At 31.6% G+C, this 72,089-nt stretch overlaps 1 protein-coding gene across 2 annotated transcripts; it reads left to right on the top strand.

Moving 5' to 3' along the window:
* The first annotated feature begins 21,991 nt into the window (after positions 1–21,991).
* LOC110637657 (serine carboxypeptidase-like 34) lies at positions 21,992–62,773 on the top strand. 2 transcript variants are annotated; one of them, XM_058148575.1, is made up of 10 exons: positions 21,992–22,324; positions 28,579–28,686; positions 29,161–29,256; positions 29,376–29,468; positions 59,573–59,661; positions 60,424–60,714; positions 61,480–61,616; positions 61,803–61,895; positions 62,235–62,340; positions 62,459–62,772. In XM_058148575.1, exons 1-10 carry the CDS (start codon positions 22,039–22,041, stop codon positions 62,606–62,608), a joined length of 1,449 nt encoding a protein of 482 aa, XP_058004558.1. In that variant the 5' UTR covers positions 21,992–22,038; the 3' UTR covers positions 62,609–62,772. The 2 variants fall into 2 exon arrangements, with proteins under 2 accessions (XP_058004558.1, XP_058004559.1); XM_058148576.1 differs by lacking the exon at positions 28,579–28,686 and having other exon boundaries at positions 62,459–62,773.
* The last annotated feature ends 9,316 nt before the right edge of the window (positions 62,774–72,089 follow it).

The raw sequence follows: 72,089 nt of genomic DNA, 5'->3' as shown, positions 1-72,089 counted from the left end.
ATTTGATGCCATTTGACCAGCAACAGTAAAATGACCATAACTTGGTCTACATAACTCGGATTGACCTAAAATTTTGCCCCGCATTCCGTAAGACATAGATCTACAAGTTTATAGTTTTGACTGAAACCCGAAAATCGAGGGAACTAGGTCGTCCGGCTAGGTCAAACTAGTATCCCGGAATCCAGCAAGTTGCATTAAAATGCACTAAACAAGGAAATGAGTTTGGTAAAACGTACCAACCCTAAAATACTATCGTATGTGACATATTAGTGACACTAAAACCTAGTTTACCTAGAACACATCGAGGGTCGGTATATTAGGTGATTAAGCAAATAATAGCTTTCAGTGAATTACTTATCAAACATTGTCGATAGAGACAGTTTAATTTAGTACTGAAACACTTTAAATTGTGTTTCTCAGTTAGTAAAGACTCAGGAAAAGGGAAGGAAACACTGAGTCCAGACCAGGAGACAGTCATCAGAGGTTTGTGCACAACTAGCTTTTAACTAATTTTGTTTGAATATTTCATATGATTAAATGACATTTTTTCTTATGTATTATGTTTAACAAGCATTGGATTTAATTCAATGATTATTGAAAATTGTTATAGTATGTATGAATTTAGCTTTGTGAAATGGTATTTCCACAAGTATTAAGCATTGTTATGGATTGAATAAATTATGTTTTGGAAAATTGTGATAGAACATGTTTTGAATTGTGATGGTAATTTTTCATGGAAAAATGCAAATTTATGATTTGAATTGTGTTGAGCATAAAAATTATTGGATATTGGAATCGACTTTGAATCGAATTATATTGTGATTTATGCTCACTAAAAGGATTGTGATATTGTTTTATATCTCACTATAGATGCTTGACTAGGTTATTACCCGTCTCTCTCATTTGTTGAGAAGACAATGGAGTTAGTTGTGTTTTGATTACCATGGTACGTGCACAGGCTTAGATTTTCCTCTGATTTGAGGTTAGATCTAAGTTTATTTTATCGTTATGGCCCTTGCGGAAGATTCAGTATTGTGATGGTACTGTGCACGATGATTCGACTTCCCCGACCATAAGGAGTTAGAATCTGATTCGACCTCCCCGACCATAGGGAGTTAGAATCACATCGAAGATGGCCCTATCGGATTAGTCTTGCATAGTTAGTGAGATAAAGAATGATTTGTTAGATCTGAGATGGTTTTGAGCTCTGACATGGTTTTGAGATACAACATGGTTTTGAGATAAAGATTGATTTTTGAGATACATAATGATTTTTGAGATACAGAATGGCTTTTGAATGGTAAAGAATTGTGATTTCAATTATGGTTTATGTATAATTGATTTTGTTGGAATTACTTAAATGGTTAGTCATGATTTGATAAATTGAATTTTGTGATCAAAGTCATTTATACAAATGATTTACATTATTGGCAATGAATATTTTGAGTTTTGGAATTTGATGAGTATTCAGATTTCCAAATTATTTACTGTAAATTTTGTCAATGTATATTGTACTATGTTTTAAATTATAGTTGTGCACCACTGAGTTCACCACTCAAAGAATAGCTTTGTATCTTTGTCGCAGGTAAGAAGAGCATAGAGCAGTGAGTAAGTTTCTTTGAAGACACTTTCAGACCAGTTCCAGGTATATTATAGGTATACCCATGTACATAGGTCTGATGTATGCATGTAATAATATGTATGTAAATTATTTGAGCAGTTGTAAATTAAAATTGTACATTGAAGTTGTAAAGTGAATTATGAGTTATTTTGACTTGTAAAATTTGTATTATATTTCTTTTATCTCATCCTTTGAAAATACTGAAAAATTGTTGTGGATTGAGTTGAGAAAATTATTGTGTTGAATTTTGTTGGAGTTGAGATTGGGAAAAATATTGAAGTGCTTTTTACAGGTTTTCTGAAGAACTGTTTTATCCAAAATACAGATGGCACTCTGCCAAAATTTTTATAGAAATTCCAAATAAGTCAAATGTGTTAGTTCTATCACTTCAGTTCACAAAAGTTTTTAACACCTGTAAATAGTGCTCACCACTGTGAAAGAAGTAAGAAAAGTTTTTAAAATCCCTTGTAGAGTATTGAATGGGTTATCAGTAAACGGAGTTGATAATTCATTAGGTATACTATGGGATCATGTCACGCCTTACAGAGGGGTAGGGTGTCACATGTTTAAGTGGTATCAGAGCAATGGTTTTAAAGTGAATTTCGAACTGTGAATTTGAAATCTTTTTGTCGGTAACTACAATTGCTCAAATGTTTGATACATATAGTACATTTACATCATAAATGTGAACTAATGGAGAGGAATCTCCTTGTGTTGGTTGTACAGGAATAGAAAATTCTGTGAAAAGAATGGAAGAGAAGAATGAGACAATAGAAACGATGCATGATGGCAGAAGAACAAGTTGAAGCCCGACTCCACAAAATGTCGAAGGCACATTTGTGCAGTTTACCGGTACAAATTACTGCACAAATGGCCCAGCAAATGGCCACTTTCTTTTAACAACTGGCTGATAATCTGTCAGCCCAAGCCCAAGTACGGACCCAACCCCCACAAGGGCAACATGAAATGGAGAAAAGGGAGAAACCTATGGGTCAAAGCTCAAACAGTAATTTGGGGAAGAGAAAAGAATTTGAGGAGCCCCGAACTCAGAAATATGATAGAGGCAGATCATCAGGGCAGAGACCACCAAAATCTAGTCGTCGAAAACCAGAAGTTCTATTCTGCCCGTTTTTGCCATGTTTGTGGTAAGCTACATGGAGGTATTTGTCGTAAGGCCTCTAGAGCCTGTTACAATTGTGGAAAGCTTGGACACTTTGCTAAAGATTGTGCTAAACCACCTCGATCTGCTCTCCGGAGTTCACAAACCATCAGTCAGAGTCGAGATAGAAATAGAGTTGGTACTCCTCACCACTATAACACAATGAATCAACCCGAATATAGTAGCGCACCAGTCGGAGTGTCCACTATGTGCCAAGGAGAAAGAGCAGAAACTTCAGATGTAGCTGCTGGTAAGTTCTTAATTTTTGAAAGAAACAATTAGTTATTATTTGATCCCAGCACTACTTAGTTGTGTGTTAGTGTCAGAACTATATGTTCTGTTGTTATTCCTTTACATGGGAACGAATTTTGATGTATTAGTGACTAGTCCTTTAGGATAATAACTATAATAACAAGTATGATTAACATTACTTTTGGAAGAATTGTTAGCTAAAAGTATTTTCTAACATACCATAAATTATAAAGCTAAATGGCGAGCCTACTTAATGTAAGGCAAGAGGACCTAAAAGTAAGTTACAGTAATAGAATTGCTCTAGATGAGGACAAAGATGTTACTGTTAGTAATTATTAATGGATATTGTAATCAGAATCGATTTAGGATATTAGTGGATTCGAGAAAGATAAGATGTTAGAAAACCTAGCCCATGAGGTTATAACGTAGTGACTATATAATGTTCTCGATGTTTGTATTGTAAGCTGCAGATTACAGTACTGACACGGGATTATTGTGTAGAGCTACGTGCTTCCTCGTGGTACAATAAATTAAGAATATTTGTAAGTAATCTATAAATTGATACAGTTGCACCCGAATAGAGTACTATTACTGGAAATAAATGTGAAAATTTTAGTCAGAAATGTAAAACTTCAGAACTAGCCTATCAAACGACTACACTTGTAAGGTAGCTAGAGTCAATGACTCAGTTATATTAATGTGAATTACCTATACCACAGTAATTGCTATAAGCTTAAAGATATCAGTACGACTTATCATCCTCAAACGGATGGACAGTCGAAACAAGTAATTCAGGTAAATTCGGAAACTCATTGAGTTCCTATAAATAATGAAATGAAATGATAATAATAACTCAGAAATGTGATAAGCCCTCAAGAATATATTGAGAACTTGTGTCATTGAATCCGAGAGGAGATGGGATAGATACATCCCACTAACAGAATTTGTATACATTAATAAGTGTCAAGCTAGCATACGAGTGGCACCCTATGAAACATAGTAAGGGAACAGATAACTATGGATTTTGTGATGAAACTTCCGAGGACACAGAATAGTCAAGATGCAGTATAGGTCATAATTGACAGACTAACCAAGTCTGCTCACTTTTTGCCAGTCCGGATGGACTATAGCCTGGAAAGATTGGCCAGATTGTACATATATGAGATTGTAAAATTGCATGGAGTGCCAGTATCAATTGTATCTGACAGAGATCCTAGGTTCACTTCTAGATTCTGGGGTAGTCTTCAGAGAGCCCTAGGAACTAGATTGAACTTCAGCATAGCATTCCACCCAGAGACAGATAGCCAGTCTGAAAGGGTAATTCAGATATTGGAGGATATGCTACGGGCTTGTGTGATTGAATTTGAAGGTAGTTGGGATACACACTTTCCTTTGATTGAGTTTGCTTATAACAACAACTACCAATCAAGCATTGGAATGCCTCCATATGAAGCATTGTATGGCAGGAAGTGCAGAACTCCCTTATGTTGGAATGAAATAGGTGAAAGGAAGATGATTGGGCCAGAAATTGTTCAGCAGACAGAGGAAAAGATTAGATTAATTAGAGATAGACTCAAGGCTGCATCAAACCGTCAGAAGTCCTATGTTGATTTGAAAAGAAGAGATATTGAATATGCAGTAGGTGATAAGGTATTCCTCAAAGTTTCTCCTTGGAAGAGGATTATGAGATCTGGCAGAAAGGGGAAACTGAGTCCTCGTTTCATCGGACCATATGAGGTTCTGGAAAGAGTGGGTCCTTTGGCATATCGGTTAGCATTACCTCCAGAGCTAGCAAGGATACACAGTGTCTTCCATGTATCCATGTTAAGGAGGTACAGATCTGACCCATCTCATGTACTATCAGTTGAAGAGATTGAAGTAAATCCAGACCTCTCATATGAGGAAGAACCCATAAAAATTCTGGCTTATGAGGTAAAGCAGCTGAGGAATAAACAGATACACCTGGTTAAAGTGCTGTGGAACCATCATTCAGGCCAGGAAGCTACTTGGGAACGTGAAGAGGATATGAGGAGACAGCACCCACAGCTGTTCAGAGATTAATACCAGGTAAAATTTCGAGGCAAAATTTATTTAAGGGGGGGAGAATTGTAACACCCCTAAGTTCGGTAGTGCGTTCTACTGTTCCGGTGACCAGTGCTATCCGGACAGCTAGGATGCCTAGAACTACACTTCGTTATGAGTGAGGAGACATAAAATAATGAAATACAAGAAAATAAAATACAAGAAAAATGAAGGAAAAATAATAGCAAAGAAATGTAACCAAGTTAAGCGAGTCAAGAACCCTATCGATGGGTGACCGCACTGGGAAGTCACGGCGTGGACCGTTGACTGGCCCTGGACTGCGGGGAACCCTGGAAAATATTTTTAGGACTTAAAGAGACATCAATTGAAGTATAAATATCATTAGAAATATCAAAGAAAAATTAAATAATTAGTACAAAGAAAAGTGAGAAATCGAAAAACGGACAAAACCCGGTGTTACCCAAAAATTGGGAATGCAACCCGAACAGGGGCATTATGGTCATTTGACATCCCGAATTGTCTTTTAACCTAAATTTCCATTAAAAATAAATAATATTACACTTAGAAAATAAAATGAAGAATTAATTTGGTGGTACCTAATGTAAATAGCCAAAAGTGGAGTGAAAATTGTGTAAATAACACATTTAACATATAAAATGATTAAACTAAAGTGAGTGGACCACTAAGGAATAAACTAAGGATTATAAAATGTGTTAGTGGGCAGATTTCTCCACTAAACACTTCATCTTCAAGCTTGAGAATCATCCATGCCGTAAATGAAAAGCTCCCAAAACCTCCATGGCCATTTTTCTTTAAGCTTCATGCACTCCTTCAATTTACCTCCAATCACCTACGTAGCTTCACTAAAAATTGTCCTCACATCACAAGGAAGAGCTTGATACCAAAATCAAGAAGTTTAGTGAAGGTTTAACAAGTCCCAACCAAAGGTAAGTTTGTATTTTTGAACATTGCTTTGTTAAAGTTTGTATACTTGTTATGGGTGTTTGAATTGTGAAGAAAATTTTCAAGTTTGAGGAGTTCTTGATATATCAATTTTGGGCAGCCATGGAGTTGTATATTTGATGATTTATTTTACATACGTTTGATGGGAATTCATGTTGAATAGGGTGAATTGATGTCCTAGTAGTTAATTCCACATGTAAATGGTGATTATGCACTTGGAATGGAAATTGATGAATTATGGACACTTTGGCATGGTGAAGCTTTTCGGCAGCCTTGAGGCTTCTTTGATAAATGTATGTGTTCATGAAGATATTGGCAGAATTATGACATTGAGGATTGATGGATATGTATATGAATTGGTTGTGTAAAGTGTATGTAAAAACTAGAAATGTTTATGTGTATATGTGATTGTATTTGGACTTTGTGAATTAGAGTTTTATTTGGTGTATTGAGGATGTTTGTAATCTGCCCAAAATGACTTTAAAATGAAGTGTTATATGGTTTTGGTAATGTACCAAAACAGAATTGGTAAGGGAAGTGGACATATAGTAAGGGAAGTGGACATATAGTAAGGTAAATGTGTCATTGATGTATGTTTAAGCAAGGTAATTAAGGGCAGTATGCATTTTAGCCTATAACTTTAAATGTGTAACTTCAATTGGTATGAGACCAATTGGAGGTGAAACTAGGCACAAAATGTGCCAACTTTCATTAAGAAAGCATACCAAAATTCTGCTTGCAAGGTGACATGAAAAATGACCAATTCGGATTAAGTGCAAGTGAAACCTGAAAACTGACCAATTGGGCAGCAGTTAGTATATAGGCCATAACTCACTCAAAATAGGTCCAATTGACCTGAAATTTTAACCATGAATAGTTAAGATCCATACCTACAAGTCTTATGAAGACACCAAAGCCCAGAAATGACCATAAGCAAGAAAAACAGCTTGCACAAGTTCGGGTCCAAAAACTGGCCGAACCAAAGTTGACCAAATTGACCTAAAATGACCAAATTTGATGCCATTTGACCAGCAACAGTAAAATGACCATAACTTGGTCTACATAACTCGGATTGACCTAAAATTTTGCCCCGCATTCCATAAGACATAGATCTACAAGTTTGTAGTTTTGACTGAAACTCGGAAATCGAGGGAACTAGGTCGTCCAGCTAGGTCAAACTAGTATCCCGGAATCCAGCAAGTTGCATTAAAATGCACTAAACAAGGAAATGAGTTTGGTAAAACGTACCAACCCTAAAATACTATCAAATGTGACATATTAGTGACACTAAAACCTAGTTTACCTAGAACACATCGAGGGTCGGTATATTAGGTGATTAAGCAAATAATAGCTTTCAGTGAATTACTTATCAAACATTGTCGATAGAGACAGTTTAATTTAGTACTGAAATACTTTAAATTGTGTTTCTCAGTTAGTAAAGACTCAGGAAAAGGGAAGGAAACACTGAGTCCAGACCAGGAGACAGTCATCAGAGGTTTGTGCACAACTAGCTTTTCACTAATTTTGTTTGAATATTTCATATGATTAAATGACATTTTTTCTTATGTATTATGTTTAACAAGCATTGGATTTAATTCAATGATTATTGAAAATTGTTATAGTATGTATGAATTTAGCTTTGTGAAATGGTATTTCCACAAGTATTAAGCATTGTTATGGATTGAATAAATTATGTTTTGGAAAATTGTGATAGAACATGTTTTGAATTGTGATGGTAATTTTTCATGGAAAAATGCAAATTTATGAATTGAATTGTGTTGAGCATAAAAATTATTGGATATTGGAATCGACTTTGAATCGAATTATATTGTGATTTATGCTCACTAAAAGGATTGTGATATTGTTTTATATCTCACTATAGATGCTTGACTAGGTTATTACCCGTCTCTCTCATTTGTTGAGAAGACAATGGAGTTAGTTGTGTTTTGATTACCATGGTACGTGCACAGGCTTAGATTTTCCTCTGATTTGAGGTTAGATCTAAGTTTATTTTATCGTTATGGCCCTTGCGGAAGATTCAGTATTGTGATGGTACTGTGCACGATGATTCGACCTCCCCGACCATAGGGAGTTAGAATCTGATTCGACCTCCCCGACCATAGGGAGTTAGAATCACATCGAAGATGGCCCTATCGGATTAGTCTTGCATAGTTAGTGAGATAAAGAATGATTTGTTAGATACAAAGATGGTTTTTGAGCTCTGACATGGTTTTTGAGATACAACATGGTTTTGAGATAAAGATTGATTTTTGAGATACATAATGATTTTTGAGATACAGAATGGCTTTTGAATGGTAAAGAATTGTGATTTCAATTATGGTTTATGTATAATTGATTTTGTTGGAATTACTTAAATGGTTAGTCATGATTTGATAAATTGAATTTTGTGATCAAAGTCATTTATACAAATGATTTACATTATTGGCAATGAATATTTTGAGTTTTGGAATTTGATGAGTATTCAGATTTCCAAATTATTTACTGTAAATTTTGTCAATGTATATTGTACTATGTTTTAAATTATAGTTGTGCACCACTGAGTTCACCACTCAGCGATAGCTTTGTATGCTGTCGCAGGTAAGAAGAGCATAGAGCAGTGAGTAAGTTTCTTTGAAGACACTTTCAGACCAGCTCCAGGTATATTATAGGTATACCCATGTACATAGGTCTGATGTATGCATGTAATAATATGTATGTAAATTATTTGAGCAGTTGTAAATTAAAATTGTACATTGAAGTTGTAAAGTGAATTATGAGTTATTTTGACTTGTAAAATTTGTATTATATTTCTTTTATCTCATCCTTTGAAAATACTGAAAAATTGTTGTGGATTGAGTTGAGAAAAATATTGTATTGAATTTTATTGGAGTTGAGATTGGGAAAAATATTGAAGTGCTTTTTACAGGTTTTCTGAAGAACTGTTTTATCCAAAATACAGATGGCACTCTATCAAAATTTTTACAGAAATTCCAAATAAGTCAAATGTGTTAGTTCTATCACTTCAGTTCACAAAAGTTTTTAACACCTGTAAATAGTGCTCACCACTGTGAAAGAAGTAAGAAAAGTTTTTAAAATCCCTTGTAGTGTATTTAATGGGTTATCAGTAGACGGAGTTGATAATTCATTAGGTATACTACGGGATCATGTCATTCCTTACAGAGGGGTAGGGTGTGACAATTTCTCTTCTTCTAATCAATTTATATCAAATATAAATCCATTAATAATCTTTATTAATTAAATTCATATTTAAACACTTTAAATATAAATTTAACTTATACTATTCATCCAATAATCTAGATTTGGTTTCAAGCCATGCTAGGGACTTTGCAATCTAATTGCAAACCAAACCTATTTAATTAATTAATTAATTAAATCATATTTAATTCGGTAATTACTTGTGTATGTGTGTGACTTACTAGGCTCATCACTAATTGGTAATGAGACATGATATCAACTCTTAATATCATCAGAACTCTTTCTTAGCATAAATGATTTCTCTAAATCATTTTATGCACCTCATAGACCATGGTTAACACCTAGCATAGCATGCCATGGCCACCCAATCAGTAATAAGGTTTACCTTAAATGAACCTATAATCATATGTTACCACGCACTAGAATCTCTCTGTTATAAAATCCCAATTTAAGCTGGAGTCATAGTTTATGTCAAACCCCATTTGCTATGAATATTATGTTCTCTTTTAAATCCAGTTCTTGATTAAAAGATTTTCTCATCAGAAACTCTTTTCTAAATAAATCTATCTGTACTGGTCAGGAACTTGAAACATCAAGAACAATTAAATGAACATAGGATTTTATCTCTATTTACTTAGAGGAACAGATTCCATCTTAATCAATACCTACCTCCATATATAACTAGTAGGAGCCAACACATGCCCATATACCCATACACAGTACAAGTATGAAAGCAGTATCAAACTCAAACCACCTATATACAAGATAACTATGCTATCTTAGGTCTAAAGATTATATGCACTGATATGATTTATGACAATACATTGATAAGAGTAAACTGCATGTGCTTGTCATAAGTGTCACTGGTTCGACCTACTTATCATGTATAAGTGCCTATCATGTTTGTCATATAGCATGAGACTCACCTTTCCATCTTATTTATATCTCATATAAATAGCTTGGGAACAAATATGAATAAAATCTTTTTGGATAAGTCATGTCCTTATTATGAAGTATCCTCGATTGTGAACCTATTTATAATACTTTGTGCTAGAGATACTGTCACTCATATTCTTAACAACTGAATAATAGAATTTCTAATAAAATATCAATGGACCTTTTCTATTACACATAAATATATTATGTAAATGGAAAAGAGGAAATGTCTTTTATTAATAAAAACATGTACAAGATACATACTAAATGATATGCTCTAGGGCATACTACTAATAGTGTACTAGGCCGGATATCACATATGTTATTAGTTTGACTAGCAGGTTTCAATCCAATCTAAGTTTGGAACACTGGATAGCTATCAAGAATATCCTTAAGTACTTGAGAAGAACTAAGAATTTATTCTTGATTTATGGAGGTGGTGACTTGCAATTGGATGGTCATACTGATTCTGATTTTCAATCAGGTATTAATGATAGAAAGTCTACCTCTGGGTTTGTGTTCATTTGTAATGGAGGTGCAGTCAGTTAGAAGTGTTCCAAATAGAGTATGACTGCTGATTCCACTATAGAGGCCGAGTACATTACTGCATCAGATACTACAAAACAGGCTATTTGGATAAAGAAGTTCATGACAGAACTTGCAGTAGTTCCTTCCATTGAGTCAGCAGTTCCTCTCTACTGTGACAACAATGGAGCGGTCATACAGGCTAAGAAACTCCGGTCTCACCAGAAATCCAAACACATAGAAAGGCGCTATCACATTATTAGAGAGATAGTTGGGCGAAGTGATGTAGCCATGCAGAAAATAGCATCAGCTGAAAATCTAGTTGATCCATTCACAAAGCCTATGTCACAAATTCAGTTAAACTGACATCTTAAGAAGATGGGTCTAAGATATTGTAATGAATGGCTCAAGTGCTAGTGGGAGATTGTTAGTAATATGCCCTAGAGCATATCATTTTGTATGTATCTTATACATATTTTATTAATAAAAGGCAATTTCACTTTTCCGTTTACATAATATATTTATGTTTAATAGAAAAGATCCATTGATATTTTGTTAGAAATTATATTCTTAAGTTGTTAAGAATATAAGTGACAGTGTTTCTAGCACAAAGTATCATAAATTGGTTCACAATCGAGGATACTTCACAAAGAACATGACTTATCTAGAAAGATTGTAATCATGTTTGTTCCTAAGGTATTTGTATGAGATATAAATAAGATGGAGTGGTGAGTCTCATGCCATATAATAAACATGATATGCACTTATACATGATAAGTAGGCCGAACCAGTTACGCATATGACAAGCACATGGAGTTTACTCTTGTCAATGCATTGTCATATATCATATCAGTGCATATAATCTTTAGACCTGAGATAACACAGTTATCTTGTATATAGGTAGTTTGAGTTTGATACTGCTTTCATACTTGTACTATGTATAGGTATATGGGCATGTGTTGGCTCCTACTAGTTATAAATGGAGATAGGCGTTGATCAAGATGGAATCCATTACCCTAAGTAAATAGGGATAAAATCCTATGTTCATTTAATTGTTCTTGATATTTCAAGTTCCTGGCTAGGACAGACAGATTTAGTCAGAAAAGAGCATTTGATAAAAAAATCTAATTAATCAAGAACTAGAATTAAAAGAGAACATAATGTTCATAGCAAATGGGGTTTCACATTAACCATGACTCCAGCTCGAATTGGGATTTTGTAACAGAGAGATTCTAGTGCATGGTAATGTATGATCAAAGGTTCATTTAAGGTATTCCTTATTACTAATTGGGTGGCCATGGCATACTATGCTAGGTGTCAACCATGGTCTATGAGATGCCTGAAATGATTTAGAGAAATCATTTACGGTAAGAAAGAGTTCTAATGATATTAAGAGTTAATATCATTTCTCATTGCTAATGAGTAATGAGCCTAGTAAGTCACGCATCTACACAAGCTAATCACCATTTAAAATGTGATTTAATTGATTAATTAAAGAGTTTACTTAATTAATTAAAGAGGTTTGATTTGCAATAAGATTGCAAAATCCCTAGCATGACTTGAAACCAAATCTATGTTATTGAATGTATAATATAAATTAAATTTATATTTAATTTGATTAAATATGAATTTAATTATGAGAAATTAATTAATGGAAATTAATTAATTAATTAATTTATATTTGATATAAATTGATTTAAAGAAGAGAAATTATAATTTTGGGTTGAGAACTCAAATTAAAGAGTGAGGGCAAATTGGTCTTTTCACATGGTGACATGTGGCACCATGAAATGGTGACACATGGCACCATATAATCTTGCCACTTGTCTTTCTATGATGGAAGACCACATGTTATGATTTAAATGGAGCTTGACACATGGCTTCATAGGATTAAATCAAATAATAAGAACATGAGATCTTGTGGTGACATGTGGCAAGGGAGCTTATAAAGAAAAATCGGCCCACCTCTCTTTTCTCTCTAATGTTGGATGGCAACATGGAGTGACCATCTCCTCTCCTCTTTTCTCACTTGATTCAAAGAAAAAACCCTTGTTTTCTTTGAGTTAGAATTGCTAGAAAAGGTTTCTAGTGTCCTAAATATCCATTAACCTTCACTAAAGCACTAAACCCCATCTTCAAGTGGTTAGCAAAGCTTGAGAGGCAAAGTTTGGTGCTGCCATGGTTGCTTCTTGGTGTACTTGTGGTGAACAAGCTAGAGGGACAATATTTGAGGTCCTAAGAGCATCCTAAGATTGCATCAATTGTGCATCAACAGGTTAGTATCTAAAATCTCTCTTTTAGTTAGGGTTTGATTGAATTAAATGTTAATTCATAATCTTTAATGGCAAATAAAATTTTAATGCATGCTAAAATATGTTTTGGTATGCAATTGGACATTGAAAATTGATTAGGTTCATAAGAAACTTGGTATGGTGCATGCAACCTTAGAAATAATTTTTGAAATTCAAGGTTCTAATGTCCAATAATCACGCTTCCACTCCTTCAATAAGCCATATTAATGGCTTTCGCCAAAAAATAAGTAGGCAAATTAAATTCATTTAACATAGTCCTCCCCATGTCTAAAAGAGTTTTATTTTTTTTTCAACAATGCCATTTTTTTATAGAGTCCTAAGAGAAGAAAAATTGTGACTATCCCTAGTGAGTCACAAAATTTTTCAAATCTCTCATTTTCAAATTCCCTACCATGATCACTCTTAATAAAAGAAATTTAAAAACTTTTTCATTTTGAACCTTTTTTGAGAATCTTTCATAAACATCAAAACATTCATCCTTATGAGCAAAGAATGCAACCCAAGTATACCTAGAGTAGTCATCAACAATCACAAAGGCATAGTATGCACCACCTAAGTTAGCTACTCTAGTAGGACCAAACAAATCCATATGCAACAATTAAAGGGGTCTAGAAGTAGATATCTTATGAATTGATTTAAAAGAACTCTTGACTTGCTGACCCATTTGGCATGCATCACACATCTTATACTTTTGAAACTTGATCTTTGGAAGCCCATCAACTAGCTCATCCTTGTTCAAGTTTACAAAAAGATCCATGCTGGCATGTTTAAGCCTTCTATGCCAAGTCCAAAATTCATAACTACTAGATACAAAACACTTGACATCTTTGTTAGACAAAGCATGCAAATCAATAGCATAAATATTTTCAAACCTTTCACCAACAAACAACATTTAATTATCACAAATCTTATAAACAAAGCAAGATTTTAACTCAAATATAACTCTACAACCCTTATCACATAATTGACTAACACTTAGTAAGTTATGCTTCAAACCATTAACTAAAAGAACTTTGTCAAGGATATGAGAGTTTTTTTTTATTAATCTTTCCTATCCCCACAATTTTACCTTTACCATTGCTGCCAAAGGTCACTTGCCCACCTCCATCCTTATTTTCAAGTGAAAGGAAGAGGTTGGTATTTTCGATCATGTGTCTTGAACATCCACTATCCAAGTACCTCTTGCTTTCAAGCTTTGAGGATTTTAAGCATACCTACACAAAATAATTCAATTTACTTTAGGTACCCAAATGTACTTGGGTCCTTGGTGGTTAGTAGTTCCATCATTATTAAGATCAAACATTCTACCATATCCAAGATGGACCTTCCTAATAGTACACCTATAGTTGGTGTGACCAAACTTGCCACAATAGTGACAATGACCATTGAACCTTCTTGTTCTTAGTCTATATGCATGAGAGTGTGCATATGGTCTCATGTGACCATTATTTTTATGTCTAACATATGCATGTAAACATTAAGCATTATGTGTATGATGATGGTTATGAGGCCTAGTATCATGTCCCCTGCAGGAGTTTGGCCTAGATGCAAATCTCCTAGATGTATATATCCTATTAACATTTTGTCTAGGGACATGTTGATGATATGAAGTCTTTCTAAGTTCATTGCCACTAGGTGTCTTTGGCTCTTGTCTTTAAGGATTAGACACCTTTGGGCTAGACTCTTGGAGACTAGGCTTACTAAAACTAGTTGCTTTAACAAATATGATCTTAAAAGGAGATGTTTGGGCAAATTTGTTACAGCCAAGTCCACACTTGATGCTAGGAGACCTTCGAGAGTCCAAAATTGCATCAAGTTTGTCATTTTCTTTAGCAAATTAGAAACTAAAGTTTTTAACCCAACAATTTCATTTCTCAACTTCTCATTTTCTAAAGAGAGCTCATCTAAGGATTTTTGCATATTATTATCTAAAGGTCTATCATCCTTAGATGAGGTCTCATTCTCCTTCCTTAAACTAACTAGTTCCTTTTTCAAAAGTTTGTTTTTCTTACGACTCAACTCAAGTTCATAATTCATGACTTTAAGAGCATTAACAAGTTCATCATAAGAAAATTCAACAATATCATCACTTACACTTACCTCATTAGAGCTTTCCTCCATTGCTATGAAGAACATTTTGGTAACTTCATCACCAATGTCCTCATCTTCGTAGTCACTTGATTTATTCCATATTGCTTTAAGTGCCTTTTTCTTGAACTTTTTGGAGGGCTTCTTTAACTTGGGACAATCCGTTCTAATGTGACCCAACTTGTTGCATTCATAACATATGGGAGGATCCCTCTTGCTACTCTCACCCTTATCCTTCTTGAAGTTTCTCTTTGGAATGAACTACTTATTTTGGAAGAGCATCTTCCTTATTCTCCTTATTACTAGAAATAACTTTTCCTCATCATACTCTTCATCTTCATCACTTGAGTTTTCGAAAGATACCTTAAAAGCTATGTTTTTCTTGGCCTTGCTTGATTCCTCCACTTACTCTCTTTTAAGAGTCATCTCATAATCAATGAGGTTTCCCAAAGGTTCATCAATTTGTACCTTGCTCAAATCTTTAAAATCCTTAAGTGAGGTTACTTTAGGTAGCCACTCCTTAAGAAGACTTCTTAGAATCTTCTTTACTAGTTCTTCAATTGTGAACGTCATCCCAAAGGATTTGATTCCTCCAATGATCTCTACAAATCTATCATAGATTTGATTTATAGTTTCATCCAATTTCATCTTGAATAACTCATATTGATAGATTAGGGAATCCATCTTATTCTCCTTTACTTGACTAATGCCCTATGAGTAATTATCAAGGCATCCCAAATCTCCGTTGCGGTAAACTTCATACACACTTTTTTATAGTCACTTCTATTTAGAGCACAAAATAAAACATAAATAGCTTTATCATTTAGAGCAACTCTTCTCTTCTCTTCTCTTGCTCACTCCATTCACCCTTTGGTTTTGCTTCATGTACACCTTCTACTATTTTGGTTGGGGTGAATGGTCTACTCTCAATAACATCCCACAAATCTACTCCTTCTGATTTAAGGAAGTAATATATCTTATATTTCTAATAAAGGAAGCTATTACCATCAAATAATGGAGGTCTTACGACCGATTGGCCTTCTTGAGCATTGAGGGTTGCAATTGATCTTTGCCCCAAGATGATTAAATCTTTGTTGAATAGAGACTAGCTTTGATACCATTTGTTGTCCCATATAGCAACCCAAGAGGGTGGGGGGGGGGGGGTTGAATTGGGTATTAATTAAAACTTTTCGAAGCTAAGAAAATTTAATAGAAAATAAGAACAAGGAAGAGAAAAGAATGATGGTAGACACAAGGATTTATAGAGATTCAGCTATTCCAAGCCTACGTCCTCTCCTCAAGGCCCTTCTTGAGAGTTAACTGCATTATAATTCTTCTTTGGATGAAAAATAAACCCCTTACAAAACTATAAGAGCAAACCGTTACTCTTTTATAATTCTCTTTTCTCACAAGAGCAATTTAATGCTCTAACATACTCAAGTTATAATAAATAGTCTCAATAACTTTAAACTCGCTCTCTGAACTAAAAAAACTATAGCTCAAACAAATAAGCTCTTAAGAATTAATTATGAAAGCTCAAGTTCTAGAGAGAGAAGGAAGGAGAAGATTTAGAACACAATAAATTCTCAAAAAATCAATTGTTGTAACTTCTCTCCAGTGATAAATGGTCTCCATTTATAGTTTTGGTGAGAAAATCACCATTGGGGTGCATTAAATGCAAATATATCCATTCAACTGCTTAAAACCACATTTTATCTAGTTACAAAAACCTAGGTTTAGTTGCCAAAGTCTCTTTAGCTATCAAAAGTGGAGGTGCCAAAAACTTATGTTTGAAAACTTAACTTCGGTTGCCAAAGTCCCTGACTTCGGCTGCTAAAGTCCCCACTGGATAGAAAAACACAAAAGTTTAGAAAATGCATAACTCTCTATCCCAAAATCGGAATTTTGATCCATTTGAACTATCAGAAAGCTAATTCAATAAATTTTTCATTAAAAATATTTTCAAAAATTAAGTTTACATTTCTCAAAAGTGAAAATTTTATTTTGCTCCCCCTTGGTCAAGAAATAGGTAAAAACATAAACACTAAGAATTTTGGAAATACCTAGACTTGAGCCAACACAATTAATTAATTGAGATTCACAAAATTAAAAATTTACATAGTAGTGTCTCCTTAATCTTTATGTCAATTTCTTGCTCTCTTTCAATCTTAATTTGAAGTAATTTCATAATTTTAAACTTTGGACTTATAATTTTAACACAAACACTTATAAGGTAGATTAGTAGCACACTAATTGTTTATTATGATCAAAACATAGATTAGGACTCCTAAGTCCAACAATTGCTAATAGCAGCTGATTTATATTTGGTTACTAAATCAGTTACTAATCGATATTAGAAAAACTTTAAATATACTATTAACAACTGATTAAGAAATTTGTTACTAAAATCTGTTACTAGCATAAATCATTTTAGAAAATCGATTATTAAATTAATGAATTATTTTAATTGGCTCCAAAGTTTGCAACTGATTCACAATCAGTTGCAAATCAGTTGCAAAAATTGGTTTCTAAAATTAGTTGTTATTTATAACCAATTCCTTGTTGGTTGCTAATAACAACTGATTTTTGCAATTAATTACAAATCGATTGCTAAATTTTTCTCTTTAAAAATTCTTGCCCAATTTTTTGTTTACTACTTTTTCTTTTTATTTGCAACCGATTTTCGAATTGGTTACCAATAGCAACCAATTTTTATAACTGATTTTTTCCCTCAAAAAATTTTCGTCCAATTTTTTGTTTTCCTTTTTTGATTTGCAATCAATTTTAAGAATCGGTTGCTAGCAGTAATCGATTTTTAAAATAATTAAAATAAGTTACTATTAGCAATTGATTTTTCCCCCCAACAATTCCCACACATTTTTTTATTTTTTTCTATTTTGATTTGCAACTAATTTTTGAATCGGTTGCTAATAGCAACTGATTTTTTTAACTAATTTTTCCCTCTAAAAACTTCTCGTCCATTTTTTTTTCATTTTGGTTTGCAATCGATTTAGGAATCAGTTGCTAATAGTAACTTATTTTAATTATTTTAAATTGTTTTTTTCTATTTTGATTTGCAACTAATTTTTGAATCGGTTGCTAATAGCAACTGATTTTTTTAACTAATTTTTCCCTCTAAAAAATTCTCGCCCATTTTTTTTTTCATTTTGGTTTGCAATCGATTTAGGAATCAGTTGCTAATAGTAACCGATTTTTACAATCAATAGTAAATTGATTGCAAAATTTTTTCTTCAAAAATTCTCACCCAATTTTTAAAAGAAATTAATAACCGACAATCAGTTGCTAAATCGATTGCCAATTCGCTTAAATAAACCACTACTTATTTTTTTTCTCTATTACTCATTTTCTTCCTCATTACACTTTTTTTTTCCTTCTTTCATCTCTTTTTTCTCAATTTTTTTATCATTTTTTTTATTCTCATATATTTTGTTTATCATCTTTTTCTTTTTCATCATTTTTTTCTCATCTATTTTTTTCTTCTTCTTTTTCTTTCTCATATTTTTTCTTCTTCGTCACTTTTTCTTTCTCATCTATTTTCTTTTTAATCATCTTTTTATTTCTAATCTATTTTCTTCATCATCTCTTTCTTTATTATCTTTTTTCTTCTTTATCATCTTTTTCTTTCTCATTTTATTTAATTTATTTTTCATTGGCATAAGATAAAATTTTTTGTACAAATATATTTTTATCAGTAAATTATTTGTAGTATTAATTTTTAGTAATTTTTTTTGTTCTAATATATATATATGGTAATTTTTTTAGTAATTTGTCTTATAAATATCTTTTTATATTTAATTTTTGTTAATAATTTTTATAATAGTTATTATTTGTAATTTTTTATAATATTTTTATATTAATTTTTTAGTACTAATTTTTTTAATAATTTATTATTTTAGTAATTTTTTGAAAAATTATTTATTTGAATTTTTATTTATTATTTGGATATTTAAGTTTTTTAAAAATTTGAAACTCATTTTTCGGTTGCTAAAATAGTTGCAAATAGCAACTGATTTATAAAATAGTTACAAAATTACAAAATTAAAGATACTAAATTTTTTACAACTTATTATGTTTTGGTTGTTATTAATAACCGATTTTAGTTGCTAAATTGTTTGCTGCTAGATAGTTTTTTACCAAAAATTTTATTTTTTAAATTTAATTAATTTAGCAATTAATTTGATTGTCGGTTGCTATTTGTAACCTATTTAGTTGCCAATTATTATTTGCAATCAGCCTCATTGCAACATAATGAATTGATTACTAAATTAATTAGCAATCGATTTTAATTGATTCATTTGGTTGTTATTTTTTCTATTTTTTATTTTTTGGTAGTGTCAAAGATTTTCGACTTTGGTTTGCTGCGCTACTTGAGGTAGAATAACTTGCAGGCATGGCCAATGTATAATAGATACAACAGCCTATTACTTTGCAAGCCCATATGCGTATTGTGCCAAGGGGTTGACTTAAACTCTTAGCAAGTCCTTGACTTTGTTGCAATGCCACTAATAGAGTTCTAACTCAAATTTGTAATCAATAATTACTCAAATGATCACAAGTTCAGATTCTCGCCATTTTCTTTTATAATTTTTAGATACATCCTCCTTCAATTTTAGCAATCGCCTTAAATTTATACATGTTAACAATCTTATGGAATTGTATTTCCACTCAGTTATAATTTTGTGTAACGTGTTACTTTATTTGATTAAGGCTTAGTTGTGTTTCTTTATTTAATTAATTGATATTACAAGAAGATAATTATCAAATTAAATTTATAAAAAGATCATGAAATTGAAACATAACTAAAAATTATCACCGAACGAAGAATACTTTCCATATATATATTAACCAATTCAAATGTTCTATTATCTAATTTGCATCTCAGGATAATTGTTGATATTTTTCTTAATTTGATATTATTATTATTATTATTATTATTATATGGAAATATAATGTTGTGACGGATTCAACTTTTAGTTTCAAAGAAAGTACTTATTTGCAAAAATTATAAACATAACGAAAAAAAAAAAGAAAAAAAAAAATCAATTATTCAGATATCAGTGTTAACTTAGTAAGTAAAATCCTTAGTTATCATTTCAAGAAAATATATATATGCCAAGTTTGATTCGCGTATTTAATGGAAATTGCGGACATATTTAAGGAAAACGATCAACTGTATTGTATAATCCATCCAACTATTATGTTTTAAAAATCAACACAAATTATAATAAGGAATGGCTAAATTTAAAAGTTTCAGCTACAATCCACATATATCATACTAATATATTAGTGAATTAACACTATTTTTTATCATTTTATATAAAAAATAATAATTTTATCATTATCCTTTTTATTGCTATGATTCTAAATTTGAAAATTATACTAAATTCATCTTTCTAATTAGATTAAAAATACAAGCCATATCCACATATTCAGCTAAAAATATTTCCCCAAATATAATATAATATATTAACTATTTTTTTTTAATTAATCAGTTGGTTAGAATTGATGAGCTACACAACGAGAGTTATAATCTCCCTTTCCCATTATAAAAGTGAACAATCTTAAAAGAGGTGTATGGATTTGCTTGAACTCGAGATCTCCCAAGGTATAAGAAAACTAACTAGGTTATTCCTTGATTAGCAATATATCAACAAATTACCTCGCTTATAATCTAATCATATAATTTTTAGCCATTTAAGAGATAATTTTATTAGTCTTATTCCACCTCTAAGATGGAGAGGGTGAGGTGATCTTGATTACGAGTCTTCACATCTACCTATCATAAAATTATTTATTTTTATGTTGAGAAAAGGAAATAAATGCCTCCCGTTATGTAGCCAATCAGTTATTATTCAACTTATTGTGCTTCAATTGAATGAAAAAAAAAATTATATAATTTTTAAGAAATTATGCATCATATATTAAATATGGTGCTGAAAAGGATCCTTAAGATTGAAAGCAAAGCAATTGACTACATGGCCCTCTTGAATTGCCCCATTAATTAGTTTGCAAAGACCAAACTTTCCCCTTTATTTTGAATCCAAGCAACAAACACACGCCTATGACCACACCTATTTGTATTGTGTATGTATCCTTCCAAAAGGGTACATTTTCAATGCCAAAGAGAATAAAAAGATATACCAAATCTTTTAGAAGCTTGGCTTTTTTATAATAAATTATTTAAAAAAAATTAATTGAATTCCCATACAATTATATTTTATTTTTATTCTTTTTAAAATAAAGTTTTAAAAAAATTTAAAATTTCATTGAATAAAATATATCATTCAAAAAGAAGATAGATACTCTACATTGTGTAACCGATTAGTTATTATTGAACTTATTGTTATTTTATTAAATTAAAAAATTATATAACTTTTTTAATGATTAGTTATTATTTAACTTATTGTGCTTTTATTAAATTAAAAAATTATATAACTTTTTTAAAAAATTATACATCAATTTGAAATGGTTATATATTAAATATGGCGCTGAAAAGGATCTTAAGTTTGAAAGCAAAGCAATCGACAGATGGCCCTCTTGACTTGCCCCATTAATTATTTTGTAAAGACTAAAAAAAATCAATTAAATTCTCATACAATCATACTTAATTTTTATTTTTAAAAAAAATAATTAAATTTCTTTTTATTTAAAAATAAAAAATAACTAAAAAATAATTTAATTAAATTCTTGTAAAATTTTAGTTTACAAACAGGAATTACAAAAGTCAAAACAGCAATGTTACAGGTTATTCTTATCTGCTGATATTTCTTAACCACACACAGCACTTACATATATATATATATATATATATATATATATATATATATATATATATATGCATTATCCGCAGAAAGAAGACTATTTTTTTTCCAGTGCTTTCTGACTAGCTAAGCTAATTAACAATGGCCTTCTGTAGATTATCTTTAAATCTTCTTCATCTTCTACTTGTTTTTCCTCTTCTTTTCTTGATTATTTTGGGTAGGGTGATATGTGAGTTTACCGAAGATATTGCAGCTCAGCAAGAGGCGGATCGAGTTGTTAGATTGCCTGGCCAGCCGGAAGTGAGCTTTAAACAATATGCTGGCTATGTTACTGTCAATGTATCTCATGGAAGAGCACTGTTTTATTGGTTCTTTGAAGCCACAGAAAAACCTCAAGAAAAGCCTCTTCTTCTTTGGCTCAATGGAGGTAATAGTTCTTTTCACTTTCTTTCTTCATTTTTCTTTACTTTTTTTATTCCTGTTTAAAAATTATAATTTTACAAGAATGTAATTTAATTAATTTTTTTCATTTTATATTTAAACTAAAAAATTAATTTTTTTAATTAAAAAAATAATTTATTTTAAAAAATAAAAAATTATATATAATTGTGTGAGAATTCATTTAGATTTTTTTTACAAATATTTATTTTATAAGAAGCAAGGAAAAGGGAGAGAAAGGTATTTATTCTAAAAGAAACAACGAAAAGGGAGAGAAAGGAATTATCTAATTTTGAATAATAATAATAATAATAATTATTATTATTATTATTATTATTATTATTTCTGCTTAATTATAAAAAAGAAACTTAATTACATGTGTGAAATCATTGACTGACAGTTTTATTAACCACTAGTCTTATTAAAATGAGGAACTCACTTACAAAAGGGGATAACTGCAAAATTGTACACGCACATTTGTTAATTTATGTTATTATTTGAACTCTTTCATTAATTTATTCTTCATTAAATATAATCTCTAATATCAATGTGAAATGAATATCCTAAATACATATTAATTTCAATAAGTAATGATTTATATATACTAAGGAGACAGCATTATTTGGCTGGAGAACTAGCATGCATGGATTATTTTTTTAGACAAATCAGAAAAAAAAAATGATTTTTTTATTAAAAATGATTTTTCTCGAAAGAAGGAAAGTCAAACAAATAGAAGGAAGAAATAGTCCTCCAGGTAATGAAGGAATTTGTGACCTTTTGCTCCTTACGATATTGTTTTCTTTTTTTATGCGTCTATATTGTAGATCTTGGATCTATAATATGGCGCAAAAAAAACATTGGTGAGGAAGCGAGCAATCTCTCTGATAATTAAATTAGTATATCAAGTCGAGATATGCATACTTGATAATCTTGAGATATGCATACTTTATAGTCTTCTATATAGGTTTTTAATTTTGTCTCCTGTCATGATTAGGAGTTGGTAGTACTTGGCATCATACCAAGACTTCATAGGAGTACCATTAACACTAGGACTGACTGTGGCAGACATTTCAAATTCTTATTTCTAGTGATCCATCCAGGTAATTAAGGCTAGTATCTAAGTTATGTATAGTAACTCATACCCTGTCTGGGTATCTATTTATTGTCAGTTACTCAGATACTTTTAGGGGCTGCGGTATTCCTCTAGCCATATTGGGAAACATTAAAAATAAAATAAATTAAATAGTATTAGTGAAGGAAAGCTTATATAAAAAATAAAGTTGAATTCCCAATAAAAAAAAAGTAAAAAAAAAAGTTTAATGATTTTGATATTATAATAGAGATAGAAATGAATGATGAAAAGAACAAATCTGCAGACTGCAGGCGTAACTTCTTTATCTCTGCACAAGCATTCAAAGATACTATCATAGATAAAAAGAATAGATTCCTTCAATGTTAAGTTCACAAACCGAATCATAACACAAGCCTATTTCAAACAACTCATCATTCCAACTTCTTTGTCATATTCTCAAACTGTTACTACCTAACGTTAGAGACTGCACAATTAATTTCTATAGATTTTATATGATAGCTTTATTGTCTCTTATATTTTTTTTTCTTTTACAAACAGCAGACTCATCGTTCTAATTTAATGATTTAGTTTAAGCCTCTTTTAAAATAAATTATATGCAAAAAAATAATTAAAATAATTAAAATAATTTTTTATATAATTAAATTGCTTTTATCTTAATTTTATTTATTTTAAAATAATTTTATTTTTTAAGAATTTTCCTCAATTATATTTTTAAGCATAAAAAATAATAAAAAATATATTTAAATTGAATTTTTGTAAATTTTTAATTAATTTTAAACATGCTGCTAAAAAATTTTCCAAGCTTTGATCACCTCATACTCAAGTTTAGGAATGAGCATTTTGTTTAATTTGGTGCTGTCCAAATACTGTTCAATACTGGGATGAACATAAAATATTCTAATATTATTTTAATATTTACAGTTAAGGATACTTGTGAATATTTTTCAATATTTAGAAAATTCAACTGCTGATTTTTTTAAAAAAATATGGAAAATTTTATTTATTAATTATATTTATATATAAATAGATATAGTATTATCGATATCATATGTTCTCACAGAAATTTTAAAGTAAAAAATGAATAATGTTGTTCTTGGTAGGATGTGAGTATTCAAAACTCCTCTCCATATTAGACCCGGCCATGGATCAATTTTGGCCTGATTTCATATTGGAATCGCCAGTTTGACCAACATTACTGCTCGAAACGATTTCAATTTGTAATTATTTCAGTTCATAACAATTTTGATCCGAAATGATTTTGATTCAAAATAGTTATGATTTGAAACAATTCACTATATGATTTGCCGGAATAGCAACGAAAATTAAAAATGGATAGTATCCGTGTTTAATTTGCAACATATTTACAATAGAATAAAAAATAAATTTATTTATTAAGTGTTGCAACGAATTAGAAATGAAATTTAGAAATAGAAAAGAATATCTAATATTTGAAAAAGAAATAGAAATAGAAAAATTTTATTTATAATTTCAGCGTAAAAAAAGTTTACCTCTAAATTTAGAAATAGATTAATCCGTTTCTAATTTAGAGACAAATTCAATTCCGTTTCTCAATTGGAAAGGGATTTAATTCCATTTATAAATTTAGAAACGGATTTTGAAATCCGTTTCTAAATTGTAGAGAATGAAAGAAAGTTTAAAAATTTAGAAATAGATTTTAAAATTCAGTTTTAAATTTAGAAACAGATTCAAAATTTTGTTTCTAAATTAGAAAGGATCCAATTCTATTTCTAATATATTTCTAAATCGTAGAGGACAAAAATAAAGTTTAAAAATTTAAGAATGAATTTCAAATTTCAATTCTAAATTGTAAAGCTTAAAATTAGTGGCGGGAATTATCCTACCTATTTAGAAACAAATATAAAAATTCATTTATATTTCTTTTCAAATTTAAAAGCAAATTTAAAAATACATTTCTAATAAAATCCCACCATTTTTAAATTAGAAACAAATTTTGCAATCTATTTCTAACCCATTTCTAATTTGCTTATAAAAAAAAAAAATTTCTCCTTCCTCGTTTCACTCATTCTTTCCTTTTCTTCTCTCGTTTCACTCTTTTTTTCCACTTCTTTTCATTTCTCTTTCTTCCGCTTCCTTCCATTTCTTTCCCATTCTCTTCTTTTATCTTTCATATCATTTTTCTATTATTTTTTTCCTTTTCATTTACACTTTTTTTTTTCATTTCATTTTCTCTATTTTATTCTTTTTTCCATTTTTTTTTCATTTTCTCTCATTTTCTTCCTTTTATCTTTCATTTCATTTTTCTTTTATTTTTTATTAATAATTTTTTATTTAATTTTTCTCTATTTTTCTCATTTTTTTTTATTTTATTTCATTTTTCTCTTATCCTTTTTTTCATAACTCTTTATCCCATTTTAATTTTTATTAGTAATTTAATTTTTAGTAAATTTTATTATTATATAGTTATGGTAATTTTCCGTAATTTTTTAATAATATTTTTATATTATTTTTAGAATTACTGTATTTTTATTAGTAATATGTTAATAAATTTTTTTATTAATTTATTTTTTAATATTTTTGTTACAACATATTATCGATAAATTTTCATTTGTATTTTTTATTAGTCATTTTTTTAATATTTTTATATTTGTTTTATAATATTAGTTATATTATTTATATTGTAATTTTTTAGTAGTAATTTATTTTTTTAAAATTTCTTTTAAAATGACTTCAAAATAAATAATTTAACAATAAATTACTTTTTTTTTACTTTTTCGCCTCTATTAATTATAAACTAAAAAAAATCTGATTCTAAATTTTTTTTTAATTCTTATTAGAAACGGATTAGAAATAGATAAGAATTTATTTCTGATTTAAAATAATTTAATCTCTTTTTATAAATTAGAAACGAATTAAAAATAAAAAAAAGTAAAAACGGATTAGAAATAGAAATATTTTCCTTTCTAATTAAATTAGAAATAGAATACTATCCATTTTCAATCAGTTTCTAATTTAGAAATAGATAGAAATTTTTGTTTTTATAGTTATTATTAACGAACTAATTAGAAATGAATTTTTTCGGTTTCTAATTCATTTCTAAACTAAATTAGAAACATAAATCTTTAACTTAGAAACAGAAAATTTAGTTTCTAAATTGCTTTTTTCTTGTAGCGATTAGGTATGATTTTATTAGTTTCAGTCCGTTTCATTGTTTAAAATGTAAAAACAACAACAACAATAATAATAATAATAATAATAATAATAATAATAATAATAATAATAATAATAATAATGTAATCTTTAAAAAAAACTGTGAATTGGACCGGTTCTAGTTGGAAACTGCGGATTAAATTGACAGTTTTGAATCAATTCCAATTGAGGCTCAAGAAGTGAAGGCCTGAACCAGTGATCCGGTTCAATTTGAATCTGCTTCACAATTCAAATCGGTCCATAGCTGGGTTTACTCCATATAAAGCTTAAAAATTTAAATAAGCTAAATTAAACCAAAGCCTTTAATTTCTTAATAAATTTAAATTACAAATAAAATTATTTATAATTTTATTTAAAATTTAAAATTTTTATATCTCTAATGCAATCATGAATCGATACTCTTGCTGTGGAGGAAGTTGAAATTCAAACCGTGACAGCCACTCTTCTTTTAATAATTTATAATAGAAAAACTGGACATATTTCATGCAAATATAAGTATCTCTTTCCAATAAATAAAGCTCTATTTGATATTAATATTTATATTATTATTAAGTAAAATATTTATTAAAGAGTTTTAAAATTTAATTTTAATTTTAATATAAAACATTTTCTGAAACATATTTAAAATATTTTCACAATAAATTAAACCTTAAAAATAACAAAAGAATTAATTTAAATTATTTTTGGACAACATTTGAAATGATGACTTTTTTTCAGAAACAATTTTAATATAACAAATTGCTAAAGACTGTCAATACAATAAATTTTAAAAATTCAAAATAAAAAATTATTCTGCTATAATTTTATATGATTTTCATAAATAAATAGAATTTGCATTGTTTTTCAGTCGTGTTGTAACAATCCAACAAATTTTTTTTATACATTTTATTAAAAAAAATTCTGATTTTACACATACAATAATTATTTCACATTTTAATGCAATGATGTTGAAGACTTGTAGCATGCATTTTCTTCATTCTAAATTAAATGATGATGATCAAACTCATTCTTCACATGTACTCAAAGCTAAAAGCTTGCTTTGAATTCCCATTTCAATCATGGCAATTATTATATTTCTTGTTAACTTTTATATAATAAAATGATTAAGTAAGCTTGAATAAAAAGCCTTGTTAATCTTTTATTTAGTTGTTTCGTTAATGTATGGCATTGGAATTTACAATCTTATTTCTGGTAGCAGATTTTGAGATTACTATTTTATATTGTTTAAATTTTCTTTTAATTTAAGAAATACGTAGCCCTGGCCATCGACGGTCGGAGCTGATTTCGAGCTGAAACCAGTAATGTAAAAAACCTGACCAGGAGATGAATTGAAACTAAATCGATTGGGTGGCTATAGTTTCAATCGATTCTGATTCAGTTTAGTTTAATTTAGTTTTGGTTAATATTTTAATTTTTGACAGTTTTAATACTAATTCTAAAATGATTATCCCACATGTTTTTTATTTAAAAATAAAAAATATGGTTTGAATTATATTGAAATCGATAGTTTTGATTATAGACTTTGGCAGGGGACTGAAATTAGCCCCTATAATTGATTTGATTCCTATTCAAATCCTAAATCGTTGATCCAAACATATTTTATAATTGACTCAGATCAGTTTCGATTCAATTCAGACTCTAAATCATTCTCTAATCAGGTCTAAAAATATAGACCACAAAATCATGTAAATTCGATTCTCTATATTATTCCTAGCTGTCATTTTGCATACAAATGTTAAATGTTGGACTATAAATTATTATATTGTATATTATTTAATATATTAAATATTTTAAAAGAATGCTAGGAAAACTAAGACTACAAATTAATATTATAAACTATAAATCAAATATTAAATTACTAAATACTAATTTATTGGCATAGATATATATCTCTTTCGCCCATTCTTAATTTTTTTTATTGTAGAAAAAAGAAAAATATAATATAAATTAATCAATTTCAGGCCCAGGATGCTCTTCAGTTGGATATGGAGAAGCAGAAGAGTTAGGACCTTTCTTCCCTCGAAAACGTCAACCAAAGCTGAAGCTCAACCCTAACTCATGGAACAAAGGTACTAGAAAAAACAACAATCGATGCTTATTTTCACAATAGATAAACAATATTATGTTTAGGTAGTATTTGTTTGGTTGTTCAAAAACTAAAATATATTAAAACTATATATATGAATTTGTTATTAATCCGTCGCTAATAGAGGAAATTATGATTCTTCAATGAAAATTCGTTGAGCTCTGCCAAGCTAACAGATTGTGCTTAGCTTTTTTTTTTTTTTTTTTTTTTTATGTGCGTATTTAATCGAGGATGTTACTAGATGTGATTTTTTGTGTATGGACGTAGTGACTGAGGCTTGCGCTTGATAGTATTTATCACATGGGCAATTTCCAATTTGTCAAGATTTTTTTTTTAAAGAAAAAAAAAAACATATAGTTGTGCAAATAGAATTCATCTATATGCCTGAAGTTGTATGAGTGTTGTCATATTAAGTAAATTGCTTTCGATTAATCAATAACCTTGGCATTTTATTCAGCTGCTAATCTATTGTTTGTGGAGTCTCCTGTTGGAGTTGGATTCTCCTACACCAATACCAGTAGTGACATCGGTCAACTGGGAGACAAAATTACAGGTAATATATATATATATATATATATATATATATATATATGCACACACACTTTTAACATTCCTATAATTCAGTATAATCCTAATTAAATATTTTACATTTATTTATTTTTTAATCATTAGCCCAAGATTCATTCACATTTCTGGTGAACTGGTTTCAAAGATTTCCACAGTTCAAGTCCTATGACTTTTACATTGCAGGAGAAAGCTATGCAGGTATAACTTCACTGCAAATTATAGAATACAAGTGTAGTATGTGCTCCTTCATTCATATAGGTGTAGTACTCATTTTTTATAATTTATAAAAGGATTCAAATTTATGCGAGTACAAGAGATATTAAAATTTAGTGCTTCAAATGCACCTAATAATTATTAGGAAGCATTAACGTACAACAAATTAAGCAGAAAATTAAACCCCAAAAATCATCTTTAATTAAGTATGGAATGGTGGAATTCAAAATTTTATTAGCTACCAAAATATCCCAAATTACTTTGGGAATTTTCTAACCACCAGGCCAGATTGTAGCAAACCACCAGCCGTCCAGATGTTCGCCTCTAATGATATCTACACAAACCGATTGAGAGGAAATTCTCCAAAACTCATTTTGGAGAATTTCTAATTTTTGAGTGCTAGCTCAAGTACAAGGAAGCTCTCCATAAAGAATGGAAGACAAGCTTCCTTTTACGGGGGGCAACTTTTAATAATTAACCCTTTAAATTTATTAATTATAAATTAACCCCTTATAGGAATTAAAATTCACATAATTAATTTCTACCATTCTTGAAACTTTAAATTAAGTTCACACTTAATTATTAGGATATTAAGTAGTCTAAATAAAATTTATACTTTAGTCCATAAGCCTCTAGAATTATTTTATTTTTATCAAGTCCAACTTGATAACCCAATTTAATTCCTCACTTACAGTCTTTATGTATATTACACATTAGATTCCTAATACGTTAGCAACAAATATAATTAAATAAAAATAACACTATAATTTTATTATCAATACATAATTGATTAATTAATTCATAGATCATTATTGACATCTAGCAATGTGTAATGACCATCCAAATATTAGAATTTGTCTAAGTGGTTTGACTAATCTTTTTGTGATCAGTCTGTTAGTGTAATTAATATCCCTTTATCATAATATTCTGATTTATACATTGATGCATGAAATGTGTCTGCCATGTATAAATCATTTTTGTCCTCCCAGTGTGATTTATTAATTAGAAAAGATCTCAATCTTATTTTACCTTGTGCAAGGAGTTATCAATTCACACTAGCCAAGAACAATTGAAATATTTTTCCTAATTACCTAGGGTGATGAATTCTATCTTGACAATCAAATATCTCCATATAGTTTATACTATATCCAACAACTGTCACATTTGTTATTTTTATATAGAATGACATATAAGCAGTATCAAAATACAGTAATTCCTGTATAAGATAACTTAATGTCTCAAGTCTAAGGATCACTTACACCAATGTCATGCAGGTCTTTCCATAGACGTAGGTAAACTTCTATATGGAATCCTCATGTGGGTTAGTTCAGTGAACTTGCCATCACAAGCACCTACACATTGGTTCTATATATTCCATATACTTCAGCTTAATGAAAATTGTTGCTTCCTTGCATAAAGGAAAGAATGTAATGTGTACTAGTCTCAACAGTTATATCAATGTCTAGTCCCGATAAAACTTTGACCAGAAATATTTTTAAAACAATGCTATAATGCAGTCAGAATCTTATAATTATAACAACATTATAATTTCTACTACTATGCATATAAGTCCCATGGACTTTATCTTTATTAATTAATAGTCATTAAAATTAAATTGAACATTAAAGATAAAGCAGCCTTTATTAATAACAAAATATATATAGTTGTATTAAGTGATCACACTTGCAACTAACACATTGGCTATCGTGCACATACACTAACAACTCTCACTTGCACTAAAGCCAATCACCCATATATCTAATACCTTAACCCTGTAGGTGGTGATCGTGTCTTTGCTGGGACAATGCTTTAGTAAGTGGATCTGCAAGATTCTCTTCAGCGGGGACTTTTTCTATCATTGCATCTTTCTGCTTAATGATCTCTCTAATCAAATGGAATCACCTAACTACATGTTTAAAACGCTGATGAGACCTTGGTTCCTTAGTTTGTGCTATAGCTCCATTGTTATCATAGTACAAAGTTACTGGATCAACAATGCTAGGAACCACACCAAATTTAGTGATGAACTTTTTGATCTTAACAATCTATTTTGCTGCCTCAGATGCAGATATGTACTCAGCTTCCGTTGTAGAATTTGTTATAGTTTCTTATTTGGAACTTTTCCAACTCACAACACCACCATTAAGTATAAAAATATAACCAGACTAGGATTTGCTATCATCTTTGTCAGATTGAAAGCTGGCATCGGAATACCCTTGAACTACCAGTTCACCAACTCCATAAACCAGAAACATATCTTTAGTCCTTCTCAAGTACTTAAGAATGTTCTTTACTACTGTCTAGTGACATTCACCTAGATTAGCTTGGTATCTACTAGTTAAGCTTAAAGCATAAGATATGTCTGGTCTTGTACATAGCATCGCATACATGATAGATCCAATGGCTAAGGCATAAGAGATCCAATCCATTTTCTCTTTCTCAATCTGTGTCTTAGGACACATGTCTTTGGAAAGAGAAATACTATGCGATATAGGCAAGAATCTTTGTTTTGATTCTTCCATGTTAAACTATTTTAACACTTTGTCTATGTGCGCAGATTGTGAGAGACTAAGGAGCCTTCTAGATCTATCGATATAGATTTTAATTTCCAAAATATAGGCTGCTTTTCCCAAATCCTTCATAGAGAATTTCTTGGACAACCATCTCTTTACATATTAAAGTAATTGCACATTATTTCCTATTAATAATATGTCATCTACATATAAAATAAGGAAAATGATTCCACTCCCACTAACCTTCTTTTAAACACAAGGTTCATTCACATTTTTTATGAAGTCAAACCTTTGACTGTTTCATCAAAATGGATGTTCTAACTTCACGAAGCTTGCTTTAGTCCATAAATAGACTTTTAGGGCTTGCATACTTTATTAGGAAATTCTTTGGATTCAAACCCCTCAGGTTGTGTCATGTACACATCCTCTTGCAGATTCCCATTTAGGAATGTGGTTTTGATATCCATTTGCCAAATTTCATAATCCTCGTATGCAGCTATAGCAAGCAAAATCCTTATGCGCTTGAGCAAGGCTACTAGTGAAAAGGTGTCATCAAAGTCAATGCCTTGCCTTTGCCTGTAACCTTTAACAACCAGCCTGGCTTTGTATATTTGTACATTGCCATCCATGTCAATATTTCTCTTAAAGACCCATTTACACCCAATGGGTTTTATCCCTTCAGGTGGTTCAACCAAAGTTTACACCTAGTCAGTGTACATGGAATCCATCTCAGATTTCATGGCTTTAAGCCATTTCATGGAGTCAAGGTCACACATTACTTCCTGAAAGTTAGTAGGCTCTTCTGGTAAAAGTGATACGTCATTATTAGCTTCTATTAAAAGATACAATCTTTTAGAAGCATGATGTATTCTACTAGACTTTTAAGGCCCCTGTGTTACTTAAGTTTCAGGTTGTGCATCTGATGCTATAGTCTCACTCATTGGTTCCATTTTGATGGTAATTTATGGGACTTGAATTTCTTCAAGATCTACCTTATTCCACTGCTACCTTTGAGAACTGTCACACCTCACCCCTCTTCAAGGCATAACATGATCCTGTAGTATACCTAATGGATCACCGAACTTCACCTACCGATAACCCATTAAGTACACTACAAGGGATTTTAAACAAATTTCTATTCATTTTAAAGTGTAAGGTAATCTTACATGATTATTAAAAGCCTTTAATTGAAGTTTGTGTCATGAGTAAAAATTTTAATTAATTCAATATCGCAAAAATTTTACAAAAGTTTTGGCAGAGTACCAGCTGTAATTTGAGAAAATAGTTCTTCAAAACCTGTTAAAAACACTCCCAATATTTTTTAATATCCACTACTCCATTTAAATCAATAATCTAAACTCAATCAAAACAATTGCAATACATTTTCAATAAACCTCAATATTATTTAATTCAACCTCATTCGTATATAAAAGTCTCAATTTACAGAAAAGAAGAAAGAAAAAATATTAATACAAATTTTACTGTACAACTGCTCAGTAAGTCCTACAAATACATATGAACAAAAATTTTACATCAAAATAATTTTACAAGGGTATAAAATATTATACCTGTACAAGATCCAAAAATACATCTTCACTGCAGTCAAAAGTAGCTCACTCTGCTGCTTTATCTACCTCTTTACTTGTGACAGCATAAGAAAGTTATCACTGAGTATTACACCCAGTGGTACACAACTAAACTTTAAAAACTCAATTCTAAAGCGCATATATATATATATATATATATATATATATATATCAAAACATAATAAAATAGAATTTTCAAAATTTCAAGTCAATAAAATTTATCTATTTCAAACCATATTTCACAAATCACAAAGTAAGGGTGTTGCTAAGAATACACAGTCTAGACCATGACACAAAATTTCATGATCAATGCCGTGTTGTACACCATGACAAAGTAAATCACCTCACTAACCGTTATTAATGAGGGAAGGGGCAGCTAGCTAATAAGTACTCATATAGTCTTACCCCACTAACCATTATTAATGGGAGACATAAGCATTTTTAATTATCAAACCCCAAATAGCCGTTACTACTGGGGAGTTCCGAATGGGACTGTCATGCTAACTGTGGTTTAAAAACAATTTCATAAAAGTTTTTATTCAAATAATTGCATTTCAATTCATATAATACATTTTATTCAATGAAATTTCCCTCCTAGGGTTGGCAACACATAATTTATAAAATTCAAAGAAAAATCATAATTGCATCCAAATAGTTTATAATTACAATTTATTCAACTCATTTACAAAGTTAAAATCAATTGAGAAGATTAGTTGTGTACAAACTTCTTTCGCTTGTTCCTTCCTTGGAAGGCTCTTTTTCCACTGAAACACAAAATTAAAGTGTTTCAATATTTATCCAAATTATTTCTAATAATAATTTCAATAATTGAATTTTGCATTTTAAATTCACTTACAAAGTCTCATAAGTTAAGTTCTTTGTGTTTTTTGCTATGATGGTTGCTATTCATTTGACTAGTTATGAAAAATGTTGACTTTTCCATAAATAATAGGTATACTAGTTCTAATTACACCCACATACCACATTTTGGGTTTTACATTTGTTGGCATTGGTTGCCAAATTCAATTCAAAGTTTTCTAAGAGAAATTGCAAATTTTCAGTTTTTATCTCTAAGGTTCACTATTCCGTTTGACTAATATACAGTGGAAATTTGGCTAAACTTTCTTCATCAAAGTTGTTCCTTAATGTGTCTAGTTTAATTTCCTTTTTGAATCACTCTATTTAGAGTTTTGTAGCTCAAGTTATAGCATTTTTACCATAACTGGCCATACTGGTCAAATTCCAAAATTCTGGGCAACTTTTTGGTTTTAGCAGTTTTGATTACTTAAATTTGGTTAGCAATTTCAATGTGTTATGATCAGAATTTGGTTTTTTGTTATTTGTGAAAGTTGTTCTACTATGTCTAAGCTTTCCAATGGTTCAAAAATCAGGTCATTTGGACCTTTCTACAAGAAGTTATAACTATTTGAACATGTACTGTTTATTTGGTCAATTCTGCCCAGTAATAGGGTATCAAATCAGAATTCAAGCATATTTTAGGTCAACTTGGGGTCAGTTTTAGGGCAAGGTTTCTACATAAAAATTGTTGCATTATGACCCTGTTTTCATCCACAATTGGCTTCACACTAATTGGAGTAACAAAATTCAACTTATAGCCTTCTAAGTGAACAGGGGTCAAGCTGTCCAGAATTCAACTTTATGACATTCATAATCTAACTCAATTCCAATCATCAATTCACAATCATATGCACACCAATTGACTAAAATTGAGCATTAAAACATCAATTGGTCATTAATCCTCAAAAATCCCAAATTTTACACTAAAACCCTAATTTCATAAACCAAATTCCTATTTCAAGCCAATTCACTTCACAATCACACATAACACTTCATCAATCATCACCCAACATGCACAATTTAAACCAATTTCATCAATTCCCTAATCCTAGCAAAGCTGGCCGAATTCCATCCATTCCATGACATGCATAATTTTTCACATTTCCAAGCAATTTCTACTTGGTTAACATCAATTCTATAAGTATAAATCAATTTAAGTTAAGAAGGAGGCTCACCTCAATTTGATCACTTCAAGTCTTCCAAATTCTTCAATTTTTCTTCTCTTTCTTGTTCCCACTCTTCTTACCAAGACCCAAAAGCAAGGTTTATTTAAGGGAACTAGAAAATTTATGGCTAGATTGGTGGTTATACAAGCTCAAGGTTGGCTTTAATGGTGAAATTAGGAAAATGAGAGAGAGAGGGAGGACGGCACCCTTTGAAGAAGAAAGGTAAATGATTTTTTTTCTTTTAATTTGTCCCCTTATGTTAACATTATCCCCCAATTTCTTAAGTTAAAATTATAAATTATTATGATGTCATCCTTGCATAATGATGATGTCATAAATCCCTTTATCTAAATTTCTTTCCTTTTTCTTTTTCCTTTCCTTCCACACAACTCTTCATTTCTAATATATTTTTCAAAGTTTTAATTTCCTACATTTTATTAGACATTTAGGCCAAGAGTCACCTCTAAGGGTGAATTGACCATATTGCCCTTTATTGGTCTGATCAAATTTTTCCAATAGCACTGAGTTGCTTCCTGAAGTCTATTTCAATTGTTTGAACTTGTTCTTTATTCTTTTATGTGGTTTTAACATTACCATTAACTTCGCAATTATCCTTAGGCCTGGAGTTTCACAAGGTTCCACACAAAATTATGGTAGCAACTGAGCTCGTAGTCACTTCCCGGTTTGATCACACATGGCTATGACCTCGGCTCATTTAACCCATTATGCCTTGTTTTCTTTATTTCCATTTCACCTTCATGTAATTGCTATTAATTTCTATTCATGGATTTTCTAAATGGCTTGAATATGATTTTACATATCCCGACTGTCCAGACAGACACTAATCACCGGAACAGTGGAATGCGCGGAACTAAGAAACATAGGGGTGTTACAATTCTTCCCCCCCCCCCCCCCCCTCCTTTTAAATAAAATTTTGTCCCAAAATTTTACCTAGTTTTAGTCTCTAAACAGCTGTGGGTACTGCCTCCTCATGTCCTCCTCAGGCTCCCAAGTAGCCTCTTGGCCTAAATGATGGTTCCACAGTACGTTAACCAGTGGTATTTGCTTGTTTCTCAGCTGCTTCACCTCATATGCCAGAATCTCTATGGGCTCTTCCTCATAAGTGAGGTTTGGATTCATTTCAATCTCTTTAACAGGTAGAATGTGAGAGGGGTCTAATCTGTACCTCCTCAACATAGACACATGGAAGACATTGTGTATCCTTTCTAACTCTAGAGGTTGTGCCAATTTATACGCTAAAGGATTCACTCTTTCCAGAACCTCATATGGCCCAATAAAATGAGGACTCAATCTCCCTTTTCTACTAAATCTCATAATTTTCTTCAAAGGGGAAACTTTGAGGAATACCTTATCACCCATTGCATACTCAATATCCCTCCTCTTCAAATCAATATAGGACTTCTGATGATCTGATGCAGTCTTAAGCCTGTCTCTGATAAGCCTAATCTTCTCCTCTATTTGCTGTATAATTTTTAGGCCGATCAGTTTTCTTTCACCTACCTCATCCCAACATAAGGGAGTTCTACACTTCCTGCCATACAAAGCTTTAGATGGAAGCATCCCAATGCTTGATTGATAGCTATTATTGTAAGCAAATTCAATCAAAGGTAAGTGTGTATCCCAACTACCTTCAAACTCAATCACACAAGCCCGTAGCATATCCTCCAAGATCTAAATTACCCTCTCAGACTGGCCATCTATTTGTGGATGGAATGCATTACACAAAAACTCCAATTTGCCCATGAATCCTAATCTTCCATATTTCAATTTATGCAAATCTCATGCAATTTCTTTACCCCAATCAAGCATACTACTCCAACTAAGTTTGATTTCATCATCATTTTCATTAAAATACATCAAACCCTAATTTTTCCCAAATTGGCCAAAACCCTAGTTTAGGTTCCATGCATATTTCCTTTCAATTTCTTATGAAATTTAATCATAAGTTAACTTCATTCAAAACTTATACAACAAATCTAACATGAAAAGAAACTTACCTCAAGGGACCACTTTTAATCTTCAATTTCTTCTAATTCTTTTATTCTCTTAGCTTTTAATCTCTCAATCCAAGATAGATTTGATGTTTTCTACCAATTAGATAGAAAACCCATGGAGAAAAAGTGGGGAAAATTAAGGGTTGAGAGAGGTTGTAAGTGGAAGAAGGAAGAAAGAAGAAAGAAAAGAGAGGGAGAGGGAGAATCGGGTGGCGGCATGGAAGAAGGGAAAGAAGGAGACTTGTCTTCTTTTATACTTATTTATTCCTTTTTAATTAAATAATTAAGTTTAATTGTCAAAAGCCCATAAGTTATTAATTTTAATTTTGTCAAAATGAAAATGAAAATTTAAGTTTTCATTTCTTAAATTTCCCCTTACACATTTTTACTTGAATTTTTCCTCAAAAATTTATTCATAATTCAATTTACTATTTTCATTTACTTAAATTGACATTTTGGTCAAAAATCAACTCTTAAAGTGAATTGACCAAAATGCCCCTCATCGGGTCATAATCCTTTTTTTTTTATGATACTCATTAAATCCTTCAGTCTTTGGTTCACTTGAATTTTTATTGTGTCCATCTCAATAAATTTTCATTTTATTTTAGTCCTCAAGGTGTCTTTGAATAGTACTAGTCACAGACAAAAAATGATACTATTCATAACTCGGTGGTTCGGGATGTTACATTTAAGACTTAGTTTTCTTCCATGTTATATCTCATAAGATGTGGAAGAGACTGACTTTGATGGAATCCTATTCAGAATATGCAAAACTGATTCTAATGCAAATCCCCAAAAGGAGACTGGCATATCAGTATAGCTCATCATATTGCATACCATATCTAACAAGGTACGATTTCTCCTTTCAGATACACCATTTAATTGTGGCGTTCATGGAGGAATTAGCTGGGAGATAATGCCATGCTCTTTCAAGTATTCATCAAATTCAGTACTTAAGTATTCACCTCCACGATCTGATCGAAGAGTTTTAATACTTTTTCTTGTTTGATTTTCTACTTTAGATTTAAATTCTTTAAACTTTTCAAAAGATTCATGTTTGTATTTCATCAAATATAAATACCCAAACCTTGATTTATCATCAGTAAAGGTAATAAAATAATGAAAACCGCCTCTAGCCATTTCTTTAAATGGACCACATACATCACTATGTATAAGTTTCAAAATATTTTCAGCTATTAACCCCTGTCCAGCAAAAGGTGATCTAGTCATTTTGCCTTGAAGGCAAGATCCACAAGTTGGAGTAGGTTCAGAATCCAATGAGTATAAAATCCCCATTTTCTCCAGCTTTGCAATCCTATCTTCTGCAATATGACCTAATCTTAAGCGCCAAATATATTTTGAATCTGAGTTGATTTTCATCATGGCATTACATTCATTTAGATTGCTTGCATTAGATTTGTATTTAACATTATTATCCAAATAATAAAGTCCATCGTGCATATAACCCGAGCTAACATATTTATTTCCAAAATAAATATTGCAAACATCATTTGTGAACTGAAATTAATAACCATTTCTAGTCAAACTAGATATAGAAATGATGTTCTTAAAAGCATCAGGTACATACAAAATATTATTTAAATACAAAACATGTCTATACATGTATAAATATTTAGATCCTATAGAGCTTTAACAGTTGAGCCATTGCCAATCCAGTGTCTAACATCTCGTGTCTGCAAGCTGGTATTACTTGCTAGTTCCTGCATATCAAAAGTAATGTGAGAACTAGTACCAGTATCTAAAACTCAAGCTGTAGATGAACTATGAGCATCATCAGAATCTAAATAATAAGATATAGACATACCTTTTGAAGGTTTATCTTTCTTGTCCTTCAGAGAAGTAAGATACTCTGGGCTGTTCCTCTTCCAATGCCCATCCTTCTGGCAGTGGAAACACTTTCCTTTGCCTTTGTAAGTTTTGATCTTTCCCTTCTGTTTATTTGAAGGTCCAGGAACTTAAGGTTTCTTTTTCTTATTGCCTTTCTTCTTCTTGGACTTTCCAGTAGAAGAAGAAGATGCAACCAAAGCTACCTCTTTTCCTTTATTGCCTGGCATATTCTTTTGGGCAATAACCAGCATGTTAAGCAAGCCAGCTAGAGTGCATTCTTGCTTAGTCATATGGAAATTTGTCACAAAATTCCCAAATGACTCCGGTAGGGACTGAAGGATCAAATCTATCTGCAGTTAGAAATCCATGTGAAAATCAAGATGTTCCAGCTGCTCAATGAGCCGAATCATCTTGTGGACATGATCTTCTATATTTTGTCCCTCTGACATTCTCATGCGAAATAGTTGCCTAGATATCTCATATCTAGTATTCCTGCTATGCTCACCATACAACTCTTGTAGGTGAAGAAAGATCTCATTCGCACTTTGCATGTTTTCATGTTGCTTCTATAACTCATTAGTCATAGAAGTAAGCATATAGCATCTGGCTCTCATATCATGCTCCTTCCACTTGTCCAAAGTCTTTGATTCCTCTGGAGTGGCCCCTGGAGGTAAGGGACTAGGAATCTTTGAATCTAGAACATATCCAATACGTTCTAGGTTCAGGACAAGCTTTAAATTTCTGAGCCAATTAGAAAGGTTAGGTCCTGTCAACCTATTGTGATTAAGTATGCTCGCAAGGATATTGAATGGTGATGGTTGTTGTGTGCTCATTATTATCAGAAAATAAACTGTAGAAAATAACAAGATTAATTAGTAAATGTATCAAGTAATTAACCAAAATAATTATGGTCTTTTAATCAAATTAGTCCTCCCACTAACTTGGCGAATCCTACGCGTCAATAGTAGGAAACGAAAATCCTAGTTGGATGGATTTTTAGCGGGTGATTGAATTCTTATAGTCTTACTGATCATCCTCAGGCACATCAATTATTGGAATTACAATAAACTATAAGGGAGCAACTCCTTACCCATCACATCTCATATGAGGTTCAATCATTTATTTGGCCCCTAATGCTCAAAATCTCAGGCACATCCATTATTGATTTATCTTGCATTAGTTAAGTTGATCCCATTGAGCTAGTAGGCATGCAAATAATTTTAATGACCTTAGGCACATCCATTATTGGCCACCAACCATTTACATACTTACAACATCTTATGCTTAACAATTATTCTTAAGAAAATCTCTTAAACAAATGCATCATTTCTAAGCTCATATAGCTAATAATGCAAGTATTTAAAATTTCTTAAAATAATTGCATCAATGGAGGGCCATGATATAATTACCTTAATTATACCATTTCCAACTTAATCATTTATTTGTAAGATTTTGTAGTCGGCTTAATTACTATTATGGTCTCACTTTGCACATTATCCAATTGGCATGCATATATCATATACTTGCATACATTCATATACATCTCATGCATACATGGATAAACAAATAATATGGTATGATGATGGACTTTCTAAGGGATTCAATTCTGAACCACAAAGAATTGAATCAAGGCATTCCTAGGTGTATTTCATTTATTCATTTTACAAGAGTTGTTGAAGGAGTACATAATCAACTCTTGATCTTGATTTCCTCCCACTGATCCCACTAATGCTCTTGACCTCCTTGTTCTTCTTGCAATCCAATTACATTATAACCCTTGGCATACTAAGGTGAATATACAAGAATATGGACTTTAAAGTCCTTAAATAAATGAAATAACATCCTAAGTTATCATAACATTTATGATACATGCCACTAAAAATAAATTAATTATTTTATATCCCAAAGAAAAATTAAAATAAATAAATAAATCTAATCAAATTAGTCTTTTATTGTCCATGATCATCCATCATGCATATTTAAAATTTAACAATTAAATAAAATATACATGCTTAAAAATTAAATTGAATATCACATATTCAATAAAAATTTAAATTTGAATCTTATTCAAATAAATTTAAATTTAGAAACTTTTTCTAAATTTAATTCAATGAAAACAATTTTCATAAATTAATTGTGTGATTAAAATTCCTAATTAAACCATTTAATTAGGTTTGGGCTCAATTATGGGCCTTGAATTATACAACTTTTGCATAATGGGCCCCAAAAATTAAGCCCAACATGCCCCTAAATGAAGAACACGGCTCGTGTAATGTTTACACGGCCTGGAACACACGAAAACACGGTCGCCCCATGTAAACGCAACCTTAGGAGCTTGAATTTCAAAAATTAATCTAGGGTTACATGCCACATGCTTGTTGAGTTATGTGCCTAATCAATTTCCAATACCCAATTGTATACCAAAACACATTTTAGCATGCTTTAAACTTTCATTTGCCATCATAGATTGTGAATTAACATTTAATTCAATTAAACCCTAACTAAAAGAGGGATTTGGGTACTAACCTCCAAGGTGCACAATTGATGAATCCCTCTAGCTTTTGATGCCTCTAGGACCCCAATTGTAGTCCCTCTAGCTTGTCCACCACAAGCACACGCCAATGGTAGCAATGGCAGCCCCAAGTTTGCTTCTCAAGCCTTGACAACCACTTGGAGATGGGGTTTTTGCTTTAGTGAAAGGTATATGGATGTTTTGGGTACTAGAAACCTTTTCTAGCAATTTTAATTCAAAGAAGATCAAGGATTTCATCTTGAATTAAAATGAACAAATGAAGAGAGAGGGGAGAGCCAAGGTTGCCGTCCACTTTGAAGAAGAAGAAGAGAATTAATCCTCTTTCTTCCTTTTCCCCTTTTATAGTAAAGTCAAACCTCACTAACTCTTGCCACATGTCACCACAAGTTCCCATCTTGCTTTTTGGATGACTTAATCCTATGGAGCCAAGTGTCAAGCTCTATTTAAATCATGAAAAGTGGTCTTCCATCATAGGAAGACAAGTGGCCAGATCATATGGTGCTATGTGTCAACATCTCATAGTGCCACATGTCATCATATGATTTAATCTTACTTTTATATTTTTAATTTGAGTTCTCAACTCAAAATAATAATTTCTCTTCTTCAAATTAATTTATATTAAATATAAATTAATTGATTAATTAATCTCCATTAATTAATTTCTTACAATTAAATTCATATTTAGACAATTTAAATATAAATTTAATTTATGCTATACATCCAATAACCTAGATTTGGTTTCAAGTCATGCTAGGGACTTTGCAATCTTATTGCAAACTAAACCTATTTAATTAATTAATTAAACTCTTTAATTAATTAATTAAATCACATTATATTGGCGATTAACTTGTGTAGATGTGTGACTTACTAGGCTTATTACTTATTGGCAATGATAAATGATATTATCCCATAATATCATTAGAATTCTTTCTTACCTTAAATGATTTCTCTAAATCATTTCAGGCACATCATAGACCATGGTTGACACCTAGCATAGCATGCCATGGCCACCCAATCAGTAATAAGGAATACCTTAAATGAACCTTTAATCATATGTTACCATGCACTAGAATCTCTCCATTATAAAATCCCAATTCCAGCTGGAGTCATGTTTAATGTCAAACTCCATTCGCTATGAACGTTACGTTCTCCTTTAAGTCCAATTCTTGATTAATTATATTTTCTTATCAGAAACACTTTTCTGACTAAATCTATCTGTCCTGGCCAGGAACTTAAATCATCAAGAATAATTAAATGAACATAGGATCTCATCCCTATTTACTTAAGGTAACAGGTTTCATCTTGATCAACACCTATTTTCATATATAACTAATAGGAGCCAACAAATGCCCATATACCCATACATAGTACAAGTATGAAAGCAGTATCAAAGTCAAACCACCTATATATAAGATAACTGTGTTATCTCAGGTCTAAAGATTATATGCACTAATATGATATATGACAATACATTGACAAGAGTAAACTCCATGTGCTTATCATAAGCGTCACTGGTTTGGCCTAATTATAATGTATAAGTGCTTATCACGTTTGTTATGTGGCATGAGACTCACCACTCCATATTATTTATATCTCATATAAATACCTTGGAAACAAACATGATTACAATCTTTCTGGATAAATCATGTCCTTTGTGAAGTATCCTCGGTTGTGAACCAATTTATGATACTTTGTACTAGAAATATTGTCACTCCTATTCTTAACAACTTAAGAATAGAATTTCTAACAAAATATCAATGGACCTTTTCAATTACACATAAATAAATTATGTAAACGGAAAAGTGAAATTGCCCTTTTATTAATAAAATATGTACAAGATACATACAAAATGATATGCTCTAAGGCATACTACTAACACTAACCTCTTATCCTAATAAACTAGTTACTAGTACCTCAAAATCCATTTTTGCATAAGGAACAACAATACAATAAGTGATGCTGGCACTAACATAAGAGTGTGTAGAACCCTGATCAAACAACACATACACATCTTATTTAAAGTTAGAGAAAGTATAAGCAATTATGTCAGAATTTTTAGCCTCTTCTCGCCACCGCATGGTATATACCCTAGCCGGTGCACCGCTCTATTCAGGTTGGTTAACTATGGTCTGACTGCCAGAAGTACTACCCCTGCCTCTTCCTCAGCCTTTACTAACTGTCTGTGAACCTCTGGGGGCAGAACTCTGAACTGAGCCTTCAGCTGTAGTAAGTGGTGCAGCTCTACAAGCACTCACATAGTCTCTGGAAAAATGGCTAGTTCCACCACAATTATAATAGGCTCCAATATCCTTGTAACAGACCACTCCGTGTACTTTTCCATATGTTTCACAAGTACGGACTGGGGTGGTTCCTATAGATGTCTGCTGGCTATGTCGGGGTGGCTTCTGTCTTGAGGATCTACCTCTACCAGACTTGCGAAAACTAGATCCCCCAAAATGTTTCCTCTTTCCTGATCCACTATCAGGAGCTTGAACTGTAGTCTTTTCACCTTTCTCTTTCTCTTCTGTACCCTTTCTAACTGTTCTTTCCACTTTAATTCTTTTCAGCTCCAGGGCTTGTGAAATTAATTTTGAAAAATTCTGATGTTTAAACCCCACAACTTGCATCCTCAAACTAGGCTGTAACCCGGCTTCAAAGCGTTTACATTTGTCTTGAACAGTGGTAAGCAAACTTCCCATATAGTGACTCAGTCTGGAGAAGTCCCTCTCATACTCTGCAACAGTTCTGTCCCCTTGCTTCAAACTCAGAAATTCTTGTAGCTTCATGTCAACGTATGTATCAGGGACCCATTTCTGTCTGAATTCCTTCAGAAAATCTGACCAGGTTAGAACAGGGGGCTCCACTAGACTATGGGGGATGGTTTTCCACCACTCATATGCATCCCCTTGTAACAGAGAGACTGAGTATTCAAACTTGAGTTCTTCTATGAAATGCAGCTTTTTAAACACCCTTCCATTCTTTTCTAGCCACTGCTCTACTTTCAAAGGGTCCACTGTACCCTTAAATTCAATAGCCCCAAATTTCATCAGCTTATCATATTGCCTGGGTGGAGGCTATGATTGCATTGCTGGTGCTTGGGTTAGGCTTTAGTTGGCATGTTTCCAGCCATTTGTTAAAACAGGGTAGCCATTTGCTGAGCGAACTGAGTAGGAAACTACGGCATGGGTGGAGCTAGTGTAGCTAACCCACTAACAATCTGGAGAGCTAGGACTTCCCCCTGTACCTCAGCCTCAACAGACTGCTCAACAGAGCGATCCCTTTCTTCCATTCCAATTCATAGCAATTTTACTCCCTGACAACCAACACAAGAAGAATTATCCCCATTAGTTCATATTCATAATTTAAATGCATTATATGTATCAATTAAGAACAATTGAGTAGTTGTACTTACTAAAAAAAATATTCAATTTCACAGTTCAAAACATGCTTTGAAAATCAGCTCTGATACTACTAAAATATGTCACACCTTACCCCTTTGTAAGGCATAACATGATCCCGTAGTATACCTAATGGATCACCGAACTTCGCCTACCGATAACCCATTAAGTACACTACAAGGGATTTTAAACAAATTTCTATTCATTTTAAAGTGTAAGGTAATCTTACATGATTATTAAAAGCCTTTAATTGAAGTTTGTGTCATGAGTAAAAATTTTAATTAATTCAATATCGTAAAAATTTTAGCAGAGTGCTGGCTGTAATTTAAGAAAATAGTTCTTCAAAACCTGTTAAAAACACTCCCAATATTTTTCAATATCCACTACTCCATTTAAATTAACAATCCAAACTCAATCAACCCAATTGCAAAACATTTTCAATAAACCTCAATATTATTTAATTCAACCTCATTCACATATAAAAGTCTCAATTTACAAAAAAAGAAAACATAAATAATATTAATACAAATTTTACTGTATAACTGCTCAATAAGCCCTACAGAAACATATAAACAAAAATTTTATATCAAAATAAATTTACAAGGGTATAAAATATTATACCTATACAAGATCCAAAAATATATCTTCACTGTAGCCAAAAGCAGCTCACTCTGCTGCTTTATCTATCTCTTTGCCAGACACAGCATAAGAAAGCCATCACTAAGTATTACACCCAGTGGTACACAACTAAACTTTAAAAAAAAAAAACTCATTTATAAAGCACATTATTTATATATATCAAAACATAACAAAGCAAAATTTTCAAAATTTCAAGTCAATAAGATTCATCTATTTCAAATCACATTTCACAAATCACAAAGTAAGGGTGTTGCTAAGAACACACAGTCTAGACCATGACATAAAATTTCACGATCAATGCCGTGTTGTACACCACGACAAAGTAAATCACCTCACTAACCGTTATTAATGAAGGAAGGGCTAGCTAGCTAATGAGTACTCATATAGTCTTACCCCACTAACCGTTATTAATGGGAGACATAAGTAATTTTAATTATCTAACCCCAAATAGTCTTTAATACTGGGGAGTTCTGAATGGGACTGCCATGCTAACTGTGGTTTAAAAACAATTTCATAAAGTTTTTATTCAAATAATTGCATTTCAATTCATATAACACATTTCATTCAATGAAATTTTCCTTATAGGGTTCGCGACACATAATTTATAAAATTCAAAGAAAAATCATAATTGCATCCAAATAGTTTATAATTACAATTTATTCAACTCATTTATAAAGTTAAAATCAATTGAGAAGATTAGTTGTGTACAAACCTCTTTCGCTTGCTTTAATTCAATCCCTTCTACTTCCTTCCTCGGAAGGCTCTTTTTCCACTGAAACACAAAATTAAAGTGTTTCAATACTTATTCAAATTATTTCTAATAATAATTTCAATAATTGAATTTTACACTTTAAATTAACTTACAAGGTCTCATAAGTTAAGTTCTTTGTGTTTTTTGCTATGGTGGTTACTATTCATTTAATTAGTTATGGAAAATGTTGACTTTTCCATAAATAATAGGTATACTAATTCTAATTACACCCACATACCACATTTGGATTTTACATTTGTTGACATTGGTTGTGAAATTCAATTCAAAGTTTCCTAAGAGAAATTGCAAATTTTTCAATTTTTGTCTTTAAGGTTTACTATTCCATTGGACCAATATATAGTAGAACTTTTGTAACACCCCTCACCCGACTACAGTGTAGCCGAGCAAGGTGTGCTGCATTCGGTGTCGGAGCACCCTATCTTATCTTACTTTATTCTTTTAATAATTTTTTTCTCGTTACAATTTAACATCAATTATTTTTCTAAGGAGAAACCAACAGAGTTTCCCCTATTTCTATTACCATTTGGCGTATTTCACTATTCACCTGTTTGAAAAATTCAATAATAATTTCCAATAATAATCTCATCCATACTCATATCATCATTTCAAAAATCATTATGTAATTCAAATCCATACTCATTTGTACAAATTCATTCATGCTCCATTCTTATAGCAAAATTCTCAAATTTGCATTAATTTACATAATTTGCAACTAATTACATAAATCCTTAATTTACATGATATACAAATTAATTACAATTTGCTAATTTACATTACAATATAAGAAAATAAATAAGATACACATAATACATGATATGCTTAATGTGGGCCCTATCTACATGCATTGCTGAGGAGGAGACAATCTTTAACACTTTGCAGATCTGGACTACAAAAAAATCCCAGTAATTTGTCCACTGGGTTTTATTTTCAGTACCTGCGTGAAGGAAACAATTCCATCGCGCTAAGCATTGTTGCTTAGTGGTGCAATAATATAACAAGGAAATAATATACAAATAAAGATAGAAACAAAACATAATTCAGATAATTAAGATTTATTTATACTTTACATGCGGTTTCTAAAATTTAATATGTTTTATCCTAATTTACTCTTCTTTGGTAGTATTTATTTCGCCAATGTACAGTAATAATGTACATAGAAAAATGATCTAAAAATAATAATTTTATGCTTATATTATTATGTAAGTCACATTTGCAATATTTATGCATGTTATAATTTTCTTTGCAAATCTTTTAGCATTTTCTCAATACTTTCTAGGTTGTCTCAGATTATTTCATAATAAGTAAATTTTAATATCGATCTAGTTCATTTCGATTCTTTCTAATAAATAACTATTCTCATTTATTTTAAGTCATCTTACTCATTTATTTAATTTCTAATACTTTTAATTGCTAATATTCTTAACTTATTTCAATAAATTTCACTGTCCAAGTAACCTATGACAGGCTGACTAAACTAGATAACGGGTCATTGGCACTGGACACCGCGGTGCCTCCGGCCTTCATACCATGGCACGCAGAACGTCAACCACGTATGCAGTCAGTATGGCTAAAAAGCCATGATAGTATATAAGCAGGCATAAAAGCCATGAATGTGGGCATAAAGCCATGAATGCGGGCATAAAGCCATGAATACAGGCATAAAGCCTTTTGCAGTGCTGCTAAGACAATACCCTATTGGCATGCTAATCTATCCAATCTGACACACATGTCTAAGCTATATAAAGGCACATAATATCGTTAAATATTAATAAATTGTGTTTTATGACTTCATTATTTCATGACAAATTCCATAATTTATACATTCATCATAATATTCATACATTCCTTACATCATTCATATTGATCACAATTCACAACAATGGTGTTCATGTACCATTGTACTCAAAACATTCTTCCTTTCTCTTATAAAGAAAACTAATATTCCATTCATATTTTCATGTGATTCATTTATTCATTACAATATTTATATGAATTCATAACTCATACAAGGTGTTATTATCTTATTTGTAATGGAAACATAAATCCTAATGTAAACCTCATCCCACTTATACTCAACAATCCATCTAGGTTAATTTCATTTCATATTCAAGTGGCATTACTTATGTTTTATTAGACCTACTAGTAATGAGAATACAAATCTTAACTATATACTCACATAACTTAAATGTTCATTAAGTCATTTAGGTGAATTACTATTTCCATTCCAAGTAATCCATGAATGTTTCATGAATTCTAAATTTCATACCTTAATTTCCTCTACTAATTTAGTTATTACACTTTGTGTTTTTGTATTACTATGTACATTACTATTCACTCAAATTGTTGACTTTTTAATTCATAATAAATTTATTGAACCTAAGTTCAATAAGATACCACATTTTGCATTCTATTTTTGTTGGTATTGATTTCCAATACCATTACAAAGCTTATTTTATGTTATTCAAAATTTTCAGATTTCATACCCTAAGTTTATTGTTCCATTGGTCATTATGACAGTGGAAATTTGGCAAAATTTTCTTCATCAAAGTTGTTCCTTTATGTGTCTTCTTTAATTTCCTTTTTGAATCACTCAAATTGGAGTTTTGTAGCTCAAGTTATGGTAATTTAACCATAATTGGCTGGATTGACTTGTACTCAGAATTTCTGGGCAATTTGGTTCTGCCAGATTTGGTGACCTAAGTTTGGTTGGCAATTTGACTAGGTTATGGTCAGAATATGCATTTGTATTCTTCATGAAAGTTGTAGATGTATGTCTCAGCTTTCTGCTTGTAAAATTTTAGGTCAATTGGACCTTTGAGTTATGACCAAATGAATAAACACTGTTCATTTGGTCATTTTTCCAAGGCAGAATGCAAGTAATCCGAATTAGGGCAATTTTTAGGTTAACTTGGTTTGGTTTTCTGGGCAGAGTTTCTTCACCAAAGTTGTGCCATTATGTGTCTTGTTTCATTTTCAATTGGCCTTGCACCAATTGAACCTCTACAACTCCATTTATAACTGCCCAAACATGCTGGACTCACATCCAGACTTGCAAGGCACTCAAGGGCAGCATACCTAACTTCAATTCCCATGGCACAAATCACTTCATTTCCTAATCAAACATAGCCAAATGGTCACTAATTGATCATTACAACTTTAGTTTATGTCCATTTTCATCCACCACTAAAATTAAATTTCAAAACCCTAACCTTAATTGACCAAGCCTCCAATTCATGCATCTTACCCCTAATTTGCTATACTAATCATATAATTTATACTAGGGCAACTAATATGTCACTTTAAATCAAAGAATTCTCCTAACCCTAACTCATGTCAAGGCTGCCAAAATTTCATGGAACATAATCATGCCTCATTAATTCAATTTTTATCAAATTCTCAACTTAACTTAGCTTAAATTCATGTTTAGAAAGATGTAAAAGCAAAGAATATGGCACTAACCTCTTTGGTGATTTTCTAAGCTTATTCACACCTCACTTTCTTCCACTTTCTCCTCTTCTAATGGCTGCCCAAGTCTAGCTCTAGCGGTAGAGAAAAATTTTTGTGAACGGAAGATGAGGTTTTGAGGTGGTTTTGGTAGAGGTTTGGAAGCTTGGGTGAAGCTTCAATGGTAGAAGAGAGGGAGCTGGTTCATTTGTGAAGAAGAAGAAGATTGTTTCTTCAATTTTTTTGCCCATTTTGCTCATTTTAAGTGGTTTAAAGACATATGTCACAATGTGATTGGGTGAGAGTGCTTAGTGATATAAGCATGAGGTTAAAATTGTAAATTTAATTCATTTTCTTTTCTTTTCTTTGCTACTCATTTTCAATTCAATTTTTAACAATATTTATTCATATTTTAGATCATAATAATTATTTACTTAACTGGACAAGTCGGTCAAAAATCACCTCTGAAAGTGAAATGACCAAAATGCTCCCGTTTGGCTTAACAGACCAAAATTGTCTGTACCAATTGAAAATTTTTTTTAAGCATTTTCTTGGTATTCTAATGCCATAAAAACCTCAATGACTCTTCTCTGGAATCCCAAAAATTATTTTATGAATTTTCTCCTGGGTTTAGGGCTTCTAGCTGCGAAGATCGCAACTTCCCACGGGGTTACCGATCGCTAGGGCACCGGCTCATTTAACTTGGTTGTATTTTATTTCTAAAATTTTTCCTACATTTTTCTTGTTAATATTCGAGTTAATTATGGTTCCTCACTTTAGTTTAAATATTTTTCTAGATGTTCTTGCTGTCCGAACTGACACCAGTCACCAGAACAGTAGAATGCACGAAATGGATACAGTGAGGGTGTTACAACTTTGGCTAAACTTTCTTCATCAAAGTTGTTCCTTAATGTGTCTAGTTTACTTCCCTTTTTGAATCACTCCATTTGAAGTTTTGTAGCTCAAGTTATGGCATTTTTACCACAACTGGCCGGATTGGTCAAATTCTAGAATTTTGGTCAACTTTTTGGTTCTGGCAGTTTTCATGACTTAAATTTGGTTAGCAATTTGAATGTGTTATGGTCAGAATTTTAGTTTATGTTATTCATGAAAGTTGTTCTACAATGTCTAAGCTTTCCAATGGTTCAAAAATAAGGTCATTTGGACCTTTCTACAAGAAGTTATGACCATTTAAACATGTACTATTCATTTGGTCAATTCTACCGAGTAACAGGGTACCAAATCCGAATTCAAGCAGGTTTTAGGTCCACTTAGGGTCAATTTTAGGGCAAGGTTTCTACATGAAAATTGTTGCATTATGACCCTATTTTCATCCTCAATTGGCCTCACACCAATTGAAGTAACAGAATTCAACTTATATCCTTCTAAGTGAATAGGGGTCAAGCTGTCCAGAATTCAACCTTATGATATTCATAATCTAACTCAATTCCAATCATCAATTCACAATCAAATGCACACCAATTGACCAAAATTGAGCATTAAAAAATCAATTGGTCATCAATCCTCAAAAATCCCCAATTTTACACCAAAACCCTAATTTCATAAACTAAATTCCTATTTTAAGCCAATTCACTTCACAATCACACATAACACTTCATCAATCATCACCCAACATGCACAATTTAAACCAATTTCATCAATTCCCTAATCCTAGCAAAGCTGGCCGAATTCCATTCATTCCATTACATGCGTAATTTTTCACATTTCCAAGCAATTTCTACTTGGTCAACATCAATTCTATAAGTATAAATCAATTTAAGTTAAGAAGGAGGCTCACCTCAACTTGATCACTTCAAGTCTTCCAAATTCTTCAATTTTTCTTCTCTTTCTTGTTCCCACTCTTCTTACCAAGACCCAAAAGCAAGGTTTAATTAAGGAAACTAGAAAATTTATGGCTAAAATTGGTGGTTATATAAGCTCAAGGTTGGCTTTAATGGTAGAATTAGGAAAATGAGAGAGAGAAGGAGGACGACACCCTTTGAAGAAGAAAGGTAAATGAATTTTTTTTTCTTTTAATTTGTCCCCTTATGTTAACATTATCCCGCAATTTCTTAAGTTAAAATTATAAATTATTATGATGTCATCCTTGCATAATGATGATGTCATAAATGCCTTTATCTAAATTTCTTTCCTTTTCCTTTTTCCTTTCCTTCCACACACCTCTTCATTTCTAATATATTTTTCAAAGTTTTAATTTCCTACATTTTATTGGACATTTAGGCCAAGAGTCACCTCTAAGGGTGAATTAACCATATTGCCCTTTATCGGTTTGATCAAAATTTTCCAATAACACTGAGTTGCTTCCTAAAGTCTGTTTCAATTGTTTGAACTTGTTCTCTATTCTTTTATGTGGTTTTAACATTACCATTAACTTCACAATTATCCTTAGTCCTGGGGTGTCACAAGGTTCCATAAGAAATTAGGGTAGCAACTGAGCTCGCAGTCACTTCCCGGTTCGGTCACCCATCGCTATGACCTCGACTCATTTAATGCATTATGCCTTGTTTTCTTTATTTCCATTTCACCTTCATGTAATTGCTATTAATTTCTATTCTTGGCTTTTCTAGATGACTTAAATATGGTTTTACACATCTCAATTGTCCGGACAGACATTAATCACCAGAATAGTGGAATGTACGAAACTAATAAACATAGGGGTGTTACAAGAACAAATTCCCTCTCAAGTAAGGTAGCATGCCTTGAGACAAACACTTTTTACTCTTTTGGATGGTAGAAATAATATATAATTGTTTGTTTTGGATATCCCACAAATGTGCATTTATCTTATTTAAAACCTAGCTTATCAGATATTTGACGCTTCACTTAAGCATCACATCCCCAAATCTCTATATGTGACAGTGAAGGTCTCTTGCCAATCCATATATCATATGGTGTATTTTCAATAGATTTGGACGGAACCCTATTCAAAAGGTATGTAGCAGTTTATAGGGCATAGCCCCAAAAAGAAACTAGAAGTTCTACATTGCTCATCATGGACCGCAACATATCTAATAGGGTTTGGTTTCTTCTTTTAGAAACACCATTGTGTTGTGGTGTTCCAAGAGGTGTCAACTGAGCAAGAATCCCATTCTCCTTTAGATAATCTTGAAACTCCTGGCTTAAGTATTCTCCTCTTCGATTAGATTTGAGTGTTTTAATACTTTTCTCAATTTGTTTCTCCACTTCATTCTGAATCCTTTAAACTTTTCTAAAGATTCAGATTTATATTTCATTAGATATATATGCCCATATATGGAATGGCCATTAGTAAATGTAATGAAATATGAGTACCCTCCTATAGCGTATCATTAGCTCGCACACATCTGAATGTATTATGCCCAACATTTTAGTAGATCTTTCACTCTTTCCACTAAAGGGTGATTTGGTCATTTTTCCCATTAAGCAAGCTACACATGTTTCATATGATTCATAATCAAAAGGATCAAAGTATCCTTCTTTATGTAACATTATGATTCTTGTTTCATTTATATGACATAATCTACAATGCCATAGATAGGATGGATTTTGATTATCTGATTTTAATTTCTTGCTATTTATGTTAATAATAGGCCTTTCAAGATCAAGTATATATAAACCATTTGCATAAGTATCAAATCCATAAAAAATATCATTATTATAAAAGGAACAACATTTGCCTTCAATAATAAATTTAAATCCATTTAATGCCAGGCAAGATACAAATATGATATTTCTAGTTAGTACTGGAACAAAATAACAGTTATTAAATTCAAGCAAAAGGCTCATAGGCAGAGACAAAAATACATGTTCCTACGACTAAAGTAGCAACCCTTGCTCCATTTCTAAGCTATAGGTCCATTTCACCTTTCTGTAAAGGTCTAGGTCTTCTTAGTTCTTGCACATTATTACAAATGTGAGATCCACATCCGGCATCTAATACCCAAGAATAAGAATTTGACATAGATAAATTTATCTAAATCATAAACATACATGAAGTATAAGCTTCATCAAACTTCTTCTCCTTCAGAGTAGCAAGATAGTTAGCATAGTTCCTTATCTAATGACTTTCTTTGCCACAGTGATGGCACGTACCTTTGTCCTTCTTAATGCCCCTAGTAAGCTTAAGTGCTTTAGGGGAAGCCCCTTTCTTCCTATTGTTCTTCTTCTTGGACCATTTGGATTTGGTCTTAGAAGATTAAACCATAAGAATAGAGGACTTGTTCCTCTTAAGTTCCCCTTTAACAGTTGTTAGCATATCACAGTCTAGGCAATGTAGCTTCTAACTAATTAATGTTGAAGTTCAATATGAACTATGAGAAGCTAGGAGGTAGAGATTGTAAGACTAGGTCAATACTTTACTCATGATCCATAATAAAACCCAATTGGCCTAATTTTTTAATATAGCCAATCATCTTCAAAACATGAACATTCACTGAAGATCCTCCTGTCATCTTACAATAGAACAATTCCCTTAATATCTCATACCTTTCATCCTACATTTTGAATTAAACAACTCCTTGAGTTGCAAAATGATAGTTCGAGAATCCATATTCTCATGCTGCCTTTGAAGTTTAGGAGACATGCTAGCCAACATCACACATGTGGCTTGCTCATCGTTATCTGTATGACGAATATACTCATTTAGTACTTCTTCAGGAGCATCAACATCAAGAATACTAGGTTTGGCACATTCAAGGATGTATAGCCTCTTTTCTTGCCTGAGAATAATTCTCAAGTTTCTGTACTAGTCTAAGAAATTTAGTCCAGTCAACTTGTTAGCATCCAATATGCTATGCAAGGAATTGTTTTTGTTACTCATGGTGATATTAGTGATCTACAAATGCAAAGATAAAATTGCATTAATTTCATGCATATAATTTTTATTAACCAAATTAATATAAGGTCTTTAATATCCATTTGGTATCCCACTGTTTTACTCAAATTAATAGCCCTCACTATTAATTCGAGAAATTTAACACATTAATTTCCTTAGTAGGCTAGGACCCCATTTAATTTTATTTGACATTGAGTGTGCTAAACAAATCAAAATTAAATTAAATTAGTTAGATAACTATTTATGAATCACATCTCTATGTGATTCCTAGATCAGTTATGTGACAACTATTTGTCTAAACATAATTTTATAATTCTCATAGCTATGCCTCTGATTCTACATGATCATGAGTGTGTTCATCCAAATCATATAGGTCAATTAAGTAAAACCCATTGTTTAGAAATATCCAATATTTCATAGCCATAAACATGTTCGAGAGAAAAACAACCTTGAGTGTGCTCAACAAGTTAACTTTAATATAGAACTCAGGTTTATGCTATAACAATGGAAGGTATCTTGATCATGTTCATAACATGTGCTAAATATTTGAATGAGGGATTTTAGGTCTATGCCAACTTTTAGGTCTCATTAATTAGCATGCCGGTTATATTATACATCACATATATAAAATATATGCCCCTAACATGCATTTCTAATTTGATGATTATGGACTTTACTAAATAATTCTCTTAACCCACTGGAGAGAATTATAGGGTCTAAAGCCTAGGTAGTAGCATTGTAGAATTTCATAAGTCTTTCAAGCAATTCCTTGAAGTATATTCACTAGCTTCTCTTTCTACTTACAGTTGCAAATAATTTTCCTATCTACTCATTCTAAAACTATATAACATTTACATATTTTAAAAATAGAAACCTCGAGTTACATTCGAAAGGAGCAGGATGAGAAAAGAATTTACAACACAGAATATAGGAGAAGGCAGAGAACACAGTCCCTATTTATGAATGTACAAACATTCAATCAAATAAAGAGCAATCACATTGGTCTTTAGTCTCTAACCATCCATCATGCATTATAATCAAATTAAAATGCATAAATAAATTTAATCATCCTCATTGTTGCTATTGGTTTCATGTCTAATTAAAATAATATTTTTAACAATTAAAAATATTAAATCAAAAAATATTTAATGTTCCTCCCACTAAATAATTCTATTTAATTGTCTTGGAAACAATTTCCTTTAGTTAATAAGTAATTTAATCACAATTAAATATCTATTAATTTAACAAAACAATTAAATCAAATTTTTGTGCTACCCAATGCCATATATAATTTAGAAACAATTTTTTAATATTATATATATGTGAATTAAACAATTTAATTCAATATCTAATATAATTAGATGAATAAAATCTAAAATAATTTTAGGTGCCCCATAATTTGCCATTTTATTTTTAGAAAACACATTTTTAAAATTTAATATTGAATGAAACAATTTAATTCAATAAATTTCTTTATCCAAATTCTCTAAATTAATTTTAGAAACTAATTTTCCAAATTAATATTAAATTAAACAATTTAATTTATGTCCAATTGAACTAAAATAAAATCACAATTTTGATTTATTTGAAAACCAAAATTAGAATTAATTTTAACAAAATAATATTATGTAATTCTCAATTTTAGTCAATAGGAAGTCTAATGGCAAATCTGGAATAAGGAAATTCTAATGGCATAATTGCAAATTTGCTACACTTGAAGATCAATTTTTCAGCTGAAGGACGGTCGCATTTTTGTAATTAGGCTATCGTGGCATATTTGCAATTTCTAGCAAACTTATGGGTAGCATTTGTTAGTGGCAAACCCGTAATTTTCACAAAAACGGGGGCACCCATCTGATGGGCTTCTTCCTCGTCTGGTTCGCATTAAACTAGCAGCTGCTCATGGAAGCTTCAGTGCCACCATGAACGAGGGCGCCGGCTAACAAATGGAGAACCATCAGCGCATCTCCGGCTAGACAACAGCTCCTCATTGGCGATGGCATTGCAGGAAGGTGAGCTGGTGCGTCCAAGCTCCTTACACGATCTGATCGTGCAACACCCGCCATCTGCAAACGTCATTCAGTCAAGCAAAACGACGTTGGTCTAGGCATCCTCAACAACTCGAGGTTAACATCACCGGCCCCGCGCGCGGGGAACACACAGCGGCAGCCAGCAATGGTCCTCTAGCTCTGATATACCTGTCCGCTTGTTAACATATTGTAGTGACCCATTGCATCATTTCCTTTCAAAGATACAAATTTTCGAGAAAAGAAAAGAAAAAAAACAAAAGGAAAATCAACACAGATTTCAATCCGCTGAACTTCAATTTTTTAGATCTAAAATCCTTAGAAACAAAACCCAAAATTGATGTCTCAAAGCTTTCCAGAACCATTACGGAATTAAGATGGACAGAAGGAAATTCCAGAAGAACAAAATATACTAACACATGAATTTAATTCTCAAATTAACACTACCAACAACAAACCATTCCATAATTAATTAAAATGACTTTGATACCACTGTTAGGAAGCATTAATACACAACAAATTGAGCATACACAACAAATTGAGCAGAAAATTAAGCCCCAAAAATCATTTTTAATTAAGTCCGGAACGGTGGAATTTAAAATTTTATTATCTAGCAAATTACATCAAATTACTTTGGAAATTTGCTAACCACCGAGCCAAGCTGTAGCAAACTACTAGCCGTCCAGATGTCTGGCCTCAAATGGTATCTACATAGACCGATTGTGAGGAAATTCTCCAAAACTCTTTTTGGAGAATTTATAATTTTTTAGTGCTAGCTCAAATAAACGGAAGCTCTCTATAAAATATGGAAGACAAGCTTCCTTTTATAGGGGTAACTTTTAATAATTATAAATTTAACCTTTTAAATTTATTAATTATAGATCACTATAGGAATTAAAATTCACATAATTAATTCTTACAATTCTTGAAACCTTAAATTAAGTCCACACTTAATTATTAGGATATTAAGCAGTCTAAATAAAATTTATACTTTAATCCATAAGCATCAAGAATTATTTTATTTTATTTTTATCAAGTCCAACTTGATAACCCAATTTAATTTCTCACTTATAGTCTTTATGTATATAACTCATTAGGTTCCTAATATGTTGATAATAAATATTAATAAATAAAATTAACACTTTAATTTTATCATCAATACATAATTGATTAATTATATTCGCAGATCATTATTGACTTCTAGCAACGTGTAATGACTACCCAAATATTAGAATTTATCAATGTGGTTTGACTAACCTTTCTGTGATTAGTCTGTCAGTGTAATTAATATCCCTTTATCATAATATTCTGATTTATATATTGATACATGAAATGTGTTTCCCATATATAAATTATTTCTCTCCTCCCAGTGTGATTAATTAATTAAAAATGATCTCAATCTTATTTTACCTTGTGCAAGGAGTTATCAATTCACACTAGTCAAGAACAATTGAAATATTTTTTCTAATTATCTAGGGTGATGAATTCTATCTTGACAATCAAATATCTCCATATAGTTTATACTATATCCAACAACTGCCAAATTTGTTATTTTTATATAGAATGACATATAAGCAGTATCAAAATACAATAATTCTTATATAAGATAACTTAATGTCTCAATCTAAGGATCACTTACACGACGGTCACGCAAGTCTTTCCATAAACACAGGTAAACTTCTATATGAAATCCTCGTGCGAGTAAGCTCAGTGAACTTGTCACCACAAGTACCTACATGTTGGTTCTAGGTATCCCATATACCTCAACTTAATGAGAATTGCTGCTTCCTTTCATAAAAAAAAAGAATGCAATGTATACTGGTCTCAACAGTTATATCGATGTCCAATCTCAATATAACATACCTGAAATATTTTTGAAATAATGTTATAATGCAGTCGGAATCTCATAATTATAACAATATTATAATTTCTATTGCTATGTATATAAGTCCCATGAACTTTATCTTTATTAATTAATACTCACTAACATTAAATTGAACATTAAAGATGAAGGAAAGAATTGAACATTGACAATTGCTACTTCCTTTTATAAAGGAAGAATGCAATGTGTACTGGTCTTAACAGTTATATTAATGTCCAGTCTCAATATAACATTAATCAGGAATATTTTTTAAACAATACTATAATACAGTCGGAATTTCATAATTATAACAACATTATAATTTCTATTGCTATGTATATAAGTCTCATGGACTTTATCTCTATTAATTAATACTTATTAAAATTAAATTGAACATTAAAGATAAAGTAGCCTTTATTAATAATAAAATATATATACATGTATTAAATGATCACATTTGCAACTAACACATTGGCTACAGTACACACATATACGTACAATAATTTCCCTAACTTCACTTCTAATGTTTCCTTAATGCCACTGCATGCATATGCTATTCTTACTTATGATTCGGTTATATATAATTTGTTCTTAGGGCACTACGTTCCACAGCTTGCGGAAGTCATTTATGATAGTAATAAGAAAGCTTCCAACAAGCATTACATCAATTTTAAGGGTTTTGTGGTGAGTTATTTCAAGACAAACACAATCTCTCTTTTTTTCTCTTTTACAATATGATTATGTATTTCGTCCAACATGGCTTGATTCCTTGTAACAAATTTTGAAGTATTAAAAAGAAAAAATAAAATAAAATCAATAATCAACACCAACACATTTCTTTCCGTTCTTTATACCATTACAAAATACTAATCTAGTCAAATACTGTCACCTTCATTGAAGAATTTCCTTTATTCCTTAAAAGAATGAACGTAAATATATTTCGTCAAAAATAGTATTTTTCTTTTTTTTTTTTTTTATACACACAAATACACTCACATGTATACTTAACATAAATTTATAACATTATCAGCAAGTTTTCTTCGAGGCTAAAAGATAAAAATAAATGAGAAATTATTCACTTACATTTACTTTAAAAATTAAGGATTAACTATTGTTAATAAATCAAGCAAAGAAGAATAGAAGAAATGGTTAATAGGCTAAAATAAGATTGCAAAAAATACTTTCTATTTCTTACTCAATTCATGAAAATGAGTAGCCTACTTATAGGCTTACTACAACCAAAAAGAGAGTATTTCTCAATAAATTATTAAAAAAATCTGCACTTAATTGTAAGTTTATAACTATCTTTGAGTTAAAAATAAAATAAAATAGGGAGATATTAACAAACTAAATCAATCTATGTTTGAATTTGATTCCAACATTATCTTTCTTAATTCACTTGTTTTGAAGACAATTACTTATGAAATGCATAACTACAATGCTCAGATTGGGAATGCATTATTAGATGATGAGACAGATCAAACAGGGATGATAGATTATGCATGGGATCATGCTGTAATATCAGATAGAGTGTACCGTGAAGTTAAGAGCAAATGCAACTTCAACCAGAAACATCTAGCCAGGGACTGCAACAATGCCCTCAATGATTACTTTGCTGTGTACAAGATCATTGACATGTACAGCTTGTACGCTCCAAAATGTGTCAAAAGCAACTTCAGTATTGACAGACAACTCCCTGTTATCCAAGGCATTGCTCCTCAAATTTTTTCCAAAATTGTGAGTCATCTCAAAATTTATACCATAAATTACTAATTCAGAGCGTGTTTGACATTCACAATTGTTGTTGCTAATTTCAAATTTGCAACAAAATATATATTGGAAGAAATTCTTTTTGATACCAAAAAGTAGATTTTTTTTTTATAATTTGATTTTTATGTATAAAAAATTGATTATCTTTTTAAAAATTTTATATTTAAAATTTTTGCAAATAGTCATTGGATTGCATTCATTATAATTAAATTTATGTAACTAATGATATATATAATGCAAAAATATGTCTTAGAAATATAATATTGTATATGCTTTTATATCTACATTGTTGTTTTAAAATTACTGTAATATTTAAAGTTCTTTAACGGCCTCTACAATTTAGTCATGCATTGATTGTAAAAATTATAAAATTTTTATTATATGTACTTTGGATTATCTATGTTCTTAAAATTTTAAAATTTAATTGCATCGACTGTTTAATTATTATATTATAAGACACTTTAAAATGTTAAAATTATATATTTTTGGTAATACTTAATATAAAGATTAAAATTACTAATTTTAAAATAGGAAAAAAATGTGCATATTATCTATAGCAAAAGTAAGAGATGTTTAATTTTTTTTTTTCACAATTGATTTCAATTGTAATTCAAATTCGGGCTCTTGCAGCCTTAGAGACGATGCCAATACTACTAAAATGGTTACTAATATATAAAAGTTATTCATTAAACATTGCGATTATTACTATTTTTTTTCCTTGTTCTTTCCCAGGAAGGTTGGCACAAAAAACCTGCAGGCTATGATCCTTGTGCATCAGACTATACTGAGATTTATTTGAATAGGCCTGATGTTCAAGAAGCTCTACATGCTAATTTAACAAAAATTCCATATCCATGGACGCACTGCAGGTAGACATTTGTTGAAGATTTCATTATTATTATTATTATTACACAAAGAAAAAGTAGGGAAATTAAAATTTGAGACGTTGCTCAAATCTAAAAAATTTTCTTACTATTAATTAGTTATAAAGTCTGTGGCCTGCGGGTGCTATGAATATTCACCCAAATGTGAGTTTCTTTGTGCTTATTTTGCAGTGATAATATAACCTTTTGGGATGACTCTCCAGCATCAATTCTTCCCATATTAAAAAAGCTAATAGCTGGAGGCATTCGCATATGGGTCTACAGGTAAAAAATTGAGATTATTATTATTATTATTATTATTATTATTATTATTAAGAAGGTAATGTTGAGATTAAGTAAATGGATCTGCCCTAACTCATTCTTGAGTGTGGAATACTAATGGGAGGCCCAGTATCGATTAGGGAAATTCTGATACCACGATAAGAAAATGGATTGATTTAAATTACCGATTAGGTAACTCAAGAAAGGATTATTCAAAATTTTATAAAGGGTATATTACTTACATACTTAACCAATGTAGAATATATGGCATATATTAATTAATTAAAAATTGATTCAATAAACTTAAACATATTTTTTTGTTTGTATGATTATTCATTACAGTGGAGATACAGATGGAAGAATTCCAGTAACTGCAACCAGATACACATTAAACAAACTTGGGTTAAAAACTATTGAAGAATGGTCTCCTTGGTACTTCAAGAAACAGGTAACCATATTTAGATATTTTATTGATTTTTCATTATTTACATTTTCCTTTATTAAATTGTTCATCTTAACATTGATAATTTATTAAATATAATTATTTTCAAATGGGAATTCAATAGGTTGGTGGATGGACAATTGTGTATGATGGACTTGTGTTTGTAACAATTAGAGGGGCTGGTCACCAAGTTCCAACTTTTAAACCCAGGCAGTCTCTTCAGCTTATCAAATACTTCCTGTCCAATGAGAAACTGCCATCTAAACCATTTTGATATTTGTTTATTCTTTTTATTAGCTATTTTTTTGTGTGTGTTTTATTATTATTATTATTGTAAAAGAGGGTAAAGGAGATTCAAAGAAGCAATTATCACCAAGCTAAGCTTGCTGATGCATTTGTGATTGTTAAATTCTTTTTATTCAAATAAAAAAATTTTGTTGAATTGTCAAATGCAATTTGAAAGATTAAAGATTACTATATGAATTTTTTTTTTTTTTGCTTTAGAGCACTTAATTATCACTATGTTAAGCTTGTGGGTGCATTTGTGATCGTTATATTCTTTTATTCAAAATAATAATAATAATAATAAAATAAAACTTGTTGAATCGTGAATTACAACTTAAAAATTCAAAGATTAATTGAATGATTTTATGTTCTAAAGAATTGAATATTTGACAAGAGTAAGAAATGGCTCGTCCTCCTTCCAAACCTCCCAAAACTGTTCCCTTAACCCTTACGCTTCCTGCTTTCAACCCTCTCAAAACTGCTCTTCCAACCTCAAAACTGCTCTTCCAACCTTTCTCACAATCCCGATCCATCCTCCTCACTGGCTGAAACCCAAGACTTACCCACACTATATTTCGAAACTTCCCAAATGGTTGGAGTGCAAGATCCCTTTGGAACTCTTTTTCCTGTTTAGGTAGCATAGTAAAGGTATACTTTCAAGGAAGCTAACTCGTAGAGGATGGTGTTTTGGCCTCATTCTAGTGCATTAAGCATCAAGCCTTCTTGATTTTGTCAAAACACATTAACAGATATTGAATTGGAAGCTACAAGCTAAGGGCTTCCATTGGTAAGCACAATAGGAACACAACCCCCAGCCAAAGTCGTGGTGAACGAAAGACATGGCATAGAAATAGGGATCCAACAACTCAGAGGAACATCACCCAATAAGGAACTTCTCAACAACAATGTGTTAATGTACGTGCACTGTAACCAATGTATTAGTTGCAAGTGTGATTGTGATCACTTAATTATATATATATATATATATATATATATGTTATTAATAAATGTTGCTTTATCTTTAATGATCATGTCAATTTTGATGAATATTAACTAATAAAAATAAAGTTCATGGAACTTATATGCATAGTAATGAAAATTATAATGTGGTTATAATTATGAGATTCCAACAGTATTATAGTATTGTTCCATAAATATTTATGGTCAATGTTATATCGAGACTGAACATTGATATAACTGTTGAAACTAGTACACGTTGCATTCTTTCCTTTATGAAAGGAAGAAGCAGCTCTCGTTAAGCTGAAATATATGGGATACCTAGAACCAATATGTAGGTGCTTGTATTAACAAGTTCACTAAATTGACCTGTATGAGAATTTCATATGGAAGTTTACCTGTGTATATAAAAACACTTGCGTGACAGTCGTATAAGTGATCCTTACACTTGAGACACTAAGTTATCTTATGTAGGAATTACTATATTTTGATGTTGTTTTACATGTCATTCTATGTAAAGATAACAAATGTGGCAGTTGTTGGATATAGTCTGATCTAGATAGAATTCATCACCTTAGGTTGTCACACCTTACCCCTCCGTAAGGCATAATATGATCCCGTAGTATACCTAATGAATTATCGAACTTCGCCTACCGATAACCCATTAAATATACTATAAGGGATTTTAAACAAATTTCTATTCATTTTAAAGTGTAAGGTAATATTACATGATTATTAAAAGCTTTTAAATGAAGTTATAACATAAGCTATAATTTTTAATTAATTCAGTGTTGCAAAAATTTTACAAAAATTTCGGCAGAGTGCCTGCTAGAAATAGAAGAAACAGTTCTTCAAAACCTGTTAAAAACACTTCCAATATGCATATAAATACCCACAACTCCATTTAAGGTCAACACAATCCAACATATTTTCAAGCAATCTCAATCTTATTTAATTTAGTGCAATTCAAATATAAAATTTGCAAATCCAAAAAGGAGAGAACAAAATATTATTATTACAATTTTGATTGTACAACTGCTCATCTAGTTCAATAGATATATATGAACAAAAATTTACATCAAAAGAAATTTACAAGGGTATAAAATATTATAACCATATAAGATCCAAAAATATATCTCCACTGCAACCAAAAGCAGCTCACTCTGCTGCTTTATCTACCTCTTTGCCTGTGACAGCATAAGAAAGCTATCGCTGAGTATTACACCCAGTGGTACACAACTAAACTTAGAAAAAAAAGAACTCATTTATAAAGTACATCATTTATATATATCAAAACATAAAAAAGCAAAATTTTCAAAATTTCAAGTCAATAAGATTCATCTATTTCAAACCACATTTTACAAATCACAAAGTAAGGGTGTTGCCAAGAACACACAGTCTAGACCATGACATAAAATTTCATGATCAATGCCGTGTTGTACACCACGACAAAGTAAATCACCTCACTAACCATTATTAATGAGGGAAGGGCTAGCTAGCTGATGAGTACTCATATAGTCTTACCCCACTAGTCGTTATTAATGGGAGACATAAGCAATTTTTAATTATCAAACCCCAAATAGCCGTTACTACTGAGGGAGTGCTGAACTGGACTATCATGCTAACTGTGGTTTAAAAATAATTTCATAAAATTTCCATTCAAATAATTGCATTTCAATTCACATAACACATTTCATTCAATGAAATTTTCCTTATAGGGTTGGCAACACATAATGTATAAAATTCAAAGAAAAATCATAATTGCATCTAAATAATTTATAATCACAATTTATTCAACTCATTTACAAAATTAAATTCTATTGAGAAGCTTAGTTTTGTACAAACCTCTTTTGCTTGCTTTAATTCAATCCCCTCTACTTCCTTCATTGGAAGGCTCTTTTTCCACTGAAACATATAATTAAAGTGTTTTAATACCTATCCAAATTATTTTTAATAATAATTTCAATGATTGAACTTTGCATTTTCAATTTACTTATATAGTCCCATAAGTTGAGTTCTTTGTATTTTTGTTATGGTGGTTACTATTCATTTAACTAGTTATATAAAATGTTGACTTTCCACATTTAATAGGTATACCAATTCTAAACTCATGGTCATACCACATTTTGGGTTTTACATTTATTGGCATTGGTTGCCAAATTCAATTCAAATTTTCCTAAGAGAATTTGCAAATTTTCAGTTTTTGTCTCTAAGGTTTATTGTTCCATTAGACCAATCTACAGTGAAAATTTAGCTAAACTTTCTTCATCAAAGTTGTTCCTTAATGTGTGTAGTTTAATTCCTTTTTTCAATCACTCTATTTGGAGTTTTGTAGCTCAAGTTATGGCATTTTTACCATAACTAGCCGGATTGGTAAAATTTCAGAATTCTGGGCAACTTTTTGGTTCTAGCAGTTTTGATAACCTAACTTTGGTTAATAATTTGATTATGTTATGGTCAGAATTTGGGTTTGTTTTCTTCACGAAAGTTGTTATACTATGTCTAAGCTTTCCAATGGTTCAAAAATTAGGTTATTTGAACCTTTCTACACTAAGTTATGACCATTTGAACATGTACTATTCATTTGGTCAATTTTGCCTAGTAACAGGGTACTAATTCTGAGTTCAAGCAGACTTTAGGTCAACTTGAGGTCAGTTTTAGAGCAAGATTTCTGCATGAAAAATGTTGCATTATGACTCTATTTTCATCTCCAATTGGCCTCACACCAATTGGAGCAACAAAATTCAAACTTATAGCCTTTTAAGTGGACAAAGGTCAAGCCGCTAGAATTCAACAATTTGACAACCACAATCTATTACAATTCAATTCATCAATTCACACTCCATAATACACTAATTGACCAAATTAAGCATCAACAATACCAATTGGTCATCAGTTCTCAAAAATCTCCAATTTTCAACTAAAACCCTAATTTCCAATTGCCATAATGTATTCAATTTAAGCATAATAATCACTTATCCTTAGTCATTTAAGCATGAATACAAGTTTAATTGCATTTAAAACACATCAATTCCTCTCAAATCCATGGCTGGCAGAAAATTTATTCCTCTCCAACCATGCATTTTTTTCAAGTTTCTTCACATAAATTCATCAATTTCAACTTCAATTCAATCAATTTTTCAAAAAGAAAAGACTTGGATTCACTTGCCTCTTTGTTGAATTTCCAAATCATTAATTCTTCAATTTTCCTCCTCCTTTTTGCTCCCAATCTTCTAATCAAGACCCAAAAGTAAGGTTTACTTAAGGGAACTAGAAAATTTATGGCTAAATTTAGGGTTGCAAAAGCTTAGGATTAGCTTTAATGGAGGAAATTGGAAGATGAGAGAGGAGAGAGAGGGAGGATGGCAATTTGGAGAAGAAAGAAGACCAAAATTTTTTTTTCTTTTTAATTTGTCTTTTATGTAAACATTTTTCCCATAATTTTCAATTTTTAAATTATAAATTTTTATGATGTCACCCTTACTTATGCATGATGTCATAATTCCCTTATTTGAATTTCTTTTCTTTTCCTTTTCCTTTCCTTCCGTATGCCTCTTATGTTCTTAATTGTTTTTCATAATTTTACATTTTAATGGACACTTAGGCTAAGAGTCACCTCTATGGGTAAATTGACCATTTTGACTGTAACACCCCTATGTTCGGTAATGCGTTCTACTGTTCCGATGACCAGTGTTGTCCGGACAGCTAGGATGCCTAGAATTACACTTCGATATGAGTGAGGAGACATTAAATAATGAAATACAAGAAAAGAAAATACAAGAAAAACAAAGGAAAAATAATAGTAAAGAAATGCAACCAAGTTAAGCGAGCCGGGAACCCTAGCGATGGGTGACCGCACGAGGAAGTCACGGCGTGGACCGTTGACTAGCCCTGGACCGCGGGGAACCCTGGAAAATATTTTTAGGACTTATGTCAGCCCAAGCCCAAGTACAGACCCAACCCCCACAAGGGCAACATGAAATAGAGAAGAGGGAGAAACCTATGGGTCAGAGCTCAAGCAGTAATTTGAGAAAGAGAAAAGAAATTGAGGAGCCCCGAGCTCAGGGATATAATAGGGGTGGATCATCAAGGCAGAGACCACCAAGGTCCAGTCGTCGAACAACTAAAAGTTCCTACCCTTCTCGTCAATGTGAAGCTTGTGGAAGATATCATGGTGGGATATGCTATAAGGCTATTGGAGCCTGTTATAACTGTGGAGGCACAGGACACTTTGCCAAGGACTGCACCAGTAGTCGCAGAGTTGGACCACCTCCTACTACTGCAGAAGGGTCAGTTCAGAGCCCTGTCACCAGAAGTTCACAACCACCTAGCAGAGGTAGAGGCAGGGGTAGAGGTAGCCTAGCAGGCAGCCAAGGCACAGTGAAACATTCAGAGCAAGACAGTGCTCCAGTCAGAATCTATGCAATGAGACAGAGAGAAGAGGCCGAGACATTTGATGTTGTGGCTGGTACCTTCTCAACTTTTAATCAAGATGTGTTTGTGTTATTTGATCCAGGTTCTACCCATTCTTATGTGAGTGCTAGCATCATTGATTGCATTGCTGTTCCATGTACACAAATGGACTTTGAGGTGCTAGTAACAAGTCCGCTAGGACAGGAGGTCAGGGTTAATAAAATATATAGGGATTGTCCTTTGGTGATCCAAGGACACACTTTTCTGTCTGATTTCATTGAAATGCCCTTCAAAGATTATGATATCATATTGGGCATGGATTGGTTAGCTAGGCATCATGCCATGATTGACTGTAGGTTAAAGACAGTCACTTTCGGTCTCCCCCAGTACAGTGATGTGGTAATACATGGGAAGAGGCAGCTATTGCCATCAAACATTATTTCGGCTGCACTAGCCAGAAAATGATCAGCAAGGGATGTGAAGCATACTTGGCACATGTGGTAGACACCCAAGTGGGGAGTCCAGCATTGAGGGACATCCCTACAGTATATGACTTTCCAGACGTGTTTCCTGATGAATTGCCAGGATTACCTTCGGAAAGAGAGGTGTAGTTTGAAATTAATGTTATGCCTGGTGTGGATCCAATCTCCATAAAACCATACAGAATGGCACCAGCAGAGTTGAAGGAGTTGAAGGTATAGTTACAAGAACTACTTGAAAAGGGCTTCATCCGCCCTAGTGTGTCACCATGGGGAGCGCCAGTATTGTTTGTTAAGAAGAAGGATGGCACTCTTCGTTTATGTATTGTTTGACCTAGGGTCTGCATACTTTTATGTTAGAGTCAGAACTATATGTTCTGTTGTTATTCCTTTACAGGGGAATAAATTTTGATGCATTAGTGATTAGTCCTTAAGATAAGGATTGTGATAATAAGTGAAATTAGTTTTGGAAGAGTTTATCGGCAAAAAGTATTTTCTAACACACCATAAATTATAAAGCTAAATGGCAAGCCTACTTAATATAAAGCAAGAGGACGTAAAAGTAAGATGCGGTAATAGAATTGTTCTAGATGAAGGCAGAGATGTTCCAGTTGTTAATTGTTAATGGATATTGTAATCAGAATAAGTTTCAGGTATCGGTGAATTCGAAAAGGATAAAAGATAGGAAAGTTTGATCTATTGGGATGTATCGTAGTAACTATGCAATGTTCTTGATGTTTATACTGTAAGCTGTAGATTACAGTACTAACTTGAGATTATTGTGTAGAGCTACGTACTACCCGATAGTATACCTAGATAAGAATAGTTACCAACGACATCTGTTTTGGTATAGTTATGCCAGGACAGAATTTAATTGTTAGAAATAAGTTTGAAAATCCTACTTAGGGATCTAAAACTCAAAGGTTAGAATATCGAAAGGTTATAGTTTAGTACAAAAGGAAGTAAGTTATAGAATATTAACAGATAAACAGAGTTATAAAAGTAAAAAATTCGAACAATTGGTTCAAATATAACAAAGAAATGTTACGAATGTGAGGAATACTATGGACTAGAATGGTCAGAGGACCAATGACTAGATAAATGATTCTAACATGACCTCAAGGGTCATTCAAGAAGGAACATGAATCGAAATATTAGACAGGACAATAGTAAGAGAAGATTGGTGATATACAAACAAATTAAACGTTGTATTAGATTGTTAAAAGTCTTATACAAATTTGAGGAAAAGAAGATTATTCGATCGTATAAAAAGGGAAAAAAATAAACGTATGACTATTGTAAGATGACTATTGGGTAAAATTTCGTGGACGAAATTTATTTTAAGGGGGGGAGAATTGTAACACCCCTATGTTCGGTAATGCGTTCTACTGTTCCGGTGACCAGTGTTGTCCGGACAGCTAGGATGCCTAGAATTACACTTCGATATGAGTGAGAAGACATTAAATAATGAAATACAAGAAAAGAAAATACAAGAAAAACAAAGGAAAAATAATAGTAAAGAAATGCAACCAAGTTAAGCGAGCCGGGAACCCTAGCGATTGGTGACCGCACGGGGAAGTCACGGCGTGGACCGTTGACTAGCCCTGGACCGCGGGGAACCCTGGAAAATATTTTTAGGACTTAAATAGACCCCTATTGAAGTATAAATATCATTAGAAATATTAAATAAAAATTAAATAATTAGTACAAAGAAAAGTGGGAAATCGAAAAACGGACAAAACCCGGTGTTACCGAAAAATCGGGAATATAACCCGAGCAGGGGCATTGTGGTCATTTGACACCCCGAGTTGTCTTTTGATCTAAATGTCCATTAAAAATAAATAATATTACACTTGGAAAATATAATGAAAAAATTAATTTAGTGGTACCTAATGTAAATAACAAAAATGGAGTGTAAATAGAGTAATTATCACTTAAAACTTATTAAATGATTATCCTAGCATGAGTGGAGCACTATGGGAATTAAAAATTCACTAAGTGGGCAGATTACTCCACTAATGTCTTCTTCTTCCTCTCAAATCATCACTTTGCCGAATTGAATTTTCTCTCCATTGTCCACCATGGCCACACCTTGCATGCAAGCTCCACTCCTAATGATCAAGCCACAATTTCTCTAATTGTTCTTCATTAAACTTGTTCTACACATCATGGGCAGCATGTAGGAAGCAAGAAAGAGAAGTTTTGGTGAGGTTTTGAAGAATTTCCAAAGTGGTAAGTTTGTGCTTTTTTATTATTGTTTAATTAAAGTTTGTAAGGATGTTATGGGTGTTTGAATTATGGAGAAATTTTTGAGGTTTGATGTTTAAATGGAGAAGTGTACTTTTGGCAGCCATGGAGACACTTTGAAGGCAGTTTATTTGTGCTTGTAAATGGTGAATTAAATGATTGATTAAATGTATATTGTGTATGAAATTGTTTGGGTGATGTATACTTAGTATATGTAAATGTAAAATGAAATTTAAAGCTTGGAAAGTAATGGAATGTAAGTGTACCATTGTGGCAGTTTGCTAATTCTTGAGGAATGCTGGAATTCATGCTTGGTTTATGAAATAATGGTGTTGAAATGTGTTGGTTGTTATGGCTGTTTAAGTGTATGTATGGTGGTGTAAAGTGGGACATGTAAATGGGCATGAATTGGTGATTGAATTGTTGTAAATTTAGTTGGACAAATTTTGCACTTGTTGGTGCACATTGAATGCAATTGTAAGCTGCCAAAATGACCTATAATATGTTATAAATTATGTTTAGGTTGTGGTATGACCAGAATTGGTTTGGAGGTTAAGTTTGGTGAGTGTTAAAAGTGATGCTTGATGTGTATCCAAGAATTTCAATAAGGCAGTTTGAGTTTTAGGCCTATAACTTTAAGTGTGTGACTCCAATTGGTATGAGACCAATTGGAGGTGAAACTAGGCACAAAATGTTCCAACTTTCATGAAGAAAGCTTGCCAAAATTCTGCTTGCAAGATAGCTTGAAAAATGACCAAATCCGGATTAAGTGCAAATAAGGCCTGAAAATTGACCATTTGGGCAGCAGTTAGTGTTTAGGCCATAACTCACTCAAAACAGGTCCAATTGACCTGAAATTTTAACCATGAATAGTTAAGATCCATATCTACAAGTCTTATGAAGACACCAAAGCCCAGAAATGACCATAAGAAAGTCAAACAGCTTGCACAAGTTCAGGTCCAAAAACTGGCCGAACCTAAAATGACCTAAAATGACCTGAACCTAAAATGACCAATTTTAGTGCAAGTTGACCAGCAATAGTAAAATGACCATAACTTGGTCTACATAACTCAGAATGACCTGAAATTTTGCCCCGCTTTCCATAAGACATAGATCTACAAGTTTTTAGTTTTGACCGAAACCCGAAAACCGAGGGAACTAGGTCGTCCGGCTAGGTCAAACTAGTATCCCGGAATCCAGCAAATTGCAAGAAAATGCAGTATACACGGAAATGAACTTGGTAACGTGTACCAACCCTAAAATACTATCGAATGTGACATATTAATAACATTAAAACCTAATTTACCTAGAATTCATCGAGGGTCAACATATTAGGTCGATTAAGCAAATAATAGCATTCAGTGAATTATTTAT

Source organism: Hevea brasiliensis, chromosome 6 (genome assembly GCF_030052815.1).
Source record: "Hevea brasiliensis isolate MT/VB/25A 57/8 chromosome 6, ASM3005281v1, whole genome shotgun sequence".
Taxonomy (NCBI): Eukaryota; Viridiplantae; Streptophyta; class Magnoliopsida; order Malpighiales; family Euphorbiaceae; genus Hevea; species Hevea brasiliensis.
This window is presented reverse-complemented; position numbering and strand designations above follow the sequence as displayed.

Bases quoted from the DNA above. Each gene is read 5' to 3' on its own strand.
- LOC110637657 (XM_058148575.1), top strand. From the start codon at position 22,039: ATGGCCTTCTGTAGATTATCTTTAAATCTTCTTCATCTTCTACTTGTT. The intron at 22,325-28,578 runs GTAATAGTTCTT...AATCAATTTCAG, and splicing joins TCTTCTTTGGCTCAATGGAG to GCCCAGGATGCTCTTCAGTT. The intron at 28,687-29,160 runs GTACTAGAAAAA...CATTTTATTCAG, and splicing joins CCCTAACTCATGGAACAAAG to CTGCTAATCTATTGTTTGTG.